This window comes from Mangifera indica, chromosome 16 (genome assembly GCF_011075055.1).
Source record: "Mangifera indica cultivar Alphonso chromosome 16, CATAS_Mindica_2.1, whole genome shotgun sequence".
Taxonomy (NCBI): Eukaryota; Viridiplantae; Streptophyta; class Magnoliopsida; order Sapindales; family Anacardiaceae; genus Mangifera; species Mangifera indica.
Genome location: NC_058152.1, coordinates 7,157,115 through 7,229,203, shown reverse-complemented (window position 1 = coordinate 7,229,203; position 72,089 = coordinate 7,157,115). Strand labels below are relative to the sequence as shown.

At 32.9% G+C, this 72,089-nt stretch overlaps 2 protein-coding genes, 1 long non-coding RNA gene and 1 pseudogene across 4 annotated transcripts; 3 read left to right on the top strand and 1 right to left on the bottom strand.

Moving 5' to 3' along the window:
- Nucleotides 1–386: 386 nt before the first annotated feature.
- LOC123198669 lies at nt 387–2,711 on the top strand. Its single transcript, XR_006498103.1, has 2 exons — nt 387–551; nt 2,497–2,711. It is a non-coding gene; the product is annotated as an uncharacterized LOC123198669 (long non-coding RNA).
- Nucleotides 2,712–21,340: 18,629 nt separating this feature from the next.
- On the top strand, nt 21,341–26,446 carry LOC123199357 (F-box protein At5g39450). Its single transcript, XM_044614326.1, has 2 exons — nt 21,341–23,562; nt 26,056–26,446. The coding sequence occupies exons 1-2, from the start codon at nt 21,707–21,709 to the stop codon at nt 26,069–26,071; spliced, it is 1,872 nt and encodes a 623-aa protein (XP_044470261.1). The 5' UTR covers nt 21,341–21,706; the 3' UTR covers nt 26,072–26,446.
- Nucleotides 26,447–47,247: 20,801 nt separating this feature from the next.
- On the top strand, nt 47,248–51,644 carry LOC123199441 (farnesylcysteine lyase). Of its 2 annotated transcripts, none has more exons than XM_044614448.1 (4): nt 47,248–48,056; nt 49,938–50,276; nt 50,445–50,620; nt 51,160–51,644. In XM_044614448.1, exons 1-4 carry the CDS (start codon nt 47,373–47,375, stop codon nt 51,425–51,427), a joined length of 1,467 nt encoding a protein of 488 aa, XP_044470383.1. In that variant the 5' UTR covers nt 47,248–47,372; the 3' UTR covers nt 51,428–51,644. The 2 variants fall into 2 exon arrangements, with proteins under 2 accessions (XP_044470383.1, XP_044470381.1); XM_044614446.1 differs by having other exon boundaries at nt 47,250–48,056; nt 49,938–50,297.
- A 575-nt stretch (nt 51,645–52,219) lies between these two features.
- On the bottom strand, nt 52,220–64,505 carry LOC123199626 (annotated as a pseudogene).
- Nucleotides 64,506–72,089: the final 7,584 nt, after the last annotated feature.

Below are 72,089 nucleotides of genomic sequence, written 5' to 3'. Positions count from 1 at the left end.
ATTGGGGTTGTAATACCCTTAGGTACGTTCCAGATACATTTATGTCTTTTGACTCTGCTTTGAGATATTTCCAAATTTAAATATACATATCCAAATGTATGTGGATATATATATATATATATATAAAACAAAAAAAAAAAACCAAAAAAGAAAAAGAAAAGAAAGACTACAAAAAAAGACAAAAGCTAAACCAAATATGTTTGAAGATATATAAAGGGATAAAAGACAAAAGTTAGGCATTTTCATCTCTTCTCCTATCCTTTCCAGAAGCTCAGCCTTCTCCATGTTTTTTTCTTTGTTTTTTGAAGAAAAATGAAGGATTTAAAGGAGTTTTGGAAGATATGTAAGAAAAGAAAAAAAGAGGAAACACTTTGGAAGCCTTGGTAACCAAAAGATCTCTTTCTTTTCCCTTTACCTATGTTTATATATATTGGATACATGTTATAAGAATATGTTAGTGTGTTTTGGTGATGATTTAAGGTGGTTTTGGTGATAAGAGAAGGAAGACAAAGAGGAGAGAGCCAACCTAGCAAATATTAGCTTAAAACAAGGTAAGTGGAATCATTATTAGTATGTTTCATGTTTTATGCTTTTGGTTCCTTGCCTCTATGTTATAAATGATTATTTGAAGTTGAGAAATGTTGTTTTGCCATTTGGAGTATCTATGTGTTTTAGTTTGTTCATGACAGAGAGTTGGATAATATTTATAGTTTTACCATTGACTTCATCCCATGTTTAGATTGTTTTATCTGATCAATCATGAGTACTATTATAGTTTATTGGAAAGCTCTTTGAATCCTCTTTTCAATGACATATAGATTGTATGAATGAGAGACCGTTTAAACTGTTAAATTGCATGAACAAAAAAATTGTCTTACCCAATAAATAATGAATATGGTTTTTTGTCATTGATTTCATCCCATATTTTGACTACCTTATTTGATGAATCATGAGTGCTATTATAGCTTGTTGGAAATCTCTTTGAATTCTATTTTCAATGATATATAGCTTGTATGAATTAGAAACCGTTTGGATTGTTAAATTGCATAAACAAAAAGACTGCCTTACTAAATAAACGGTAAATATAGGTTTTTGCCACTGATTTCAACCCACGTTTTGACTACTTTATCTAATGAATCATGAGTGCTATTATAGCTTGTTGGAATTTTCTTTTAATTATATTTTCAATGATATATAGCTTGTATGAATTAGAGACCGTTTGGACTGTGAAATTACATGAATAAAAAAAATTGTCTTATCAAATAAATAGTTAATACAATTTTTTGCTATTGATTTCATCCTATGTTTTGACTACCTTATCTGATAAATCATGAGTGCTATTTAGCTTTTTGGAAAGCTCTTTGAATTATATTTTCAATTATATATAAATTGTATAAATTAGAGACCATTTGGACTATTAAATTGCATGAACAAAAAAACTACCATACCAAATTAACAGTGAATACAATTTTTTGCCACTGAATTCATCCCACGTTTTGACTGCTTTCTTTGATGAATCATAAGTGTTATTATAACTTTTTGGAAATCTATTTGAATTCTCTTTTCAATGATCTATAGCTTGTATGAATTAGAGACCATTTGGACTATTAAATTACATGAACAAAAAACTGTCTTACCAAATAAATAGTAAATGCAATATTTTGCCATTGATTTCAACCCATGTTTTGACTGTCTTATCTGATGAATCATGAGTGTTGTTATAGCTTGTTGGAAAGCACTTTAAATTCTCTTTTCAATGATATATAGTTTGTATGAATTAGAGATCGTTTGGACTGTTAGATTACATGAATAAAAAGACTGCTCTACCAAGTGAATAGTCTAATAAATAGTGATTTACAATTTTGGAAAGAAAGAAAGAAAGAAAAGGAGGAGAAAAAGAAAAGAAAGAAAGGAAAGGAAAGAAAAGAGAGAAAAAGAAAAAAAGAAGAAAAGAAAGAAAAGCAAGAAAAGAAAGAAAAGCAAGAAAAGAAATCTAGGGCTCAGGATTTAGGGGTTGTCCCAAGAGTATAGCTTGGTGGGTTATGGATAGTTTTAGATGGAAGCAAAATTAGTAAGATATAACGCACACATACATCCTATGAACTATAAGACGGCACTTTACGCTACACCGTCGTAGTAGAGCACGTTCGCAGTAGGACACATCTGTAGTAGGACATAGACCCACAATAGGGTTTGCTTACAGTAAAACATGCTAGTAGTAGAGCATATTAGGAGAAAATAAGAGAGCTTGAGCTTAGAAAAGTGTCAAATCCCTATAGTCAGCGTCCAAAAAGTATCAAATGGACACCAAATAGGACAAAGTGTGACCCAAAGAGTAAAGAATGAACTAGATTATCCCATCGATTCTTTGTGGAGGTTATAATGTAAGATTGAGTTTCGAGAGTCAGTTAAAATAGGAAAAAAGATAGTTTACTTAATCTCTTCCCCTTAATGAGTGTTCTTATCTCTCACTTCTTTTTTTTTTCATGATTGTAGGTACAGGTGATCGAGGTAGTTGCGAGGCAGGGTCAGGTCAGCAAAGATAAATCCAATTGGAGCAGGTTATCTCTGGTTTATGTTACATGCATACAATTATATGTTACTGTTGAATTTTGACCTTCTTAAGATGGTTGTACAATTGTATATGATTACTTCATGTTTTCAAATGCTTTCCGATAAGTTTTTATATGCGATATATATATCTTTTATTAGCTTCTGGATTTTCAGTTTTCTCAGAATAATTTCAAAATGCTTTTAGCAATGAGTCATTTTAAAATTTGTTTTAAAATAATCGTTCTAGATATTAATTCGTAATTTTTTTCTCCAGAAGACAATACTTCTAGGGAGGGATATTACAAGGGTAAATGTGAATTTTCTAAATTAAGAGGGAAAATGATATAAATTTTTTAGGTTTTAGGATTTATAAATAAAATGATGATTTTACCTCTACTTTTAATTAAAAATTTGGATGGCAGTTAGCCTATGAATGAGTGTTTGAGTTTTTTTATCTATTGTGAGTGTAATTTTGAATTTAGATTAAAATTTGAGTAGGAATTGTCCTTTTCCTATTTTAAAATCATACATACGAGAGATATGTACATGAGAAGATATGATTTTAAAGTAGTAGTCAAAATGTATAGTTGGCAATAAAAGAGAATGAAGATGAGTACTTTATTTATGATTGGATTATAATGTCACTTAAATTCATCAATAGATAACTTGTCTTGATCATCCGAGGGGAAACTCTTAAGTAGAGACATTGTTACATTTTTCAGTAATTAACTTATAATTTCATTTGTTAAAGGCCAAAAGACTTGTTCCCACCTCATGTTTGATGTGATTTTAAATTGATACCAGTCAATTTTCAAAAACTCAAAGTTCCACTTATGAGTAATTTTCTATTAAAACACTCAATTAAATATAAAAGTAAAATTATTATTTCAGTAATAATATTAAAAAATATATAATTTATGATGCTTCTCCCCCTAAGATTTTGAAAAGTTACAAATTCACCATTGTTAAAATATTTTTAGTTTTGAAAAATGACTATTTCCCCCAAAACTAGGTTTTTTTTCTCCCCTCTCTGGCCACCACTCCTCTAGTGACGTCCTTTCACCTTCATTTGGCTTGCAGGCCTTCTCTCACCATCGAAATCGTTTGGTCGGTCTACTTATTGTTGAAATCACACGAAGAGATGATATCTCTTCATACGTTTTCACAGTGAGCAAGCTGGCTGATCAAACTTTTCCAATGGTGAGAGAGGGCTAGCCAATCAAATGAAGGTAAAATGATGGAAAGAGGACATTGCTAGAGGAGTGGTGGCTTGAAAGAAAAAAACCTAAGTTTGGGGGGAAATAGTCAATTTTTAAAAACTAAAAATATTTTAGTAGGGTGAATTTGTGACTTTCAAAATCTAAGGGGGAAAGTATAATGAGTTATATATTTTTTAACTGAAAGTTTTAATAGAAAATTGCTCATTGATGAGACTTTAAGTTTTTTAAAGTTGATGGATATCAGTTTGGAATTACATCAAACTTTAGGTGAGAACAAGTCATTTGGCCTTGTTAAAAACAATTCATTTAGATAGATTATTTAAATTTTCAGCGATGTTATAAATATATATTTTTAAATAATTATTGAAAATTAAAAATTTTAGTGTTCTTAAAATTATACTCATATCTTTGTTCTAACTATTTGTTTTAATAATTAATAACAGGGTTAATGTTATTACACCTCTAATAATATTTACAAATTACAGTTTGTTTTAACTACTTTACATATATATATATATATATGTATGTATGTATATATTTTTTCATATTTAACATTTTTCCCATGCTAGTTAACGATCACAAATGGACTAATAAAATCTAATTTCCAACCAAATTACACTTGTAGGTGAACTGAAAATCCATAACTCCTATGTATGATTTTGTCATTCAATATTAAAAAAAAAAACTAAATTACTCTTCATATCCTAAATATTTTTACCACTTTATATATTAGAATACCTAAATTACTCTTATCTTTAACCTTTAAAAACTAAACAAGACAACACTCTTTTTTGTTATGCATTACAGAGAGAGAATATATAGATATTTGGTATCAATATTTGAGACAAGATTTATGTATGTGTTAAATAAGGTCAAGTAAATATAAAAATTTTTTAGTTTAAACTTTTTAGATTAAATCTAAAAAATTTTAAACTCACTTGATCTTATCTCCCTAAATTTTTAGTCTGAAGGAAGGCCTTGACCTGAGACATAGAAAAAATATAAAATATGCAAAGGAGCAAAGAAACAAAAAATATATTATTTGCATAAATATATTCTATGCATAGAATATTGCAGAGAATATATTCTTAAGTATATGCAGAATACTTTTTTACATATATATTTGCTTCAATGTGTTCATTCATGTGAATGTACATATATGCATGCTTTTGCAAATATTTTCTACAAAGGCATACATATTTGTTTGTTTTCCCACGAAGATCATATAATATAGTATAGGAGTATTAGACATATATAGCATAAGACATCATCAAATTATTTTCCCATGCACAAAGAAACTTCTTGGATTGGCAACAACGACGCAATGGTAGGACGATAAGTGAAATTTTCCTTTATAAAATGGAAGCATAATTATATCGTATGAAATTTAATTCGATCTGAATTTAATTAAGTAATTCAATTTAAATTATCAATTATGTAATTCAATGTAAATCTTGATTTGATTTGAATCTAATTATTGTTTTAATTTGAATTCAAGCTAAATTCAAATCGAAAGGTTTGTTTGTTATTGGGTTAAAGTGGAAGAACAGGTTGGCAGCACCACCAATCCTTTCTGCCAACAACTCTTTTGTCACCATTTTTTACCATTTTTTTACATCTCACCTATATCCATTTTTTTTATAAAAATGTTACCAAGTTGGTTAATTGAGTAGAATTTATTTTATGTATGTTGATGATTGAAAATCAAGTATAGGTGATTGAGTTATAAATTTTTTAAAATTATCAAGTATAAAATTATTCAATCTCTTATCCATTCTTGAGTTAAGAGATTGAAAATTATCAAGTATGCTAGTGATTGAGTTTAAATTTTTTAGATTTGCGCATTTAAACTCAAGTATGCTAATCTAAAACTAGGTTTGTAATTAGTTTATTTGAAAATATTAAAAGCACTTATTAGGAAGATAAATGAAGCAAATAAAGGAAAAAAGTAATCTCATAGCAAATCTAACAATTTTCATGTATAGTTTATATGTCATGAAAAAAATTCAATTTAAAATATAACTTTATGACCATTATTAATTTTGAAAAACAAAGTCAATTAAATTGATTGACGCCAACCATATTAATTTAATGATAATCCAATTTGTTTAATTAATTTTTAATTAATATTTCAATAATGTAATAAATGCATTCATATATTTTTCAAATATTTGCAATCAACTACCAGGATCGGGCGTACAAATTCTATGAGGCATACAAATTTCGAATGCACATGTCACTTTGAACAAAGATGGACATCGTGACTATAATTAGAAACAAACTAATGTTTAATCAGAGAGTTATTTTTTGAACAACTTGTTTCGAATACTTAGTAGATTTGGTAGAACCAAGGTTTAGTGTCGTTTTGATGCATATGATGTTACTTCGTATGATTAACTATGGGAACCCAGTGAGAGAAATGTGGTTTAGATTAAATGGTCTTAAGTTCCAATTCAGCTTTGTTAAGTTTACGCTAGTCACTAATCTGATATTTGAGGAGGACACGAAAGTGTCCAACTATATTTATTGTATAGGGATGCCTCGTTTGAGAGAGAAATATTTATCAGGTATTAATAGGTTGTTATCCCATAAGAAGTTTGAGCAAGCAATTGGTGATCAAATTTAGAGAGACAATGACAAGGAAGTTATGAAGTTTACGATATTGTTTTTTGCATTTACGAGACTATTAGAGGCAGACAATAGAACAAAAATACTTGATCATTTTTTGCATTTAGCCAACAAGTTAGATGCATTTAGTCAATACCTATAGAGGACAGTGACATGGAACAAAATAGTTGATTCGATGTAGAAAGGCATACATAACAAATATTAGTATTGTGCACAACACTACCCACTTTACATTAGTCTGCTCCTATTACTTAGCTACGATGTTTTGAGATAACTGATTACTTTCCAGTTAAATATCACATAATTGATGAAGTTAACATTCATACCAACAATTGTGAATACTACCCATAAATATTGTAATTGTTCAGTATTAGATTTATGAGATGATTCACAATCTATCACCTTGTGCCCGTCTGGAAGCAAATGATCAGGTCTTTCGTATGTTGAAATGGAAGACAATTGTACTACTGATCTGGGATGACATATCAATACTTTTGGATGCTTTTCTAGTAATTTGATCATTGGTAGATTTATATTTTATTGTTTCATCTTTCATTTCATTAATTTTTATAATTTTTCTTAATGTTCTAGGAGGGGATTACAACTGTATTGCGTTCAATTGAGATTGAGCACAGCTTTGAGTGGTACATATAGGCTTTAGAGTTTATGAGAGAATATGCACCACACGTATCATCAGATGATAAGTTTATTGATTTAGACAACGATGATAATACCTTGTTGATTCATCTTGCTTTCTTTCAGGTAGCCTCTAAAGGGTTTTTGTTATCTGTAATTGTTAGGTCTCAACTTTCTTATGTCCTTGTGGCATCCCCCCTAGCATAGGTTTCCTCTACCCATATACCCAACCTTTAGGTCTCCACTGCTTTTATATGTTAATCCTCATCAAAAGGGTTTGGACTTGTTATTCATGGCACTTCTCATTTGGATAGGCATGCCCTCCACTGGTGTCATCCTCTCATATTGCACAACCCCGAGAGTCATCAAAGGCCTCTCATAAGGTATGTGTATCTCTTCTATAGATGTCTACATCCCGTGCCTCCCATCTCAAGAGTATCAGAGGGCTTCCCTTACAAAACACTCAATTTACTGGATTTCTACAATAGTGTATCACATGGTCATCTTTAGTAGCTCTTAACAGAGCATGCAAGAGTCATTAGCTCTTAGATGCAGTAGTAACTCAACCAACAGACTGCGATTATATATGCCAAGTAGGAGCAACATGCATCGATGATTCATAGAGAGATGCATGGGAAAAAATCGATACTTTGTAGGGAGATGCAGGAGTAATGACAGTAGTAGGCATCGGTGTTTTGTAGGGACATGTAGGAGCAGTGGCAAGAACAAACATTAATAATTTATTGGGAGATTTTTGGGGACATGTAGGAGCAGTGGCAAGAACAAACTTCAATCCTCCTTAAAACATTGAATTACAAGACTTGAAGATTCATATGTTCAGACATCAGGATTATTATAGGTTATTATCCACTATACTTTTTTAATTATTTCAATTAGTTATGTTATAGAATAATGAAAACCATATTTTTTTTCCAGTTAGATGACTCATCAAATGATAATGTGCAATAATAAGAAGAGGACCTATTGACAACTATTTAGAACCTGTCGACTGTAAAAAAAGTGTCAATATTTGGTCGTGTGCTGTGAAAAGGAAAACAATTGGTAAGCCTTTTCATAGATCCAATAAAGGCACAAAAGAACAAACAACCTATACCTGAGGAGCGTCATATGGACTCACGATTAGCTAAAAACTACTTAGAGTTCTTATTGTGGTACTGCGGTGCTTCAAATAATGACAACCAACATGTCTTCCTTGGGGGACCAAATGAAATGAAAGCCAATGTGAGTAAACCCTAGTGGACCCAAATTGTAACTTATTATTCCTTTGTCTTTGTTCATATTGGATAACATGTTTAATTTATGGTCTAACTTATTTGCGTACACTACACATCAAAGCTTTCATTGGAACACTCGTAAATCTTTTCGAGATAGTAACTATACGACTGTTGTGACCCAGTTCATTGCATATCTCCCATAGTGCTACAATAAGTTCAAATGTTTGGGTGCAAATATAGAGTGGTCCTTGTTTTTCCTAGACCAAATTAATGGCGTCTCACATGTACAACCCAATGAATGCTTTCAGCCATGAAGTAATGTAAACAAGGCGGTGTACAAACATAAGTTGTTTAGGATTTACGGTTATTAATAACTATACTTATTTCTCTTCATTGGTTAGCAAATATTCATTTCCATCAATTTTGACAACCAACATTGGGTGTATGACATATTGGATATCGATAACTGGAAGTTATATGTATACGATTTTGTCGAATATACCACTAATTTAGAAAGAATGAAGAAGTTGTTGGTGTAACATAGAACACTAACGTACCTAATGAAGGCAAACAATTTTTATATATCAAAGGGAATCTAACCTCAGAGACTCCACCAATGTTACAATACAAGTACATTTATGACGTGTCGAAACAAAATATGACAAGTAGGGATTGTGGCATTTGTTTGCTTATATTTATAGAATACCTTGCCCGAGATCATCTATTTAACTTCACATCTAAACATTCTAGGAGACTAAGAAGATACGTGGTCATGACCATATTCCAAAGGAGGGCATTCAGTAAGTGTTTAAGGTTTAGGTTTGTTTATTTGTTCCTAGACTGTACATGCATACAAATTGGATTTACCTTTAATTATTATTTCAGTGATGTATTTGCATTTTCTGTCATAACTTCCTTTTGATTATTCCTTAGTATGTATTCATGAAAGGAAATGAATTAAGAAAATATGTTAATATAAAATAAATAGTGTGTCATACAATGAAATCCAATATATACATAAAATGAATAATAATAAATAAATGCAACAGTATTTCTAATTTGTTATTTTGAGTCACTGTTATCGCATACATATAAGAGCCTAAAAATAAAAAAATAATACATTAAAATTTGGACAAAACCCAATAGATAAATTAAACATGCAATATATATACACTTAAAATTACAATATCAAACAATAAAGAAAATTAAACATGATAATCTATTCAGCCATATGGGTTGTATTGTGACTATGGTGACCTCGTCCTTGTCCACTACCTAATACGCAGGATAAGCCAACCACTGACACTGGAGTTGGAATCGAACAATTTAAGTGATTATGGTCAGGTTGATGACATCGACTGTAGTTTTGTGATTAGACTTTCTCTCCTTGTGAAGGTCTTCTTGATGGCTGAAAAGACAATCAGATTGTCGTTATTCCATCAACGGAGGATAAATTGTAGACATATTTGATAGTGCTCAAGTTGATTGATCCCCCAGTGGATTAATATCTTCTATATACACTTCTCGTAAAAAAATCATTGAGTAATATGCACTGACCCATCCTACACAGTCTGAGAGGTTATTTTACCTTGCAATAGCTATGACGTGTGCATATAGAATTTGGAAAAGTTGAAATTTCGCATAATCACAAGTTCAAAAAAGAATAATCATGATAAAGACCTATTGTCATGAATAATGGATTCCGTATTGTTGCATGTTGATTAGTTAAACCGCCATATTGGCAGATTTGAGCACATGTCCAACAAGCTTGTTCTTAGCACATGGTGTTAATAGGTGAGATCTCTAACTTGCAAAAATAAATAATAAATGCAATGAAAAAAAAGAACATCAAACCAATTTTAGTCATACTTACCAACCATATTTCGCTTATTAAAAACCTAATATTGCATTGTGCTCATCAGAAACTCAATTAATATGATGATAGGTAAAACACTAGTAGTTCATGTCAAAATGTTGAATGACTCAACAATATTAGTCGTCATGATGTTACATCGTCATCCTCCAAAGTTGGCAAACACCTATCTTTCATACCCAATATCAATCAAATAGGTTGTCATAATGTGATTTATTTGGGTAATTCTACTTATGGCAGCTTGGATGTCCCTAAGACGATATGTCTTAGTAGCTTTCTAAAATAATTTTTCAATATGTTTGGTTTTTCTGAACTACGTACACATGTTACCTTTTATATGGTAATTACAAAACCCACGATGGGCATGAGGTAGTACGTACGCCACCGAGGTAATTATTGAATGATGACAATTAGAAATAATAACCAAATCTAGCAATTCACCAATGCATATGAGTAGGTAAGTCAAAAAAGGGGTCTACGTATTGATTCTCTCCTTGTGCCCAATATCGAAAGCGAGCAGGTAAATTTGATTATTAGCATCCTTTGCAATAGCAATGAAAATAAACTCAAGATACATTCCCTTTAAGTGTGAAACATCAATGCATATCACCGGACAATAGAATTATAAGAACCCTCTTATTGAACAACACATAAACATGAAGAAAAACTTGAACCGGTTTTCTAGATCAATATCAATACATGTGATGGTTCTTTGGTTCTTAAGCTCCAAATTGTGATAATACTCGCGTAATAACATGAAAGACTTTTCAATAGATCCTCGTAATGTAGTTAGTACATATGTTTTGGCACGTCATGCTTGCATGTAAGAAATGTTGATTTTGTACCTATCTGTCATGTCTGAAATAATTTTCTTTGGTCGCTAAATATGATCAAACACAAAAAATGGTTTAAGCATGTTCTCCAATGACTTTGCACTAGTTTGTCTATGGTGTGACAATATTTGATCCTGTGGATAAGTGTGTGTTTTGTCCATACGTTGTAACACCTAAAAGTCTTTATCTTTCTCTCTTGTTGCTCGTGCTCGCCATTTACATTGTGGATGTATGTATTTAATCTTATATCGTATATTATCAGAGTGACTGACTTTCCGTTGAATTCATGTCTCTAATGCATATGTTCGAAATAATGCTTTCAATTCTGTCTTCGAATTATAAATATCCATCACTTGCAAATGGTTGTCCCTTTGTGTCGCCCAATTACTAATACATGCATTCTTAACATCAATAACTACCTTAAAAACCAATTGAAATGGATTTGGATTATAGATGTGACTTGGATATGCCTTAATATTTATAGAGCCGTGAAGTCTCATGTTACATTCGGCCCTCTCATTACAAGCATGACTTTGATTTCTGCTAATGTCTTGGCTCTAAACACCATATATATCCTCATTAAACCTTGAGAATTCATCATCATTGTCATCATCCTTATTACCCTCTACTTCATAATCCTCATCCACGCCATTGTCATTATCTTCATCACCATAATTCCCACTAAACTCTTGGAAACTTTATGACTATGTGCACTTGTCTGTTGGATGATCCTCTTTTTCTTCCTTATGAACATCTTCGGCTTATTGATTGTCCCTTCTATCAATTGGACTCTCAGTAGCATAGAGTTTGGTTAATCCTTGTAAACTTCTTGCTTCAACTATCAAATACTCTAGATCATCATCATCTACAATCTCCATTGGACTTACATCGCCTAAGGTAAATACGTGCACATTTGATTGACTTCTATTGAGTCTTAAACGATAGCTTATTCTCACTATAAATCCTTCAAAATCAACATTTGTGTCAATACACGTCCCTCTCTCATTTCCATCAATATATCTTGTAACATTATCATCACCTAAAATCCATTGCCCTCTATAGCGAATTTTAAATGCATTTTTTTCTATCTTGACTTAAAATAAACCTAAAAATATAAAAACACCTGTGTTTAAACCTTGGGCATTATAAGGCATCAATGGATTGACATTGGTGTTAAACAACTGTGTTAAACACTTGTGTTTAAATAGACATATAGGACCAGAGGAGTTGGCGGAAAGCTAAGGGTTGACGTTAAGACCAAGGGTTAGTTTTGCCAAAGTGTTTTTCATCTGGTTTTTATCTAAACCTGAATTTTTGTATTTTTTAATTATCAATATAATATTAAACAATATTATAACAACATTAAACAATATAAAAATATGAAATCACAACATTAAACAATCTAACAACATGAAATCACAACAAAATTATATTTTATATGAAGTCATAAACATAAATCTACCTTACATTATTTGATTTTCAATTGTTAAACAATAAAACACATAACGTAAGAGCTTGAATCAAGACTAACCTAAATGTTGATGATTTTGTTGTGAAATCTTTACAACAAATGTGAATTCTCTAAAGAAATTTGATAATTTTTGTCTTTCCCTCCCTTGTGTCCAAATTGAATCCTTTATAATGAGTTTTTCTCATAAGTTTTATTGTTCAATCATTGGTGTTTTCTCTGTTGAAGAATTTTTTTTATGTTACAGAGATTCTTTCCTTTGCTAAAAGGTTGAGAAAAAAAAAGAAAGATTCCTGTTGTAATATTGTTTCTTTCTACATGAGTTTCATCAATGAGAATGTTTTGGAAAAATAGATTATTATTGTAGTATTTTTGTTTAAGTTTGAGATGAGATGCATATATATATATATATATATATATATATATATATATATACATGGTTTAAAAAAAAGTAAAAAATTCAATATCCCATAGATTTTTGTCTATAGTTGCATTTGAATTTTTAAAATTTTTAAAATTTAAAGGATATAAAATAGTGTTTCATTAAAGTTTGGGTGAAAAATAGTGATTTGACCTTTGTTTCGACTTGTTGATGACGTGTTACTGATGATACTTGGGGGATTGGTTTAGGACCAAATAATTATTCAGATAATTTATTTTTTATTGTATATATTTTTTTGTTTGAGTTATAAATAATAAAATATAACAATAATCTTTTATTATCAATAGTAATATAATAAATAATATAAAAAATAAATTTATTATCAATTCTATTTTAGGTATTAAAAAATTATTAATATATTTTTTATTTTGTTATGTTTCTATATTTACTTATTAATTTTTGAAGATAAAAATTTTTTATTTTAATTTAAAATAACAAATAATATAAAAATATTTTTAAATAATTAATTATTTTTATTTATAAATTTTTATTAAATATAATAATATTTTATATTTAATAATTTTTTAAATAATTTATTTTTAACGATAATTTTTTTATTTTTAATAATAAAATATCCTATAAACTAAACACACCCTTGCAGACTTGAAAAAGGGATGCAAGTCAAGAGTCAACTAGGACTTGTTATGGTCTAACTCCACCACACATTCTTGCTTTCTACTATTACCCCACCAGGAATATACTATTTAGTTTGAATTTTTTCATTTTCTTATCTTTACAATATAAAATAATTGATAATATATTGATTTTTGATTTAAAATTATATTATAATGTCAATAATTTATTATTTTTATATAGTTGAAATATGAAAATATTTAACAAATTATTTAAATTATATTTGAGCATTAAATATTAGAAATTATGAATACAAAATAAAATTTATCAAATAAAATTCGGATGAACAACACAAAATTGGTTGTAGTATGACGAAGAATTTGATAAGCAGTGCAAAAACAGTGAAGGGCGAATAGCTATCACAAATTAAGCAAATGATTTAATAAGAAAATAGAAAAAAGAAAATGTAAAATTTCTCTCTAGGCCTCCGGTGCTGAGATTCTGAGAATCTGAGACTGAGACCCTCCCTTTATTAAGACACTACACCTATAAAGATGAAAAGGAAAATAAGATTTTTCATGTTGAGTTAAAATATGAGCACCTTCACCTATAAGGAGTGGCGCCGCCGTTAAAAATGGAAAGCCATTGAGAAGACCGTCTTTATCCAATGAATCTTGATCGACGACGCGGATAGCTTTGATTTTGCAAAATTTCAAAAGAAATGTGATATGGCGTGGTCGGCAGATGGATCACCGTTGGTTTTGACAATCAGAATCAGATGGTGGTGGAAGGTTCTGTTTCTATAATGTGTCCTAATTTTAATTTCTTTTTCTTAAAATTCTTCAACACTTTTACATTTTATGCAGGACCCTTTCCTTTAACGTCATTGGCCAGCAACTTTGTGATGGGCCTTAATGTTAATATTTATAACACTGATTTTAATATACATATATATATATATATATATATATATATATATATATATATATATATATATATTCACATATATATTATATCTTTTATTGTTAACAGAGTTTGTAACCATCTTCTTTCCCTAAATTTCATTAATATTTTTTAATGTATTTTTTATTTTATTCCCTCTAGTTTGTGGTCAACAAGATGCTAGTAGGCATGCATATTAGAAAGGCCAAAAGACTTATTCCCACTCAAGGTTTAGTGAAAACCCAAAGTGACCTCTACTAATTTTCAAAAACTTAAACTTTTGTCTGTAAGCAAATTCTGTTAACAATTTTTGTTAATGAAAAGGGCATTTTAATAAAAGGGTTGACCACAGTTACAAGGGCAAACGAACAACTGTTTGAATGAAGAACGACAACATATACGGAGTAGTGCTATTGTTTTATCAGTAACAACATCGACGTCAATCATGTCAGTTTTGCTCAGGTTGTTTAACCACAAAAGATGGCATAAACTACACAGAAGACTTTAGCACTTCTTCAGTGCAAGCAAGGTCAGTTATTTTTGTCTGTTGTGGTTGTGTGTAGTTTATTTAGTAGTTGTTTAGGGTTGTTTGGATGACACATAAAAAGTACAAAAAGTTGGTTTGTTTTAAGTGTTATTGATATGTTCTATACTATGTTTCGTTCTCTCATTAAAGTTGTATGGATTGCACATATCATATACATAAGGTTTGTTATGTATATGTTAGGGTTACATTCTATATGTGTAGATTTTGCATGGGAAGTTGCTACCGTTGTTTTGTTTTTATAGGGTTATTATTTGATTATTGTCTATTAATTAGTATGCACGTTTTATTTGAAAAAAACTAAGTTGTGTTGTTGTTTATTGATGTATATTGCATGTTTGTTTCTGGTTTAGGGTATATATTTGTCAAATAATTTGTGTTGTTGGATGATTCTAATGCTTAGTGGATATATTGCTTATTATTGTTTCATGTATGAATAGCCTGGGTAATTTTTAACGATTTTATACTAGTAGTTTCATGTTTGAATAGCCTAGGTGTTGCTGGATGATTGTAATGGTTTGTGGATAATGTTTCTATATTGCTTCATGGTTGATAATGCTTTTGTATTGTTTCATGGTTGATAATGCTTCTAAATTTGTTCATGGTTGATAATGCTTCATGAATGTGCATAATGCTTATGTATTGGTTTAAAATTCTAGTGTATTGGATGATTATCTTGTTGCATGTGATAATGCATGCTTAGTGGATATAAGGCTAACTTTGGATTCCTCTAGATTTCATGTGTTAATGCATGCTGGTGTATTGGATGATTATCGTACATGCACACATGATATTGTACTTGCATATATGCATAATATATAATCATACAATATCCTTATTGTATACTTTATGATTATCTATGTAATCATATAGTATATTTACCGTATATTGTATGATTATACAATATGCATACTATATAATCACAGAGGGTACTTGTTGTATGTTTTGTGATTATACAATATACATTACATGCAAACATACATACTATCTTACATACAAACTGTATCAAAAATATAGTGTATACTTACTATATATTGTATGATTATACAGTATGCATACATGCTAACTGTATACTCATAATATACAATAAGTGAACTAACTGTATGAGTATACAACATGCATACTGTATGATGTATATTATACACAAACTTAGATATGTGTCATCTAAAAAGTAAATCTGATTCAATTTCATTTACTTTCTTATATGCTATTTATAGGAGGTTGCCAATAATGCAGTTTAATATATGATTTGAGGCATGTGATCATAAATGTGAAATTTTGAATGTTGACCTAGATGAGTATAGTTACATTGTTTTAATTAAAGAGGTGAATCAACATATTGTAAATAAGGATGAGATGGTGGAGTTATACCTTGGTGAGAGTATAGGGTAGAGGTAAGGAAACCAAATGGGGTGGTAGATTTATAGTAGATAGTGATGAAGATATATGTCATGTCTTTGAACAATATAACTTAGTTGGGATTAAAAACATAGAGATGTTTGTTGAATTCCTCCATATAGAGACAATTTGTAGTATTCCAATACTGTCATTTATTAGTACTGAACCCCAATCCCAAAAGATTACCCAACCATCACTAAAACACTACCCAATCACTAAACAACCTTTCTAACCAACAAAACATACTACCCAATCATTAGATCAACCAGCCTAACCAGAAAAATATCTTGTAGAGTTTGAGTTTAGTGATGATGACCAATCCTAAACAAATGAGGATGACCAAAATGTTTGTACTGTTGAGTGTGAGGATGATGAGTCTCAATGGAGCGATGCCTCAAATGAAGATATGTGTCATGTCTTTGAACAATATAACTTAGTTGGGATTAAAAACATAGAGATGTTTGTTGAATTCCTCCATATAGAGACAATTTGTAGTATTCCAATACTGTCATTTATTAGTACTGAACCCCAATCCCAAGAGATTACCCAACCATCACTAAAACACTACCTAATCACCAAACAACCTTCCTAACCAATAAAACATACTACTCAATCATTAGATCAACCAGCCTAACCAGAAAAATATCTTGTAGAGTTTGAGTTTAATGATGATGACCAATCCTAAACAAAGGAGGATGACCAAAATGTTTATACTGTTAAGTGTGAGGATAATGAGTCTCAATGGAGCAATGCCTCAAATGATGATGATAGTTATGATATAGTTGACAATAGGGAACCAATTGAGGTGGATAGTTTAGTGAGGGTTGAGGGAGACAATACAAGGAGGGTTGAAAGGGAAGGTTCAGTGAGGGCTAAGGAAAGAAACATTGATGTTAGGTATTTGTCAAACTTTATAAAAGATAGTTCAGATGGAAATTTATAAGGTAGTAGTGAGGACAATGATAACTATAAATATATAAAGGTTAAAACATTTAGATATGGGCAGATAGGAAGATATACTTTGAGGTAGGGCAAGTGTTTGAAAGTGTTGATGAATTTGGGATGTGTTGCAAGATTATTCAGTCCAAATGGGATTTAGTTTGAGGAAAATTTATAATGAAAGGAAGAGAATTAAGGTTGTGTGTAGAGTATTAGGTTGTCCATTCCACTTATATGTGACAATGATGGTGGATAGACAATTTTATTAGATTAGAATATATGAGCACACCTATACTTGTCTGTGACTTCAAAACAATCTGAGTACGAGTTCAAGTTGGGTAGCTATTAAGATGATAGCTTTCATTAGGTCTTAGAAAGGGACTAGCATAAAACCATTGGTAGACCAATTAAATGGGGAGCATCTTTTGAAAATTAATAAAAAACTGTATTAGGCAAGAAAAATTACCTCTGGGATGTCATTGAAGAAGCATCAAAACTCCTTCAATTGGTTATTTAAGTATTGCCACGCACTGATGGGTTGTAATTCGAGTTTAACGGTTGTCTTAAAAGTCATTAGGGAAAAAACACCTACAAACCCCATATTTCATAGGTTCTTTTTGAGTTTTTCTGCACAAAAGGCAGGTTTTGTGGAGGGTTGTATACATTTTGTAGAGGTCTATGGTTGTCACCATAAAAGTCATTTTGGAGGTATCCTATTGTCTATAGTTTCTATTGATACAAATAATGACATATTCCTATTAGCAATTTGTGTATGTGAAATGGAGAACAACGAGACATGGGGGTATTTCATTAGGCTATTGCATTATTTTCTTGGGGATGTTGACCTTATCACTTTTATGAGTGATAGGTAGAAAGAATTGGTAAATGCTCTAGTTGTTGAATGGCCAATTGTAAGAAGTAGATGTTGTGTAAGACATGTTTATGCCAATTTAGGAAAAATTTTCCTAGTGTTCACATGAGAAACCTCTTCTGGTCAATCTATAGAGCTTTAAACAAAATAAATTTTCAAGAAAATTTAACACAAGTTAGACAAGTTAATGAGCGAGCCCACTAATGGATAATAAAGAATGACCCTAATTAGTGGTCAAGATTTGACTTTGACACAAATGTCAAATCTGACCATAACAAACAACATAAGAGAAACATTTTAACAGTTGGCTAGGAGAGGATCAAGAGATGCCCATTTTAAGCCTGCTAGAGATGTACAAAAGGAGAGTGATGGGTAGAATTCAAAGTAGATTCAAAGCTGGGTTTGAGTGGGTTACAAAACTCCTTCCTTTGGTTAATTTAAACTTGAACAAGAATATTGAAGTTGCAAGGAGTGTCAGAATACTGCATGCTAACATGATGAAATTTGAAGTAATAGATATGCACATTATACCATTCAGAAGCTTTACATTGGACTTGGATAAAAGAATATGCGACTATGAGATGTGGCAATTGAGTGGTGTCCCATTCCAACATGCAATTTATAGCATAATGTATATAAATTTTGAATCATTTGAGAAGTCTGTAGAAGAGAAGTTGACAATTCCAACATATATGAAAACAGATGTTGGAATGATCCACCTTATTCCTAATAAGAAGAGTTGGGATGAGTCACAAAAAGGAAAGCTGTAACTACTAGTGAGACAATCCAAACCTGGTAGGCCACAGAAAGCTAGAAGAAAAGAGCTTGATCAAGAAAGGAAGAAAATAAATTACTGCACACTTAGATGCAATGTCTTTCATAAGATGTGGCACAACAAGAGATCTTGCAAGAAGAATCCTGACAATGCAAACAAAAGAAAGAGAAGGTAGTATTCCATAATTCATTGCATACACACATATAATTAATTTTTCCATACTTTTTTTTACCTGTTAATTTTTCTTTAATGTTTCCTATGTATAGAGAAGGACCATCCCCACTATGACAAGTCACTCTGCAAGGGTCAATTTGCACTAGCTTTATCTTTTAGTCAAACTCTAGGTATTTATCTTTATCTTTTTCTTCCTAAACTTTTTTTTGTTTCTTTCACATTTTGATGTTCATAAATACTATGAAAGAGAATGTTGATTTTTTTTTTTTCACAGGTATGAACAACCCATAATTTGAAGAAGCCTTAGCCTGTTTGAGCCAAAAAAAGAGTGGAGGAGCAAAACATGTGCCCACTAACCACTTTAATTTTTTGTTAGTTAATATTGTGTTTGTGTGTGTATATATATATATATATTTGCCATGAATGATACTATTTCTTTTGTTTCTATCACAATCCAATAACACTTTAATGTTTTAGGATAAATACAACAATTTCAGTGTTTACTTTGTTCACTATCAGATATGTTGATCAATGAAGTTGCATATGATTTTTGTCTAGTTGCAGTGCCTTTTGGTTGCTTTGTGTATCTTCATATCCATTTGATTTGTGACGGAGTTTGACATGTTGACATATCTAGTTGTCTTTGTTGATAATTGTTGGTTTTTGCTATTGTGATGGCTTCTTTTCCTTTTTGCTATCGTTGTATATTGTTTTTCGGATTAGTTTCTTGATGCATTGTTTCATGTATGAAGATGGTTATTTGGTTATTGTATACAGATTGCAATATGTAGCTTATCTGGGTTTCTGTTAAAGTCTTACTACATTGCTTGATGGTTAGTTGGTTATTGCATGTAGACTACAATATGTAGCTTCTTTGGGTTTCTTATGCATTATAGATTCACTGGAATTTTGCTTCTACATGAAACAACTTCCAAATTGTTACATGTTGAATATGTTGGATTGTTTACAGGTCCCATGCTTATTCTACAAGCATGCTTACTCTGCAGGAATTTTGCATGAATTAGCTTCAAATCATAATTCTCCATAAATTCTAGCATGATAAAATAGTATATAAAAATTTGATAGTTAAAATTATTTTCCAAAATCTTGGAATCCATCTTAAACTAATCAAACAAAACAACATAAAAACCAATTCAACTCTGGTAAACCAAATCAGACAATAATTTGGCAGTCCACTAATACAAGATAAATTGATAATTACACTTAAAATGTATAAATTATACTTTTTTGTTCTTTCAATTGAAAGTTATTTTCATCATTTCAGTTGGGAGGGGTAAAAATATTATTTCAATCTTTTTTATAATAGTCGTTAACATAACTTATCTATGGGTGAAAGTTTATGTTTTTAAAAAGTAATACTGATCACTTTGACTTTTCACTAAAGGTTGTGTGGGATCAAGTCATTGGCCTATTAGAAAATTAGATTATTTTTTATGTCAATTTTATAGTTTTTTATTCCAATAATAAGACAAACCATTCTCAATCAATCAATCAAACTTATTTTGGATAACAATACAAATGGTGGTATATATCTGCAAATTGCTATATTCCTCACTTTCAACTAAGAAAAATATCTTATTATATTTGAAAAATTTTAAATAAATTAATCCTTTAAGATAAAAAAAAATTATATGGGTAAATAATATAGTGAGATGAAATTACAAAATAGACATGCAATAATGCAACAAGAGATGGCCCACCTTGCATGTAACACATGAAGTTGAGTTGGGTTGTGTGAGGGTAAGAGTAGGGTTAAATTCGAATTGAATCAAATTTGAGTTCGATTTAGTTTGTATATAACAGAGCTCAAATTCGAGTTTGAGCTTATGGAAGTTCAGCTAAACCTAGCTTGAATTCGGTTCAACTCATTTTGAACTCGAATATTTAACTATTTTGTTATCAAAACAATATTATTTTAATATATATTGATCAAAATAATATTATTTTGTATCAAAATTTTTAATTGAAAAAATTAATGAGTAACTTGAGCTCGAACTCGAACTCGATTGAATTTATATAGAGTTAACTCGTTTTAAATTTATTCAAATTAAATTTAGATTTAAATTTAAATAAATTTAATTTGAACCTAAACTTAAGTGGGAGGATCAAAAATTAAGAGTTAAGATAATAATAAAAATGGCAGAAGTTGTTTTAGAATTTTACTTTTGAGGTTTGGCTTCTCCTTTAAGCTCCCTGTTCAATATTGGCTGCTAAGCCAAACCAAACCCAACCCACTCTTCCTCCATCAATCATAATCATCATTATTTTCTTTTTTCGATAATTCCAATGCTCCTCATTATTCCTTTCCATTCAAACTGACCAACAAAAATATAACTTACTGTTTCCACCGTTGGGTGTGGACTTTAAGTCTTTGCTTGACTTCACCTCATCACTCAAACTGAACCTGGGTTTTCAGATGTTTTCACGCATACCCATTTCAGTTTTTGCTTCAATTTAGAAAATCTGATTCATTTTCTTGGTGGGTTCTTGTTTTAAACCCTTTGAAGTAAGCATTTTTTTTGTTAATTTAATTGTGTTATTCGATTGTTGATTGTGGAGTTTTTGTATATAGTTTATTGTTATGTTGCCCGAATCTTCTGGTTCGAGTTTGCTTGTGGCTTTGCCTGATGATATATTTGTAATTATATCAAGGTTTCTGCTACCAAGGGATATATTTAATCTTAGTTTATGTTGTAAGAGTTTGTGTGCGCTTTTGGCTTCTGAAAAAATTTGGCTTACACAGTGTGATGTGGTGGGAATTCTTAGCAATGGAGACCTTGTTGAATGGAGAAAGGGGGTGTCTTCGTATAAGGCGCTTTGCCGCTTTCTCATTAATGTTAAGCCATTGATTGGAATTTGGGTTCACCAGAACCCTGAGCTTGGCAATGTGGTGTATGTTATGCCTGGTTTTGTTTCTGTGGTTGGGTGCCGGATAATACCTCAAGAGCTTGGTCCACTAGGCATTGAGGATGGCCCCATTTTGTGGGCGCCAGTTTTTGAAATTATTGGTGATTTCAATGGGGATATGACGTTTTTTCTTCATGGAAAGGAGAAAGGAAGTGATTATTTTTATCCGGGTTCGGTAAAGGGTATTGACCAGAGCTGTAATGTATTGTTGCTTGAGGTTCAGCTTAAGAAACAGAAATATAAGTGTAAATTGTTGCAAAGTAAGAGCTTTGGTCATTGTTCGGAGGAGGCATCAAAGAACGTTTGTAGGTCGAATAGTAATTTGTCCAGGTCACAGAGGGGATTTGAGCTAAGTGAGGCCACAGTACCTTTCAGCAAGTTGGCTTTTAGTGATAGAAGAAAGTTGCTTGAGGTTGTAACCGGCCAAGTTCGTCTAGAGGTACCTGATGCAGCACATGGGCCACTATTTCCTCATTTTAGCGATGATATGGAGAGTTTAAAAAATGATTTGGCTGTATTGTTGGAACGAAGAAATTTGCTTCTGCTGCTGTACAACCACGGAGGAGACAATATCAATTGGAGGGCAGGTCCTGAACTTCCTTTAGATCCTACTCAGCTAGAATTGAGTGAGATCAGAAAGAGTCTTGATTGTTCAGGTGGTTTACATGGTTCACTCAATGGGGATCATGGACACGCACATAGCAACAAGACGAGAACTCTTGGAGGGTATTTTAAGGATAGTATTAGGCAGATTTTAGGGAAGTCTAGTTCAATAAATACCAATCGTGCAATTTCAAAGAATAGTTCTTCAGGAAGTGAGAGGCATGCACAACTTCAGGAATTTCTGAAATCAGGAGATACTATAGGACTAACATTACATGCCTCCACTATAAAGCTATCTTCGTATCGAGCATGGCCGAACATGCATGACAGTCGGTTTGCTCTTTACAAGTTGCCTATGCAGACACCAAGAGCAGACCAAGAGTATGCTGGTCTATGGGGAGGAACTTTTGGTTGGCCACCTGGGAGGCCTACTGAAGACAAGCCTGGAAAAGCTTTGTTCTTTCTTTTGTTGTCTTATGAGGAGTCTCGTGGGCAAAGGATTCTTATTGCAACCAAAATCTTGGAAGGCACTCACTATGTTTTGCATCCAAATGGGTCAGCAATGTTTATAGTGAATGTAGATGAGCCCTCAGTGGATCCATTTCCATGGGATACTGATGCAGATTCCCTTCCAGTGAATGTTAAGCATGCTTTCACTGGAGAAGGTATAGCTAATGGGTATGGTTTTAGATATCCAGGCTCAAAGCCTGGTTCCCTCTTTGTGACTCAAAATGGCATACTTGCCTTCATTTGGAAAGAATCCAGAGCTGTCTTGACCTTGCAGAGGCTTAACTTGCCAGAACTTTTGAAGAAAGGTGAAAGAGTCTCTGCTCTACCTCCAATTGCAAACTTCTCTTATTTGACCAAGTCCTACTCAAATGTTTTTGCTGGCTTCTCAAACACATCTACGTTTTCATCTTCCCCAAGGTTTGCATTTAAGCTCCCTCAAATGTCTGTCTTTTCCTTTTGAAGTTTTTCAGTTATTGATGCAGGTTTTTTATCATATGCTCTTGTTTTATCTGTCATACTTACGTGTCATAAAATTATATTTTTCATTTTATGTTACTGTGTTTCTCAGACCTTTAAACTGCTACAATTAGATTTTCCATTGAGGCTAAAACTCAGTAAATGTTCACTGAGTGTTGTAAAGCCTTTTATGAAAATTGATGTTGCACCCTTGGAGCATTTCTATGACCTGTCATATGAAATAAGCAATATCTTTGCATCCCCACCAGCAATCTCTTCCCTAGAGTTGACACTCCTGCTATTGACTCTATGACTTTTGTTTCTGATACCACTTGTTGGGACAAGGTTTTGCCATCACAACTAAAAGCCAATTGGTTTTGCTGAAGGATGCATAAATTATTATGATGTTCAATCTTGAATACCTTGCCCACGTCTTCAGAGTGGTCCATCATAGTGGACTGGCCTTGCTGTCTAGGTATACATAAGGGTCGTTTTTGGTGGTTGCTCTTATCACCACTCTACTACCAAACTAATACCACATAACATTTCAACAGGAAAGACCTAAGACATATTCAGGCCAATGACAAAAAGATAACAATATACAGACAAACAACTATGAGGATGAACAGAAGTGGTTGGATTTTTCTTTTCTTTTTTTTTGTGCAATAAGTTTAAAAAAAAGTTGAAAGACTGTTTAAATTATACAAAAACTGGATAGTAGCTATTTAGTCCCCTGGAGAGATATTTACTATTCATGGGATTTGAGTAAAATTTGGTTGAGGATCAACTTCACAGTTGCTCTATATGTTTTCTATAACTTCAATGCCCAACCTCATTCTTAGTCCTTTCACTGTAAACCTTGTTCTGTATCTTTTTCTTCTTACGATCTTGTTAGAAACCCAACTCTTGTTCAGCAAAAATAGAGGATAAAAACTAAAAATAAACAACAAAATAAAATTCCACCTGTCAATTTTTTTCTTAACATTTTTTTTCTTCTCTCTCCTTTCTTCACTTTCTCTTTTGTCATCCTGTAAAGTTTTTTTCTTCTTGCATGCTTTGCCGCTTTCCTTTCTTCTCCTTGTTCTGTTTTTGGTTTTTGTTTTCTTTCTCTCAATGCCAACTTTGTCAACTTCTCAGATCTCCGGTCGCCATGTTTAGATTTTTTTTTAGTTGTCGCTCTCTTTTCTTCTTTTTCTGTTTTTTCTCTCTTTTTTTTTTCCATAGCCACCTTTTCGGCGTCAATTTGCATTGTCGATTCTGGTATCTTTTCACTTGTTTGGTCGTTGATACGTCTCCCTCGTCGGATCTAATACTCTAATACTATTTTGTTAGGAACCCAACTCTTATTCAATAAAAATAAAGGATAAAAACTAAAAATAAACAACAAAATAAAACTAATTTATTAATCAAAAGATTACAAGGATAAATCGAACAATTCTAGGAGTTTGTTATCTCCCATTTTGAACAGTTTGAGGAGTTCGGGACCTTTCATTTCCGGCCATTGGAGGCGTCGGAGGCCTTCTTGAATCAGCCAAACTTGGCTGCCCAAATTACATAACCCTAATATTTTTTTTTCCTTCTCTCTTTTGAAACTTGAAGACCCTATTTATAATGAAAACTACCATTGGATTGAGGACAAGTGTCCCAATCCTAACAGATCTTTAGGCCAATTTTACTCTTTAAATGTTTTACAATGACAAAAGTGATTAACCACACTGGCCTGTATGTTATCTTCTGATTTGTTCATTATTGTTATGTCAGTTGACCATTCATTGATTCTATAATCGGTCAGATAGTGTTATCCATTTGCAAATATGGTTTTTCCCCCTTAGTGAAATGGTTTGTTTTTGTTGATTTGGAGATAGGCATATGTTCTTTGTTTATTAATTTTTTATAATTATTACACATTTGGGTGGTCTATAAGGAAAAACTTTTAGCTGTTAACTCTGGGACAAAAGATACTTTAAATAGTGAGAGATAGATCTTCTTGATAGTGTTACCAAAGAGATATTGGAATCAAAGTCTTAGTGGACATAAGAGATATTTTCTTTGGAAAGAACTCATAGGCCTCTAATATATATAAATCTGGTTACCATTAAGGCATGCTTTTTAGCAAAAGGTCTTGCAGCTTCATTTTTTTCATTTGATTCTATGCTATACCTTCAGTGACAGAGCACAGGGACTTCTTAATACATCTCTCATTGAATGACCTTGATATCTTTCTTCCAATGTGCTTGCATCAATAAAACAAATGGATTTTCTGACATAATTCTGCAATTTATGATTGTTGTGTTACTTTGCATAGTTAAATCTTTGAGTCTGAGTCGGATTTTAGATACTTGAATGTGCTGTTTGTTACTTTCTGATTAACTCAGAAATTGCTTCTTTATTTCACTTTCATTCAATTATTTAACTGATGAACTTCTTAATTAAGGTCATAGTTTCTCTTTGCAGACAAAACCATAGGTAGGATATCTTTGAGCATCAAAATTACTGCACAAAGCAAAGCTACGATTAGTGCTGCAGTGCCATGTGATAGCCTTGTAGCTGCTGGTGATGGTTGAAGGTGGCAAACATCAATTGGCCTAAGCATGGCATAAGATTCTTCTCCATAGATTACATGAAGTTGCGGTAAATCTCATTGTGTTAGTACAAGATTTTCCATGAGATTTAGATTCTCATGGAAATAAGTGTTACGTTTAAGCATCGGTGTGAGTGTGGTATTTTACTAGTGGAAAGAAATAAGAGATATTATTAAGTGTCTTGGTGCATTTGGATTGAAGAATATGAAAACCAAACTGCTCTCCCCCTATTTCTATTTCGAGTGGATTTATGATTCCCTTTAGAGTCTCTATATGATTTGATTTTAAGTGTTTGTCATCTAATTATGTCAAAGAGGTCACGCACCATTCCCTGGCCTTAACCAAAAAGGTGGAGAAGTAGGATTCTTATACATTGGTTTTTAATTCTTGTATGGTGTGAAAGATTTTCGAACAACAGTGAATTTTATAGAAAATTCACATAACAATAAAAAAGAATAACTAATGGGATCATAATGATATATTAGAGTAATATTTCTCTAATGGGGGTAAGCCTATGGATTCATTGGACTACGATTCAATATTTCAGAGTGATATGATCTAGTTTATATCTCAACGGGGCTGATATATTATATGGGATGACAAAAGATTGGTATCCTTCTCATAGTCATAATATATGATCTCAGCAATCACCATTCAATAACAGAAAGGATATTCTTGGCTCATTTTTTCAAAATCTAAAGATGACTTGTTTTAAGCCTGTATAATTATTGATATATACATGCAAAAACATCAATTTGTGAAACCTACTATTATTCCCATCTCATTTTTTTCTTGCAATCATAACCATTGAGATGCAATCTTCTCTACACCTATTTTCATTTTTTTCTCGCATATTTTTGTCAGTTGGATCATGACCCTGAGTCCGACTCCTGACCCAAAAAAGCATCAAAACTAAAATTCATGAGTCATATTAAATATGTATATATAGATATATTACATATATTTTTTATGTATTAAAATTTTATAACTGTATTTTTATAAATATATTTTTTATTATTCATCTTATCATATATGTGTAGTATTAAAATAATATTTAATTTTTAAGATTTTAGGATTTTGTGATAAAATAATAATTTTATCTTTATCTCTAAATAAAAATTGTAATAGTAGTTAGCTCATGAGTGGGTGTTTGAATTTTTCATTTATTATGGGTATGTTTTTGAGATTGAGATAAAATTTGAGTGAAAAATAGTCATTTGGCCTTTCTATTATTCATCGTATCATATATGGTTTCATCATAGTCAATGTTTTAGTTGGTTGTCAAAGGTTTCATGTTTCAGGAAATTTAAAAACAAAAACAATATTGAAAACCCCAGTTAGGATACCTATTTTAAACAAAAAATTCATTAACATGTAAAACACTCATAAGGTGTTTTAAATTAATACCTGCATTAATGACTCATTTAATTTTCTCATGGCTAAAGAAAGTACACTATCTAACCTTGATGAGGTAGTGCCTTGGTATTTACATAGAACATGAACACGAAAGAGGAAACCCAGGCAAAAAAGTTGTTAGGGCTCTTCATTAGACCCACGATATTTATAGGAAAGAGAGAAAATAAAGGGAGTAATGACTAGGTTTTCATATCTACTCCTGTAATTTTTATGAAAAGACATGTCTTATATATATGTGCAAGTATTCAAGCGTGGTTGGAATTTTAGGCACGCACAACACTCTTAACAAACAAATGCACAACTGGCATGAAAGATTGTCTAGTCGGTATCCATCATACCATTTGCATGGTTGACATCACTTATGTGTGTCAACTAGCACAACCAAAAGCTTGTATGATCGATACACATATATGTGTTAGTTGACATAGACATAAAAACTTGCACAGTTGGAACCATATGTATATGCCAGTTGGCATGTTTTTCCTACACGGTATCGATCGACATCAAGTATTTGTAGGACTGATACCTCTCCCACCAAGTGCACAACTAACATATTAAGTGCGTAACTATGCCTTTGGTCAAAACATGGTCAAATAGAGTCCTTTCAACCTATTAGGCAAACCTAATCCATTTGCAATCTTTCTCTTAGCCCTGAATACTAGGATTTTCAACAAACAATCCATTCCTCTGAGTTCTTTTTAGCTTCTTTATACATGTAACTCATAAGCTCTCTATCAAGTTAATAATGTTTAGATTCAAAGTGAATCTGAATACAGACCAAGATTAACCTCTAGTGAAATATTATGGTCACTCGAACGATAGAATGTTAGTGGACATCTCTTAAGCTTTTATAACATCATAGTTATTTGTAATTCACTCATTTTTAAACCAATATCTCTCAAGGTTGAGACGTAGAAATATGTCTATCTTAATAGTTTCTTGATATGAATTGATAAACATCAATGACTGACTTAGATTAGACTATAACCTTATCCTACTATAGCCACAAATTCAAACAGTCATAGATGTCATTCAATATTTTTATATGAGATATCTTCTCTTATGTTCAAGAGTGATGAATCATCTATCGATCAATCGTAGCTTCCATGTATCTAAAAATATGGTCAGTTACTACCTTTATAATTTTCCTAATTATGGTGGCACATTGGATATTGTCAAACTATACTGATCCTTACACGAGACAATCTAGTGACCTTAAATCAAAGGATCATATGCATTTGCAGTGTTTAGAGAATTTATTCTATAGACACTAGAGCAACCATCCATATGGATATCATTTGGTCAAGTCAGTCTAATTAACAGGTCTACAACAATCAACCATGTGTTATACCAAGTTGTCTATAATAGCTTTGACATATGAGAATTGTCCTCATTTTTCTTAGGGTGCTCAACACTATGATAATCTTATTATCAATGCATGTGTCTTTATTCATTGTAATGTCAGGATTACGGTCATATATCTAATGTCAAATTCGGTTACATGTCTATCATGTCTTTATTGTAATAAAGGCTTTGTTAGTGACTTAGCTAAATAGTCATATGTATCAATCCTTGCTATTTGTATGTTACCTTATTAAACAATCTCTCATATTAGGTGATATCATGTGAGTCTATGCTTGAATCTCTGATGAGACCATGACTTCTTTACCTGAACAATCACTTAATTGTTGTCACAATAGAGTTCAATTAGCCTAATGATATTTGAAACCATTCTAAGTTTAGTCACAAAGTTCTTGATCCATACTACCTCTTTTGCTACTTCTGAAAGGGAAATATACTTTTGATGCTTGTGCTTCAATCACAAACATATTACTCGAAGTTCTTTTTATACTTCTTATTCAGTCTGTCTGAGTTTATACAACAACTCTTTAAGGGTTTTCTCTTTTACTTTTAGGTTAAAATTCAAAATGAAATTACCCTATAACTTAGGGAAAGATTTTAGCACCACGTTAATGGCAAACTTATTGTCTATGATGAAGCCCAAGCTTGCCAATCACTTAATGTAGCCAATCATTTTGACCGCATGATGCCAACGTGTCCTCTCTTTAAGGCTTTGAAATCAAACAATATGTAACACTCCTCTCTAGATTCATATCTCTGATAAGAATATACCAAAATAGATATGCAAAACTAAACTATTTGGAAATTTGAAAGCATGATTATGTATAAAAGGCTAAAGGACTATTTCCTACCCAAAGTATGAACTATTAAAATTAACTGAGTCCATTCGTTATATCATTTTCTCCCCTCAACCCTAAAAACTAATAATTTCACTCTAACCTAAGTTTTAAAAAATAGTATTTTCCCCTCTAGGGTTTCCAATTTTCAGATTTAATTTTTTGACATCGTTTCTTCTTCTTCGATAACCTCTAGGTGACACCTCTTCCTCTCTGCTACAGTCTCTTTTAAATGGCTCTCCTGGAAATGGTCGTCGAAGAAGATGAGCCATCTTCATCAAGACAAAGACTCTTCATCGATAAGAAGTCTTTATCATTGACAAAAACCTCGTCTTTGTCTCTGGACGAAGACGATTTGTTTTCATCAGAGATGAAGACGACTCGTCTTCATCGACAACCACTCCTAAGAGAGTCGTCGGAAGGAGACCACATCGAAGAGGAAGAGGCATCACTTGGAGGTCGTTAGAGAGGAAGAAATGACATCAAAAATTGAATATGAAAATTGAAAACCCTAAGAAGGGAAAATGCTATTTTTTAAAACTTGGGTTGGGGTGAAATTATTAGTTTTTAGGGTTTAGGGGGGAAAATAAAATTAATTTCAAGTTTATTTTTAATAATACAGATAAAATGATGATTTTGCCCTTGAAACTATTAATTTTAACTATCTATAGGTGGGTAAATGGGATTTTCAAAGTTAATAGAGGGAATTTTGGGAAAACAACATACCTTGGGTGGGAAATAGTCCTTTGGCCAATATAAAACGTGCAAAAAAGCGATGTAATAAAAACAATTTTATTAATCAATGCTTATGTAATAACATGTGTCTAAAAATACTAGCAACAATGACAATAATAAAAATAATAATAATAATAATAACTGTATGTCTGATAAAAACTGAATAACAAAAGGCTTTTCTCCTCATCAACTACTAGCTGGACCATTGGATCCCTCGTTTGTCCCATAACTCACCTTTACCCACAAACATACAAAAGGAAATGTGTAAGCAAAACTTAGTAAGTAGTGAACTTTTGGCACCTAAAACTATTATAAATAACTAATGGTAAAATGCATGTTCCATTCGTAAGCTAAATGTGGTCACACTATGACACCTTGGTGTCTTAACATGAATCACCCACAGAAGTTGTAAAGATCCAAGCTGAAATTTGTATATCTGATACCCTAGTGAAAGTTACTATCATACCTTACCCATATGTCAAATAGCCTATTAGACTATCTAATTAGGACACCCTGATCACACAAGAAAATAATTGATAATAGCTTATTCCTTTACCATATAAGCTCATTGAAACTGTTTACTAGCCATCTTGAGATGACCCTTACCTCGGGTACATATATGGTGCATCTTACTAATTACGTGAGAAATATCTAAAAACCATACTTTTATCATGCACACTTAAACTAAACTAGATGGTTATGCACCTTGGCACTGAATACATGATGTATCTCATAGATATCCAACCATATTACTTCCACAATTATTGTTACTTATGCATATAGCTAGTGACTATCTAGTTATGTGACACTAGTTTTAAGGTTATTGACTTTTGACTCATATTTTACTCGATCTGAGTTTATGTCATCGTTTATACAATCGAACACGTTATCTATGTCTTTTTTGAATTTTTTATCCTCTAATAGCTCATTATTCTTCTTACATAACTCTTTCATTCTATGCACATAGCCTAAGGGGTAGAATCATCTTTTGTCTTGGTCTATGAGTATGTGGTCACACTATGACACCTTGGTGTCTTAACATGGATCACCCACAGAAGTTGTAAAGATCCAAGCTAAAATTTGTATATCTGATACCCTAGTGAAAGTTACTATCATACCTTACCCATATGTCAAATAGCCTATTAGGCTATCTAATTAGGACACCCTGATCACACAAGAAAATAATTGATAATAGCTTATTCCTTTACCATATAAGCTCACTGAAACTGTTTACTAGCCATCTTGAGATAACCCTTACCTCGGGTACATATATGGTGCATCTTACTAATTACGTGAGAAATATCTAAAAACCATACTTTTATCATGCACACTTAAACTAAACTAGATGGTTATGCACCTTGGCACTGAATACATGATGTATCTCATGGATATCCAACCATATTACTTCCACAATTATTGTTACTTATGCATATAGCTAGTGACTATCTAGTTATGTGACACTAGTTTTAAGGTTATTGACTTTTGACTCATATTTTACTCGATCTGAGTTTATGTCATCGTTTATACAATCGAACACGTTATCTATGTCTTTTTTGAATTTTTTATCCTCTAATAGCTCATTATTCTTCTTACATAACTCTTTCATTCTATGCACATAGCCTAAGGGGTAGAATCATCTTTTGTCTTGGTCTATGAGTATGTGGTCATGTGTTTTTCTACCTATACTCAAATGTTTTCTAACTCATATACACAAGCGTGTGTTACTTAGCACATGGTTGTGCATAGAACATGTGCACAGGGGAAGATGTCTTAAATATATTCCTGTGCATGATGATCGATGTGTGCAAGCCACCTATCTATTGACATACATTGTCCACTTTTGGAAAGCCATACACAGGTGTTATAATCCTACCTTCCTAATATGAATTTTGTCCTTGAAATTCATTCAAACAAATATGGAAACCTCTATCGCATATCTTGCTCGATTTTCTATATGGCCTCATCAACTTAGTGATTCCTCCAAAGAACCTTTGTTAAGGAAATTTGTTTACATGAGAGCTTTTTAACTTGTCAATCTAATATCTGAACTAGATTTTCATCATAGACTAGATTATCCTCTGGGTCGACATCCCCAACACTAAGCATATGGGTAGGGACGTACTTGCATAACAAAGATATATGGAACATGTTATGAATACAATCTATAATTACTGGTAGCGTAGGATGATAGACAACCTTACCTACATGTTATAATACCTTAAAAGGTTTTACAAATTTTGGCACTAACTTGTCTTTCTTACCGAATCTTATAACATGCCTATAGGGGGTAACTCTAACGAATACCTTATCACCTATCTGAAACTCAAGATCACGTCTCTTCTTATCTGTGTAACTCTTGTAGTTCAGCTCAAGTTCCAATAACTAAGCTAAGGCATTTCTCTTTCTTATCTCATCCTGATGTAATGGTGATTTATATTTTCTGTCATACCAAGCCTTATAAGGAACCATCGTGATGGTTGTCTGGTAACTATTATTATAAGCAAACTCTATTAAAGACATCCAACTTGCTTATTTTTCTAAGTAATAAACCCTCAACATGTCAACAATCACCTAATTAACTATTTTAGTCTGTCAATTGATCTGAGGATAATATGTTGTGTTGAATGCTAATCTCATACCTAAGAATTTCTACATACTTTGCCAAAATGCTAAGATAAATATGGTGTCTTTATATGATACTATTATCCTAGGTACTTCATAAAGTCTAATAATCTCCCTTATATAAATCTAACGTAACTGATCAATGCTCATGATATCTTTAACTGCTATGAAATGTGTGAACTTTATCAATCGATCCATTATAACCCATAATGCATTATAGTCACCTCTAACCCTTAGTAATCTAACCATAAAATCTATCAATATATGTTCTCATTCCTACTCCTACTCAAGAATGCTAAGGGGTTGTAAAAGTCCAGATGGCTTCTCATGTTTAGCCTTAACTTGCTGACACATAAGATGCTTAGCCATGAAGTCTGTAATGTCGTTCTTTATTTCTGGCCACTAGAATATCTTTTTTAGATCCTAATACATCTTTACACTCTTAGGGTGGGTCTGTAAATCAAACTGTGCACCTTTACTAGGATTTTATCTCTCAAACTTTGCTCTCGAAAAACACATATCCTTCTTTGGAACCTCAAGATGTCATCTATATTACTGAACTCAATCTTAGTATTCTCGACTATCTTTTGTCTGTTTTATAGACATAACTCATTTAAAGCCTATGCTACATGGTTATCATCCAAAAGGGTCGACCAAATTTGGATACCTGTCAACTACCTTGTAATTACCTTAATCTACTCTTTTTTTTAACTCTTATTGTAACTTGTAGTTATGATATGACCATTTTCCTACTCAAGGCATCTATAACTACATTGGCTTTATCAAGTGATATCTAATCTTGTAATCATAATCTTTTAGTAACTCTAACCACTATTTTTGCCTCATATTCAATTCCTTTTAAGTAAAGAAATATCTGAAACTTTTGTGATCTATGTAGATGTTACTCTTTACCCAATATAGATAGTGTCGCTATATCTTAAGTGCAAACACTACAATTGCTAACTCATACTCTTTTAACCGATAAGAAGTGTAAATTATTACCTTTATTTTTTGTAATAGTATTGCTCTTAAACCTTGATATGAGGTATCTGTGTATAAATAATAGTCTTCGTCTTCCTCTAGCAAGGCAAAGATGAGAGCTAAGGTTAATCTCTTTTTCAATTCTTAAAACCTCTACTTGCATGCCTCTGACCATTCGAAAAGAATCTCTTCGCGTGTCAATTCTGTGGGAAGTCAAGCTAACTTGGCGAATCTCTTAATAACGCATTTGTAATAGCTTGCCAATCCTAGAAAACTCCTAACCTTTTTATTTGTCTTAGGCTCTACTATTCTGGCACTGTCTTAATTTTGCTAAAGTTCATTAATATGTCATTCGTTAAAACCACATGACTTAGAAATGCCATTTCTATTAAGTTAAAACTCATATTTAGAAAACTTTACGAATAATTACCTCTTAACCTTTAAAGTACAAATCTCAAGTGTTGCTCATGTTTCTCTCGAGTTGTAGAGTAGACCAGGATATTGTCAATGAATACAACTAAAAACTTATCTAGACAATCCTGGAACACTCTGTTTATAAGGTTCATAAATACTGTAAGGTATTAGTCAATCCAAAAGGTATTTCTACAAACTCATAATGTCCATACCTTGTTTTAAATGTAGTCTTAAGTATATCTTGCTCTGCTACTCTAAATTAATGATACCTTGACCTCAAATCTATCTTAAAGAATATTGAAACACCTTTAAACTGGTCAAATAAAGGACAAGTATGAAACAATAACTAACCAATCACAATTGTAGGGCTAACATTTGTCTATGTTTGAATAGTTATAAATACTCAAGTTTATCTTCCTTTCACTATCTATTTTGCCTAGACTAGCGTCATTGTTAGGGTTATACACTATCTGGTAAAATGTTTTAATTGCTTACAAATATAGCATACACTCTGTCTACCTAAACACTCATCGGTATGCCTTCTACCATTTTTGCAACATGCAAGAGAATCTTCGTGTCTAGCCTGCTCTTTTTTTCTCTGTTTTTAACCCTTCCAATTTTTCTTATTCTCAAGCCGGAAGGGTCTTTTACCTCTGTTGTCTCTACTAGGACCATCTCTACTGTCTCCCCTTCAATTGCCATCAATAATTAGCTAACTTTGTCTCTACATTAAGGCTAGTAGTGTAAGCTCCTCTGATAATTCTATATCTTAGTGCCCGATTGAAAGCCTTTGAAAAAGTCTTGGGATAATTATCTCTCATCATTACATTTTTTGTTATGTTTGGCCTCAACCTTTTGCTTAGGAAGTTCATACCTAGTATCACATCAAAGTTTGGCATGTCCGGGATTTTCAAGTCTATGGTCATTGCACGAGCTCTCAAGAAAACTATCACTTCTATCAATATTAAACTAATGTGAATCTAGTCTTTATTTGGTATCTCTATTATGATCTAAGGACAATTAAAGGCTTCAGTCCTAATCTCTCTGTTATACCTCTAGCAATAAAAAATGTGTGGCACCAAAGTCAATTAAAACATATAAAAGACAAGTATGAAACAATAATTGACTTGTCATAGCTAAGGGCTAGCATCTGTCTGTGTTTGAGTAACCATGAATACTTAGGCCTATCCTTCCCTAACTATTTGCTCTACTTAGGCCAGCATTATTGTTGAGGTTATACATTGCTTAACAAAATGTCTTGGTTGCTTACATTTATAGCATACCTTTTGTTCAGCTAAACACTCGTTGGTATGCCTTCTACTACATTTGTAACATGCAAGAGAATTATTGTGTCTAGGTTACGCTTTTTTTCTCTGTTTTTTACCCCTTCAGTTTTTTTTATTCTCATACTGGAAGGGTTTTTTACCTCTACTGTCTTTATTAGGACCATCTCTACTGCTTCTCTCTTAGTTGCCACTAATAATCAGTTAACTTTATCTCTACAATGGGGCTGGTAGTATAGTTTCCTCTAACAATTCTATCTCTAGCTATTTGCTACCTTATGGTCTCAGATCTCAGTGTTCGATTGAGGGCCTTTTAAAAAGTCTTAGGAGGATTATCTCTCATTATCATATCTTTGGCTATATCTAGCCTCAGCTCTTCCATGAACACATCTAGTTTACCTTCCTCTGAATTAACCATGCTAAGAGCATATTTGGCTAATGAGTTCAACTTAGTTGAGAACTTATTGATCGACATGTTCCTCTACCTAAGATGGAGGAACTTTTGGGCCTTTACATATATAATGTCAGTTGAAACATACTCTAACTCAATGGTTTATCTAAAGTCTACCTATGACATCTCTAAATCCTAACGGGTTTTATACAACATCCACTACTAGACCTTAGCATCGTCTTTTAGTAAGAGACTAACATACTGTATCTTATCAACATTTTTTGTTGAGTAGATCCTCATGACATCCTCTACTGCCTCCAGCCACTCCTTAGCTAGTAATCCCCCTAACACTATTGTTACATCCAATCTCTACTCTAGGTGCTCATGTACTCCCCCTACTCTATTAAGAGTGTGCCTCCGTATTTGAATATTACTCTAGCATCGATGAGGCCTAAGCTGGATACGCCATACTGGCTAACACATCTCTATTTTGTCTCAAAACCTCATCCACAATTTGGCAAATAGTAGCACTATCCCCGAGCCTTTGTTTGGCTCATTTTTTGACTAAGGACCTCTAAGGCATCTCTGATTAATCTTTTGGATCTCCTTATCTTGAAATCACAACAACATTTAGGCATATATTACTTTAATCTAGAAGCAGGTATATTATATCTATAACAGTAGGCATTCAGGGGCAGTCAACGTTGTATAAGGGGTTATTGTCTTACTTAACTTTATATACATTTTTCAAATACATAAAACTTTTTCACCTTTTTAGGTACCAAGATCATGCTCTGATATTATAAATATAACACATCTCTCTAGATACATACCCATAATAGGAATATACAAAAGGAGGCATGTAAACTGAACTATTTAAAAACTTTAATGCATGATCATAATTATAAATATTGCAAAAAGGTGATTTAATAAAAACAACTTTATTAATCAATGCTTATGTGATACCAGGTGTCTAAAAATACTAGCAACAATGACAATAATAATAATAATTATATATCTAATAAAAACTGAATAACAAAAGGCCTATTTCTTCATGTAGCTACTAATTTAATCGTTGGATCCCCTATTTGCCCAACTACTCACTTTTACCTAAAAATATATAAAAGGAAACACATGAATAAAACTCACTACTTAGGGACCTTTTGGCTCTTAAAACTATTATAAATAATTTATGGTAAAATGTGCATTTCACTCGTAAGCTAAATATGGTCATATATGATGCCTTGGTGCCTTGACATGAATCATCTACGAAAGTTGTAAAGACTCAAGCTGAAATAGACATATATGATGCCCTCATAAAAGCTACTATTATGTCTTGCGCACATGCCAAATGACTTTTTAGGTTATCTAACTAGGGCACCCTAACCACATAAAGAAACCTCTGATAATAATTCATTCCCTTATCACATAAGCTAATCGAAACTATTGATTTATCATCCGAAGATAGCCCTTACCTTAAATACATATATGGTGCATCCTACTGATCACATGAGGAATATCTAAAAGTCATATCCTTAATATTCACATTTGAATTGAACTAGACAACTATATGCCTTAGCGTTGATGTATGATGCATCTCATGCATATCTAGCCTTATTGTTTCCACATTTATTATCACTTACATATATAGCTAATGACTATCTAGTTGTGTGAAACTACCATTAAGGTTCTTGATTTTTAACTTATATTCGAATTGATCTAAGTTTGTGTCATTGTCCACACCGTTGGATGTTTTATCTATGTCTTTCTTGAATTCTTTATCCTCTAATAGCTCGTTATTCTTCTTACATAACTCTCATCTTCTCTACACATCGCCTAAAGGGTAGAATAATCTTTTTTCTTGGCCCAAGGGTACACGATCGTGTGTTTTTCTACCTATGCCAGTGTGCCTTCTAACCCATATACACAGGTATATGTTACTCAGTACACGACCATGCATAAGGCAGATGCACACGGGGAGATGTCTTGGACACACTCTTGCGTATAATGATCCACATATGCAAGCCACGTGGCTTCTTACGCATGTTGTCCACTTTTGCAAAGTTATACATAAGCGTATGTCTTATACCGCATGACCATGCATATCTTCCTTTAGAAAGAGTGTGGGATCTTCAGACTTTCAAAATTTCTAGAATGATATATGGGCATGTATTAGACCATACATAACCGTGTGTCATGATCAGGAAATTGTACCCTAAAGTTTCTTTGTTATTCCAGTGACACATAAAGTCATTCAAACACATATTCAGGTCGATACAAAGGATATCTAAGTCCCCTAAGTAGTTCATTTACTAAAAATCATGTTTATAATATATATACACATCACATCTATGGAATTATTTAACTATCCAACCCAAAACATAATATTCATATACTCAACAATCTAAGCATGCATAAGGTTCATCATACTTGCTTACAAACTCACATGCATCTTATAAATCAATACATTCATGTCTAATTAACTCTGGATCATGGGTATAATAGAAAACTTAAAGGATTTCATGATCAAGCAAGGGAAGTTGCTCTTCTTACTTGGATTATGATGAAAACATTTCCCTTGCATGGCTACAATAATTTCAGAGATTGCAAGTGACTCTACAGGCAACAAAAATACTTTTTCTCTCTCAAACACTTTCTATTTTCTATGGCTATAAAAGATAATAGAAGAGAGTTAGGGTTATCATGTTTTTATGTTATCTCCAAGATGCAACACACAGGCATGTATAGATCGTACATGATCATGTGTCTACTTGCATAAATAAGGCAACTTTTTGTTTCACTACGAATACAATCTAATCCACTAATTGACTTTCTACTGACCATACACGAGTGTGTATCCTTGAAAATCATTAATCACCAAATTTAAAACTAGGAAAAAGATTGAAATTCTTTTAGGCTTACCTATAGGTGTTATATAGCATACTTGACATCTTATATCGTTCAGCCTTTGCACAAGTGTCATATAACTCTCGAAGGTGTACAAGTATGGATCGCGCATCCATTTTCTCATGTTGTTATTGTAGCTCAAGTGACATGGAAGTCGACATGAGACATTGAACTTCCACAGAGTCATCAAAGTACTTATTAAAAGTATCCTTTCGATCTTGGGTAGCATCGAGACCACGCTTAAGGGGTAATGACCTCTTAAGGATGTACAACCTCTTCTCTTGAAGCAAAATAATTCAACGATTTTCATACTAATTAGTGAAGTTGCTTCTTGTGAGCCTATTTTCCTTTTCGAGAATTGATCGATATGTTAGGCTTGACAAGGTAATTCTGTGATTTACAATTTACAAATAAAAAAATTAGAAAATTTATTTAATTATTAATATTCATTTTAAATACAGATTTAATAATTAAAATACTCTAAGTACTTTTCTCAAGCTAATAGCCCTCATTATTGAATTCGGGAAGATCCGATGAAGTTCCTAGTGGAGTAAGATCCCATCATATTAATCGTCCCTTTTGCTTTGGCAAATAAGTTTGAATTAATCGAATAGATAAATTTTAAATTAATCACCAAAAACCCATGATCTCAAGCCAGTTGTTAACTTAACAAATCATGCAACCTCAAATATAACTCTCGGTATTAGTAAGGTAGATACTATATATCTTTTTGCATTGACAAATACATTCCCTACTCATGTCTTTAACATACTTTACCTTTGTTTTGGTGAACAAGTAAAATATATTAGTTAAGTCGGACCTAGCATGATCATCACCTAATTTTTCACTTGGTAGAAGTGTACCTTTCACTTTAGCAAACAAAATTCCAACAAATAAAGGCTTAACTAGGGTGCATATTAGAAGACACTAATTAAATCTTAAACATAATATTTAAATTAAGGGTTTCATTAATTAGTCTTGTCAAATTTTAGCCACATATTAGGTGACATTTACAAAATAAAACCTACACAAATATTCTACAATGTAAAAATAAAATGTGCTAGTATACAACTATAACTAATGTCAAGCCACTCGAGCTAAAAGAAATTTGACTAGTCAATATAGGTAAATTTTCATTTTTAAGTCTTTGTATTTGCCCTTTCATCTCTGGTCTTCAATTATTACATAGATCTGTTTCCTCGTTATAGATTTATAAAAAAATAAAAACAACCTAATCTAAAGAAGAAAAAGGATAAAAAGCAGGGCGTGCAAACCCTATTTAAAAATTACAACCTAAAAATGAAATAAAAATATAAAAAAATTCTTAAGGTTCATTAGTTGTGTACTAAGCACCATGCATATGTACATTCATACATATATATATCAATTAAAATTAAATTTTTATTATAATTATCTTAAGTGTCAAATTATTTTTGGTCCCATAAAAATTTGTAAAATTGTAAGTCAATCTCAAAGCTCAAGAAAATATCAGTTCAGTCTAAATTCAATAAAACATGACTAAACTAAGATTTTCAACTTTGCAAGTGTGTAGGTGTGGCATCTAGTTGTGCTTATAGAATTCATCAAAATTCTATAATAATACACAAATGGAAGGCATAAGAAAAGACATTGGGCATGACCAAAATTTGGCCAAGTGGCACGGTTAGCACCTTGTGGAGGTAACGGTTGGACAAAAGATATTCAGCCATGCACCAACACATGGTGCCAAGAGGTGTCCACCCATCACCACTATGTGGTGCCGAGTGGTGTGTACTTAGCACCTACTATGTATGGTTTGGTTCCAACCATGCATGGTGGGTTTTCCAAAACCAATTTTTAAAATTTTTCTAATGACAAAAAATATAAAAAACTTACAAGTTTTTAGCAAATCAATCACCAGGTGAGGGAATTTAGCATATAAACTATACTCACACCAGTGACAACCTTCGAATTATACAACCAACATGACTCGAAAGTGATTTTGTACGACAACACAAAACTTATAACATTCATCCAATTTTAACTTGCACATATCAACAAAACTCAAACAAAAATCAAGAATCATCACTCAATAATTTAACATAGCTAACATTATATATGATACTCAACAAGTCATAAAATTAATACAACTACAAATCATCTTTATCAATTTAATTCTGATTAATTCCAATTACATGTAACTAATATATAAAATTAATCAAAACAATACAACTATAAAATTTAAAAAAAATTATGCTAAACGTTGGCTTTGATACCATAGTAAGGTTTTTAGGGCGCCAAAAACAGACAGTATAGCAGAATTTAAAATTGTAAAAACAAAAGCAATCTAGAATATACTAGTTAGGATACCCATTTTAAACATAAAATTTATGAACATTCAAAAAACTCATAGGGTGTTTTAGATTTATACCTGCTTTGATGGTTCCTTCAATCTTCATATGGCTAAAGAAGGTATGTTATCTACCCTTACAAGGCGACACCTTGATATCCATGTAGAGCACAAACATGATAAAGGAAATCTAAAGGAAGAGGTTGCTATGGTTCTTAAGTAGACTCACAATGTTCACAAGAAAAAGAGAAAACAAAAGGAGTGGTGGCTAGGTTTTCACTTTGTATCTACTTATCTAACCTACGCAAAAAAGCATATTTTATATATATGTCCAAGTGTCCAAGCACAATTGGATTCTAAGCATGCACAACACGTTTAACACACATATGTATGATTGGTATGAAAGATTGTCTAGCTGACATCCATAAGACCATTTGCACAACTAGCACTCATGTGTGTATTGGTTGGCATGCCCATAAAAAACTTATATGGCCAACACCATATGTGTGTGTTGACTAGTATGTTTTTCCTACATGGCGTTAACAAGTATCGTGTATTTTCACAACAACACCTTTCCCACCAAGACCATATGTGTGTGCCGACTAGTATGTTTTTCCTACATGGTGTTAACAAGTATCGTGTATTTTCACAATAACACCTTTCCCACCAAGTTCATGGCTAACACATTAAGTGCATGGTTGTGCACATGGTCAAGACATGGTCAAACCAAGTCCTCTTAACCTATTGGGTAAACACAGTCTATTCATAGTTTCTCTTTCGGCCCTGAACACCAAGATTTTCAGCAAACAATTTATTCCTCTGTGTTTGATTCAACTCTTTTATATGTGTGACCCATAAACTTTCTATAGAGCCAGTGACATCCAGATTCAGGACAAATCTAAACACAGACCAAAATTGGCCTCTTGCAAAGCATCATGGCTACTTGAATGATAAAATGTCAATGAACTTCTCTTAAGCTTTAGTATCACAGTTATATGCAATTCAATCTTTTTTTCAACCAATGTCTCTCAAGGTTAGGACGTAGAAATGTGTTTATCTTAATGGTTTCTCAATATGAACTGATACACAACAATGACTAACTTGAATTAGGCTATAACCTTTTCCAACTATACGCATAGATTCAAACAATCATGAATGTCATTTAGTATTCTCATGTGAGATATCTTCTCTTATGCTCAAAAGTGATAAATCTTTTATCGATCAACCATAAATTTCATGTATCTCATGATATGGTTGATTACTATCTTTATAGTTACCCAATTACAATGGGACATTGGATAACATCAAACCATACCGATCCTTACACGAGATGATTTATTGATCTCAAGTCAAAGAATCACATGCAATTACAGTGTTTAGATGATTTATTCCCTAAACATTGGAGTAACTAGCCATATAAATATCCTCTGATCGGGTCAATTCAATCAACACATCTACAATGTGCACCCATATGTTACATTAAACTATCTATAATAACTTCGACATATGAGAACTGTTGCTACTTTTGGTAAGGTTGCTTAACACTATGATAATCTCATCATCATTACACTTGCCTTTATTTATTATAATATCAGGATTACGAACATTTCTAGAATGATCACTTAATGGGTATATAAGGTTCTCACGATCAGTCGTTTGATCCCCTTATTATAGCTTTATCATTCAAAACGCATGTTATTCATACAATTATATAAATAAACAATATATGAATTTAATAACAATAAATCCTTTTACTAATGATTAATATAAAACTATAGGCCAAATGACTATTTCCCACCCAAGGATTGTTGTTTTCCCAAGTATCCCCTCTTTAACTTTAAAAATTTCAAATACCCACTCATGAGTAGTTAAATTTAACAGTAGTAAGGGTAAAATCGTTATTTTATCTATAATATTAAAAATAAACTAAAATATAATCTCTTTTTTCTCCCTTAAACTTTGAAAACTAAAAGTTTTTTCTCAACTGAAGTTTTAAAAAATAATAGTTTCCCCCTCGGGTTTGGTTTCTAGATCTCTGGTGCTAAATTTGACAACATTGTAGGTCGTCTATCCTTCTTGAAGCTTTCTCTCTCTCTGGCTGTCTCTCTCCACCTATTTGAACATCCGTTCAATGTCGATCTTCTTCTGAAAGACAAAGAGCTTCGTCTTTCCCAATGAAACTCTTTATCTTCTATCGTCTTGTAAGCTAGAGGGAGAGAAAGCTTTGGAAGGGATAAACAGTCAACAACGACATCACATTTGGTGTTAGAGATCTGAAAACCAAATCCTAGGGGGAAACTGTCATTTTTTAAAACTTAGGTTAGGGGAAAACTTTTAGTTTTTAAAGTTTAGGGGAGAAAAAAGAGATGAAATTTTAAGAGGTTAGGGTTCCATTAAATTTAACTGCTTATAAATGGGTATTTGAGATTTTTAAAGTTAAAGGGGGGATACTTGAGAAAACAACAATCCTTGGGTGGGAAATAGTCCTTTGGCCAAAACTATATCCATAAATAGCAAATTTGATTAGCTTTAGGGCACTTATTATTAGTGTATACCTTAGGAACCATTCGTGTTATCGATTTCAAGGGCATTTTAATCTTGTAAATACATTAATGTGAATTATTAATAAAAGAAGCAATCTTTTTGTTCATATGCATAAGTTATTTCCTTTATTTGTGATAATATAAAGTATGTATTTGAACTATCCTGATCTGTTTTCGATGTTCACCATACAGTCGTGTAGTATGGGACACATGCTTATGTGTGTGAACTCTAGTATTCAAATTAGTTTTTTTCAATGCTTCAACAACCTTTTAAATGTTGTTAATTGTGAGTGGTCTACTAGGACACGTGGACTTCCTGTGTATAGCTTTAGTATGACCATGGGTTGGGAAGATATGATTATAATACCTCTGTAAATGGCACAGTTGAGATAAGTTTAGAAAGAAAAGTGAAATAATATTTGAAGAGGGCACACACTTTTGTGTATTGACAGATAAATGCACGGGAAGATACCATAAGAGGATAGCTATGTACATGAAATAAAAGAGACACACCCTTATGTGTCAATAGACACACTCGTGTGTGTAGAGTAGAATAAAGAAAAAAGAAAAAGAATTAGGCTAAGAACTTATAGGTTATCCTGAGAGACAGTATAAAGATCTCGAATATACAGTAGTACTCTATGTACCTACGAGTTAAGTCATAGGATGGCATGAGATACATTTTTAGGTAAAAGCAAGAACAAGCCAAAATTAGTAAGGCTTACGAGATCGTTACGAAGGGCCACCGTGAGTACATATTTCTAACACCGCCTATAGTAGGGCATGTCTTTAATAGGATATCAAACCAATACTAAGGTACTTGCTCATAGTAGAGTCAAGTTGAGATACAGTTTGGTGTAGTGAAACAGAGAGATAACTTACATAGTCAAGATGTCAAATCTTTGTATTCGACCCAGACCAATTACCCTAGTATACAACTTTAGTTATAATTTTTAGATTCAAGTGCTTTCACTGATTTAGTATGATCACGTTAGATAAGAATTTAAAAAAGTGGTTCCTTAGTGACTAAACATGACATAATTCAACCTAAAAGTTATGATTATAGCCTAAATAGTCCTTAGAGTACAATATGAGCATAGAGATAGTATATAAACCCCATCATCATCCACAAAGGAGTTTAATATTGACTCTAAATGATAGAGTTAACATAGGTCGAGACTAAGGGTATTTTGGAAATTTTAGTGAAAGTTATTAGTAAAGTTTCCTATTTACTGAATGTTCTTATCACTCATTCCCCTAATTTTATATGTGTAGGTGTAGCTGACCGTGATGGCTACAGGACGATTGGCATTCTACGAGCATAAGCAATAAGGGCATTTTTGTCCTTTTAGTTTTTATTTTATTCATATTTTATTTTTGTATCAGACTACACATGTTATGATTTTTAACTTACATTTCATGATTTGACATCTTTTGAACATTTTTGGTTTAATTTGATAAGGATATTTTAGTAATTTTATAAATTTTAATAAATGAAGTTTTATTCAACTATTTAATGAATTTTATTATATGTTTTAAATTAAATGCATACTCAAAATATGCAATTTAGTGATGCTTTCCTTGAGAGGGTAGTACTTTTGGGAGGGGGATTGCATTATATCTTATTGAACAAGCCTAATCCATTCCCAATTTCACCTAAACCCTAGTACTTCAAGATTATTCTCAGATAATCTTAAACCTTCAGAGTCTGAACAACTCCTATATGTGTGTGACCACTTATACTCTCTATTGGGTTGGTTATATCTGGATTTAGATTAAATCTAAACATATACTAAGATTGGTTTCTAACAAGACATCATAGATATTTAATTAATAAAATGTCAACAAACAACTCTTAACCCTTATCAATTCCATAATTACCTATAACACGATCCCTTCGTCAACTAATATCTCTCAAGATTAAGACACAAATGAGTGTTTATCTTATTGACTTCTTGATCTAAACTGATACACATCAATAATTAAATGATTTAGACTAGACTCTGAGCTCGATCTCACTATGTCCATAGATTTGAATGGCATCAATGTCTTTCAACATTCTTATTTGAGATATTTTCGCTTATGCTTGGAAGTAACGAATCATTTATTGATCCATTATAACAACCATACAAATTTTGGTATGGCCAATCACCACCTTTATGGTAACACCTAACGTCAAACCATATCGATCTTCATACGAGACGGTTTGATGACTTCAAATCTAAAGATCATATGTACCCATGAGTTAGAGGATGTATTTCATAAACATTGGGGCAACAATTTATATGAAAATCCTCAAATCGGGTCAGTCTAGTGAACCTCAAATCGGGTCAGTCTAGTGAACGCGTCTATAACGTGCATTCATGTGTTGCACCAAGCTTTCGGCTAAGAGTTTCAAAACATGAAAACTATTGTCACCTTTTAATGGAGTTGTCTAACACTATGATAATTTCATCGCTATTACTTATATCCTTACTCAAAGTAGTGTTAAAATTATGAACGTTTCTAGAATGATCACCTAATGTGTTCATAAGACTCTCACGATCAATCATTTAATCGTCTCTTCATGGTTCTACATTTTAAAAACATATTATTTTTATAAATATATTAAATATACATTAATATAAATAGATAATAAAAACCTTTTATTAATAAATGAGTTAATTACAATATTTCACAAATAGAAACCAATTGTGTCATGGCACTACCATAACAAAATAATCATTTGAATTAAAAATGATTATTGTAAAAAAAATTCGACCAAAAGTCGAAAAATCCAAAAATTTCATTCTATACTCTAATTAAATTATGTAAACAAATAAATTATACAAATTTATCTGTATAAACTAAATTGATAACTTATAATTAAATAATATAATTGTTTATTTTTTCTTTCAACTCAAAATCATTTGATCGTATGTTATTACCTCATTTTATATAATAAGTTTGTAAATAAAAATTACTTTTTTTTAATGAACAAATCAACCCCACCAAATAAATAAAATCCAAATTTAGTAACCAAATTTATAATAATTAGATCTAATTGATTAAAATTATTATTTTAATATGTCAGCAAATTTGAAACCAAACTTTCTGCCTTAGAGTCGCACGCTTAACCCAAATTAAACTGTGCTTACTGAAGAGATGACACTGCATGATGCCACAAAAAACAAGTTCTCTACCCACTGAGTCTTCCATTAAACGTTGAATGATGTGACAGAAAAACAAGCTGTATTTGTATGCCCATTGACTCGTTTCCGTTGATTCAGTGGAAAACTTCTTCTGTACCCACTGGCTCGTTTCTATTTTTTGAGAAAACAAGCTTCTATCTAAACATGAACAGCACCACCAAGCAGGACGACACAACAACATGATGTTTCCGAAAACAAAGATTCTCTCTTTCCTTACTCTTCTCCTTCTCTTCTCACCTCAACCCTCTCTCCAAAACCAACCCACCATATGCATCATCGGCGGCGGCATGGCCGGCTCCTCCCTCGCCCATTTCCTTCGCTTATACTCTCCGCCCACCACTCCGCAGCTCCCTGACATCCACATCTTTGAACGAAACGGCATCGTCGGAGGTCGAATGGCCACTATTACAATCTCCAACCACACATTCGAAGCTGGGGCCTCAATCCTCCACCCCAAGAACCACCACGCTCTGAATTTCACAAAGCTTCTCAATTTGAAGATCAAACAGCCCTCCTCTTCTGACGAATCCCACTCTTTCGGGATTTGGGACGGCGAGAAATTTGTGTTCAAGACGCTGAGCGTTGACTCCAAGCTCCCTTTTGTGCAAAAGATCGTGTCTTTTGCAAATTCTGTTTATATTTTTATGAGATACGGGTTGTCGTTGTTGAAGATGCAGGGTTTTGTGGAGAGTGCTGTGGAAAGGTTTTTGAAATATTATGAAAGTTTTGAGAGGAGGCCGGTTTTTGAGAGTGTGGATGAGATGCTGAAATGGGCTGGTTTGTATAATTTGACTACTAGAAGTTTGAGGGAGGAAGTGTCGGATGTTGGGTTGAGTCGGTTGTTGACTCAGGAGCTTGTCACTGTAAGGTTTCTTGGTTTTTCTATTTTGGGATGATTGTGTTGCATTTCTTTGATTTGGACTGATGTTGAATATGAATGAATCGAGTTTAAGTGTAATGTTGTTAAAGTAGTTTTTCTAATCATCACAAAAACAATAGAAAGTCTTTAGCTCCACAGAAGAAATTCATTCAATGAGGTAAATACTTCAATTTAAGGTTTGTCTATAGCCCAACTTAGCTAAGTTTAATCCAAATTCCAAGCGCTAAATTCTGTTAGAAGATTTCGGAATTCACCCACTCAAAATTAATTGTGTTGGAGAAACTTTATAATTTTTTTTTTTTTTTTACTGTCTCTTTACTCTGTAGCCTTCTGTCTTTTTCACTACCTTCAACTTCTTGGCTAACAATACCTTGTTGTTTAGGAGCACGCCCCTGAGTATATTACTTCATGTATCTATATTAGTATTTCACATCTTGTATCTATGTATTTCTGGACAATGTAGTACATTGCCACTCTAGACAATAGTAAATTGCCACACCCTTTCTAAATGCAAGATTCAAGCACCCTTGCATCCCTCCCATTTATGTGATTGATAAACTTGTTTTTGATGTGTAACATACATTTGTTTCTTAGTATGTAATCATGTCCAATCTCATTATACTTTGGTTTACAGAAAGGATTTTTACTTACACGATTAATTGGTGTAATCATGTCTAATCTCACACTTTCTTCTTGTGACTTAGATTAATCGGTGCAAGGTTCTCTTCTTTTAGAACTTGTACGATTTTTTTTCTTTTCTAGAATAAAGCCTCCCATAAATATAAGGGTATCTATAAGAGACTGAATCTAGAATAAAGCTTCATGGAAACAATAATCCTTCTAGAACTACGAAATGAAATGAGAGATCTTTGGATGCAGAAGTTTTCTTACTTCTCTGTTGATTGATAGGGAATATATACAAGTAGTGTTTCATATAATTAGATTACTAAATTGAAGGAATGAATAGGAACAAATAGGAAACTAAATCAAGACTAACCAATTTCCTAGAATAGACAGATTCTTATCACATACAAAGTTGGGTTTTCCCTCCTAGCTCTCCAACAGGGAATAAACCCCCCTTTAATTTAATCTTTTCTCTTCTAAAAGAAGAATCTCAAAATTTGAAAATCACTAAAAAAATAGTGGAATTATTGTTGAGAGTATTAAGGCTCATTTTTTAGTCAAAGGAGGATTGATTTTTGCTGGAATTGGTGCCTTCTATGTATAGGACTATGTCATGCTATTATAAGCCTTTTGCAATTTAGAGGAAGAAGATTTGAGAGAGGTTTTGGATGTTGGAGTTGGAATGGAATTAAAAGTTACTTTTTTATATGTGGTTTAATGGAGCAACCAACGAAAGGAAGTTGTGTGTTACAACACAAGGAAGACAGTTCAACTTGTATGGTCAGTTGTGTATAGTGAGCAACAGAGTAATTGGCATTATATCTCTGTTGATTATGGTAAAGGAGAACCCTGCCATGCACCCCATTGCTATATTTGGATCAAAGATTTATATCCAGTCATCATGCATGCTTATTTTTGTCTTTTTAACTGTCTACTCTCTCTCTTAATATTGGTATTAGCTTGTTCAGTTGAATGAATCTCTTGGGGTTTTCAATAGGTCTTGTGATTGAATCATGCTCACACCAGGGAAAAAAGAGCCCATAAGGAAGATTATTCAATTTTAACAGGAAGTCTTATATATATTAACTTTGCATGCATGTCTAGAAAGCAGAAAGTCTAAGAAGAGTGTTTAAAGTGGTTAAATCTTTGTAATTTTATCCATTTGAATGTGTATGAGACTTTGTGCAACAGTTGATTGTTTACAAATCAGTCACAATCAAAATTCCATTGACATATGCAGGTCATCACTCGAATCAATTATGGTCAAAGTATTGACATCAGCGGACTTGCTGGTGCTGTTTCCTTGGCAGGTTCTGGCGGAGGATTATGGGCTGTTGAAGGGGGAAACTGGCAGATGGCAGCTGGGCTAATTAACCGTTCAAATGTTACACTGCACCTTCATGAAGAAATAGAATCTATCTCTTACCTTGGAGATTACTATGAGTTGAACTCCACCAAAGGAAACAGTTACACATGTGAAGTAACTGCAGTTTCTACACCACTAGATGAGCTGAATCTCCGTTTCAGCCCACCAATTTCCGTACCAGAGAGGAAACTACAGCACACGCATGCAACTTTTGTAAGAGGTGTTTTAAATCCTGTGAGTTATTATTTAAATGCATGTTCTTATATTACTTAACTACAAAAAAATTCTGAGTCCTTTTCCAAACTCTTGATCCCCAATTTTATTGTCTTTTCTTAATTTTTCTTCTGAAAATAATATCTATTTATATTTGCTATTGGCAAGGTATATTTTGGCCTGGATGATGTTTCAAAAATTCCAGATCTGGTGGGAACAATAGAGGATCCTGACCTTCCAATTACAAGCATTTCAGTTCTGAAGCGACATGGTGAAAAAGACTTCAGTTACAAGATATTCTCTCGTAAACCAATGGCAGATTCATTGTTAGATGACATCTTCAGGTAATATTTCAATTAGTCAGTAGTTAGTAGCCAGTAATTGACTTTTGTTTAATTCCGGAAAAGGAGTTTCATATTGCCACATAGAAGTAATTTTTGTTACTTGCACAGTTTTAGTTATCAGTGTAGCTTATTAGTAATTTGAGCAGGAGCAACAGTCACTTACTGATACCTTATCAACAATTGGCCCATTCTTTTGGAAGTGACAGAGATGCTTAATGAGATAGACATTAAGAACTTGGTTAAACGGTTGATCCTATCACTTTCTGGTATTACCCTTTTGCAGGAGGGTCACTTAGAAGAAGAAAGTTCTGCAGAAAACGTGAAAAATATAAACTAATGACTCATGTTCTTTCTTGGTTATAATTTGGCTGGGTTTGTTTGTGGGTGGAGTCAGAGAATAGTTGTTTTAAAAAATTGAACCTGCTTCACTCCTTCAGCCAGCTTCTGATAGAAAAGCCCCTATGTAAATCCATTAATATTGGTGTAATAACCATTTAACTTTTCTATTCTGAGTGTTTGTTTAATTTTGACAATGCTAGTGTGAGGAAGGAGATCATTCGCATAAACTGGGGTGCTTACCCTCATTACAAACCTCCTGAAGAATTTGCACCATTCATTTTGGATGGTCGACATTTGTACTATGTGAATGCTTTTGAGAATGCAGCTAGCACAATGGAGACAAGTGCCGTTGCAGCAGAGAATGTTGCAAGGCTCATTGTGTCGAGAACATTTGGCAGCAAATCATTGAGCTCATCAGACTTGAAGAGTTTCAGCTCTGATTGTGAAGGACTGCATGAAGATTTGTGATTCATATGTTTTGATCTACATATCAATATGGATGCATAAACAGTTGTATGCTTGAAATCCTACTTATGAATGTACAAAACAGGAACCGGAACTTGCACACTTGGGGATTAATTTGTTTTAGACCTTGTTAATGTCTGGTGCCCCGGGGTGAACAAAAACAAATTGTGGGTGGCGTTTGGGATAAGTTTTAAAATATATTTATCTTTTATTTCTTAAATATTATATTTTTATTGTAAGGGTGGTTTTATTTTATTAAGTTTTATGGTGTCAGAATGTGGCCTTTGTTTCAATACCTCTCAACGATAGATTGATGATGTCCTTGACTTGTAACTTTCATATATTAAGATAAATCCTCCTTGTATTCAAATAAATGTTAAAAATTAAGTGCAGTTAAAAAGTCCAAATTAAAAGCTAAATGCATTTTGAGAGTACAAAGAAGAGTAAATATAGAGTCACAGAGTGGGTTTGTCCTTCAGAAACATTAATAGAGAAGCAGAAAATGAAGTATACCTAGTCACCCAAGGCCTAATAAATTCTAGGGTTATTTTCCCTCCAACATCCATAAACAAAAAACAATTGAAGTTGGAAGTTACTGAAAATATAAGAAGATAAAATTTGTTAACAAAGACATGCATTGACAAATTTGTACAAATCTTATGTGGATGATAATTGTGAAAGCAAAACCAGTACATGCATTGACAAAGGCCACCAAGAAATGATGCATCAAGAACGCTGCAAGTTAGTATGAACCAGTATCAATACTGCATATGAACCAGTATCAGACACTGCAAGTTAGTAAAGCCTGTGTTTGTGTAGAACAAAAGCAGGAGATGGACAGACTGTCAAACCTTTCTTCTTCGTGGACACTTGAGCTGAAGCTATTTCATCATCAGTGGCAGCCACATTGGAAGCAACCGTAGCTCTGGTTGGCACATCAGGCAGAACCAAATGCTCTTGCTCTTCCAATGGTCCTTTGATTGGTACTTCTGGTGTATCTTCAACGGCCATCTGAAACAAGGGATTCAGCCAAGGTAAGATTAAAAGGATTCACATGGAAGCCTAAATGCTAAGATATTAATCAACTTCCCAAATGCAAATTTTATTGTGCTAGAAAGGAGACAAGAAAATAAAAGTTATATTAGAGTAACGCTACGCTGATAACCATACAAGAAAATTAACCAAGCAAGACCACTACGCTTATAATCATACAAGAAAATTAACCAAGCAAGACCAATTAAGTGTGTGTGACCCATTCTAAATTAATTGCTATTTGAAACAAAATGTTCCTGTTGATTTCAACAAAATTTGAAGTACTGATGCCCTCAACACTGAAGCATCAAAATAAAATTTCACTTGGGTCATGGAGATAAATGGGAAAGAAATGCACAGATACAGAGAATAATATAATTTGGTAAACCTCAATAAGAAATAAGAAAAACCATAGTCTGTATATCAGTAGCCTCTACAGAAGATTATAGGAAAAGAAATCTCAAAAGAACACAATGAAGAAATGGACTCGCAAATAATTAGTAAGTACCCTGAGTATACACTATGATATTAATTATGACAAAGTTTTATATAAATGTGTTCAGAAATACAACCAACTGTTCAAATATATATATATATATATATATATATATATATATATATATATATGAGTGTGTGTGTGTGCGTGCGCGCATACCTCAGTTTCCAAGATCTCAAATTCAGCCAAGATATCCTCTTCATCTTCTGCTGACAATTTCTCACCCAATATTGAATTAATTTCCTATAGGATCACAACATATATGATACTTTAGCTTCAGAAATTAATAAAAAAAATAATGGAATAAAAGCAGAAACAGCAGTAAAAACTATTGTTGGGACTATGAGGTGAGTTATTAGAGGAAGTATGCAAATTCAAAGTTTTTTGTGCCGGGCAAATGTGCAGTGAGTTTGCAAACCGCTCCATCCAGTACCAAAAAAGTTAACCACAAGTCACAACACTGACAATAGTTTTCTTGTGATGCAAAACAGACAACTACACCGTACAAGACTGTATTACTTTTAACACTGATAATAGTTTTCCTGTGTATTACTTTGGTCTGACTGCTGAAGCTTCCAAAATAATCATCTGATACTATGGTAAGTAGCTCATACAGACAGCAAAAACACTTCATCTTAGATGGTACTGATAGAGGATTGTATTAGACAACTCTCTGTCTTTCTCTCTCCCCTTCTCCCTTTTTCCTACACACACAGGGCAGCAAGAGAGACGCTGGGGTGAATCCCTGATTAATGTGAAGATGGTAGTCATATCCTGTAACATAAGAAAATCAGACCATTTATAAGGAAAATACACTAATTTCTGAAGGACTTTTAAGGATACAAATATATCAGATTTGAAACTGAAACATACCGAGAATGGAAGAAAAATAAAATAAACATGATCTCAAAAGGATCATAAACAAAATAATAGTCACAGTCAGGCTTACATGTTGATAAGCCTTAGCTTCTTCAGTATCATCCATTAACTTCTGATCATCGTCCACGTTGTATAGCCTTAATTACATTGGCACCTGCCTTTAGACAGCCAAATACGGCTTTCTGCTTGCTTGCTAGTTCAATATCTGCCAACTGAATTAAACATAAGCATCTACGTCTTTTTTATTAAAAAAATTCAAAGGAAAAAGAAAAATAATCAAGCTCAACAAAGCTAATGACTCAACACAACAATACGGGCCAACAAATGGATGAGTGAATCTCAGTCTGACTCTTCACTTTAATCAAACAATATCCAACAAAATAAGAAGGAAACAAACTTCAGCTTAGATAAAGAACAATTACTTTTTGTTCAACATTAATGAGCCAAGCATCAACTTGCTTCAGCAATTCTTCTTGTGTTTTTTTCTTCTTCAATGCTAACAATGCCTTATCCTTTCTCTCTTGAAGAATCAAGTCTCTAGCAGCTTGTTTTTCTGCTTCAATTACAGCATCAAGCTGGAAAAAGTACACCATAAAGGAAATACCATTGAAAGAAATACAAGATTAAGTAATGTTAGGACTCATATATTTATTTCCCGCAAGGAAAAGAGAGGGTATAAAAGGGAAATGCAAAATCGGGAGGCTGCTATCCTAATGCAAAACCAGCCACTAAAAATATGAAACGTGGCAAAACAGGGGAAGGAGAGAAAGAAGTAGCTGTGGAAAGAGTTGAAAAAGGAGAGCAGGTGCTGGAAAGGGAAATAGGTGAAAAAATTAAGGAAAAGTGGGGAGAGAGTGGTTCTCTCGGAAGCTGAGCACGCACAGTGGGGACTCAATTGAGTTTTTGTGTAATCTATTGTGATTGTTTTTGTTGCTGGAATTATAATTGATTAGCAATAGCAAATGGAAATAGTCATTGTATCGAGGAATTGATTTGTAAACTTCATTGGAAGATTATTCAATATAATACATATTTTCATTATCATTTGCGATTGAATTATTTCTTCTGTTTCGTTGCTGGTTTCGTTGTTGCTGAGGAGGGCTTGCAGGAAATCTCAGCGAGTGCGGATGGAATAGCCAGGGAAGATTTTGTTGATAGTAGTTCTTTCCCCAGGTATCTATCAATTGGTATCAGAGCTCCGATTCTGAGGATGGAAAAGATGGACATCATAAAAAATGGTGGTCGATGGTGGATGGTCCGACGACTTCCTCAATGGGAAATCCGACAACTGACGGCGAACGGAACTTTTCCTAGCTGTGAAGGCAAAGAGGACGTGAACCATGATTGGAAGCGCAAATCATGGGCCATTCTTGTGGTGGAAGAAGGCGATCTGGATGATAAAGGCGTCCTAATTGTATTTGACAATGAAAGAAAGAGGAAAAAAGCTGAGATTGAAAATTTTGGCCAGAAAATAGTTGATTTGGGTGATTGGGAGAAGAAATCGGCAATATACAGTGAAAAGGTGGACGATTCCAATGAGATCCAGCTGTCGGAGTTCACTCTGTCACTTGGTTGCAACATTCCTAAGATGATGGTGAGTTCTGGAGAAGGAGACGCCCATGAAGAAAGAAAAGGAGGAGGAATAAGGGTTTATAACCCTACCCGGCCCAATAACCCGTTTACCCAGCCCAAACCCAACTCATTAAACCAAAATCTATCACTATTAAACCTAGCCCAATACCCAATTACACCCACACTAATTGATTCCAGCCCAAAACATTTTTTATTCAACTCAAAATTAAGTCTAGCTACTAAGCCCGACCCAAAACCAAATTAGAATAACCCAAGAGTCCACAACCCAAACCCATTATAATTAAAACCAAATCCATTACAACCCAATTCTCAAACACTCAATCTAGCCCCAACTCAACTCAACCTATACATTATATATTCCAGCCCAAAAACCTTTACACCAATAAATTCAAACCACCAAACTCAATTAATCATACCTAATAAAAATCCAAACCCAAGACCAGACTTGAAACCCAATTGGCCCATACCAAATATGAGCCCATTTTTACCCTCAACCCAAACTCAGCTTTTTAACCCATTTAACCAAAAAATAAAATTAGCCCACTTATTCCCTCATTTCCACCTTAAGGACAAGGTGTCTCTCGATGGGAGGGGAAATGTTAGAACTCATATATTTATTTCCTGTAGGAAAAGAGAGGGTATAAAAGGGAAATGCAAAATCGGGAGGCTGCTATCCTAATGCAAAACTAGCCACTAAAAATATGAAACGTGGCAAAACAGGGGAAGAAGAGAAGAAGTAGCTGTGGAAAGAGTTGAAAAAGGAGAACAAGTGCTGGAAAGGGAAATAGGTGAAAAAATTAAGGAAAAGTGGGGAGAGAGTGGTTCTCTCGGAAGCTGAGCACACACAGTGAGGACTCAACTGAGTTTTTGTGTAATATGTTGTGATTGTTTTTGTTGCTGGAATTATAATTGATTAGCAGTAGCAAAAGGAAATAGTCATTGTATTGAGGAATTGATTTGTAAACTTCATTGGAAGATTATTCAATACAATACATATTTTCATTATCATTTGTGATTGAATTATTTCTTCTGTTTTGTTGCTGGTTTCGTTGTTGCTGAGGAGGGCTTGCAGAAATCTCAGCGAGTGTAGATGGAATAGCCAGGGAAGTTTTGTTGATAGCAGTTCTTCCCCCAAGTATCTATCAAGTAACTACATGAACATTTCTTCAAGAAGCTTCCTTTAAACAGGATACAAATTCAATTATCAGCCCAAGAAAGTTGTTATCTTTTAAGTGGTTCCAGAAATCATTTAGTTTGAAAAAACACATTCCCCAATTCTTTGAAATTTTAAGAATCATTAGTATGAAAATTGCTTTTGGTGGCTAAAAATTTATGAAGAAGGAAACTAGAAGAACACCCTCAAGTGTCCCTCTATTATTTTCTTTTATAAACTTTTGCAGAACTATCAAGCCCAAAATTGATAGCTTGGAACTAGAATATGTAAAGTACACTTAGCAAAACCTAAAAGCATTATGTATAAATAAAACAAACCAAACAAGAAGAGAGAGGATCATTGGACTCTACGAAGGTAAGCCAAATAAACCTTAGCCCCCTAGCAGGGACAGATAAATTGATTTGTTCAGAACCTTTGGCACGTGCACATTTTAACACAAAATCTCATGTCTACACACGCTAGAGAACATGAACAGAATCCCAGATGCACTAGTAAATTCACTTTACGAGCACTTCAGAAAAATTACACATTTGAGGGTGATCCAAAGACACAGCATAAAAAACTTCAACGTTCTTTCAAGTCTTTCAGTTGACAACAACTGGTGCATATTCGACCACCTCTTCACTTTCGGCCTTCAAACCTACCCCAAGCCTACTAACTAAACAAGAAGCTAAGAAACATGAATTTTCAACAATGCACCAAGCCTCCCCAACAACGACGCCAAAATTTGGTACATGTTATCGTCGACACCAATTTAAAATCCTAAATTACTGTAAAAAAAAAAAATGTAGTAAAGAAAAGTAAGGATCGTTCCCTCGAAGAGTTTTGATTAGTATGTTATCACAAATAAATCAAAACAAGGAAATAAGGGGGGTTTTGAATTGAATGCAAATTCTAATTAAAAATAATAAATTAAAATTCAGCGAAATAATCTAAAACAAATAATCAATTAAACAAACTTTGGTCTACAATCACATCCACTATTGAAACTACGATTGATCATCGAAACCAAAAATATCAAATTAATTATTCAAATATTCATTGTGGTATTAAATTTACCTATCCTTCTTATGATCAGTTAATCAAAAACATGTATTCCAATTAACCCTTATTGATTAATAATTCGGATACGATCTTGAATTTAATTAAACAATAGCATTACGAATTAAAAAGACCAACAAAACAAGACAACACAAACGTACGACGTTGCATTTAATCTAGTTGATTATTTTCAAAGGATTTACAGTTTCTGACGCAGCAAATGATAAACCTAGTTGCCATTTCAATTAGATAGATTGAACAATTACGGATTCAACACCTAAACTAGTAGTAGATTATATTAATTGATAAACTAATTGCACGCCTTAGAAATCAACCAACACAATCATAAAAAATAATTCAAAAAGATAATCAATACTTGAATAATTAAAAAGATGCATTAAAGAACAAAAATAAATCTCACAATCATTGTAGTTTCATGGTTTTAGATCTCTTCAACCAAGAGAAAATATTCAGTCACTGTAAACCATATTTAGCTCTCTAATCCTCCAAGTACAATGATGAATAATTTTCCCAGTAAACTAAAAATAAAAATATATATATTTCTCCCTACTAAAATCTGGAAATAAAAGTCAATCATAATCTCCTAATCTAACCAAACAAAGGTGATACATATCTTCCCAAAAAAAAAAAAAAAATATATATATTTTAATGTATATCCTTCCTCCAAAAATATTCTTCCTTATCTATCTCAATTGATCCTCTCTTCTAGCTAATAAAATCTTGATATTTTATGGACTTTTTCAACTGATCTGAACATCTAGATTTAATTTTTGAATTTTGCTTTCGCCATTTCAAGTGCCCATGCTTAGTGAGCATCACAGATTTTTGTTAATTCATAAATCTACTTCAGTTTTAGACTTCTTGGCCCAACTTTCTCCAGAAAATATTCAAAGCTTTCTAAGTGCAAAAGATAAATAATTCCATTAGATTAAATTAAATTTTCAAATAACATAAGGGAATTAGAACTCAAAATAATAACAATTAACGATGTTATCACTCCAATTGATCCAAAAGTGCAACGTTTGAAGCCCACTATTGGCCCAAATGTCCAAGACTCCTTTTTGAAGTTCAAAGAACTCAAAGTATGTCTTTAATTGGTTTTGAACTAGAAGAGAAGATAGTTGTCTTAGTTAGGAAACAACTTTCCTACATTTAAGGAAAATGTGTACTATTTTGTCTTGTATGCATTAATTTGGGCATGTGTTTAGTTTATGATGGATGGTTTGGCATACATTAGAGACTTTAGTTGATTTTATATTAATTTTGTTGACCAAAGTGTACCATTGCCATCCATGCTTTCTATATAAAAGAGTGGGTCTTCATTTATAATTTTTGGTTGACATTTGAATGAAACTTGAATTAAAGCATTGAAGTTTTTATCTCATTTCCTTTATCCAATCATTCTTGGGGGAAGATTAGTGATGGAAGACCCCAAGGTTGGTGGAACTTTCCTTTACGCCTTGGTTACATTTTATATTTCCCTTGAAATCCAAAGTATGAAGACTTGAATGTGTGTTATATGCCTCGGATTACTGTTCACAGTGTGTTTTTGCAATTTCCAATTTTTATTAGCAAACTTTGAAGCTAGTTTTGAATGTCTTGTTGATTGAGATGTAATTGACATTATATACCATTAGAAAGCTCTTTGAATGCTTTTTCCAATGATATATAATTTGCAAGATTTGGAGATCATTTGATTGGTTAAAATTGAGAGACAAATTACTATTGTGCCAAATAAATAGTAATTTCCAAAATGAAGATTTGATGGAAATGCACCATTTGGTATCAGAGCCTAGGGTGTCTGTATGATTTGTTGACTGATTTCTGCCTCCCAGAGCTACTGTTCACTATCCAAATTTATCGTTCACCATAAAGTTACTATTCATAAAACCTTAATTTTGCCTAAGCACTTACCAATACTTAGCCCACCCTTAATAAACTTATAACCATTAGCCTTCACCAACCACCCTCTACCAAAAAAATGTCCCACAAGAGAACTTCATTCCCTCCTTTTCACCTCCTCACCCTTGGGAGTTTGGCTAAAAGAGATTGGAAGGAGAAATCCAAGAACTCAAGAATGAATTTAGAACCCAAATGACTCAATGATGTAATTGATTAGAGATTTGGCTATCATTCAAACCAAGCCACTTGCCCATTAAACCAAACCCCACCTCCACCATAACCAACCCCACAACCTTATCCATGGAGACACAATAAACCTCCTTTTAGACATCATAGAGAGGAATTGATTCTCCTTAGTGGTTCAAGTGATGAAGAACATGAAAGACCACCAAGACGAATAATGATGATGATAGGGGATTAAAAATTGATATCTCGAAATTTGAAGGAGAGTTGCTAGTTAGTAGGAGAACTTTACATGTTAAGCCTCTTCTCATGAAGAGCAAAAACTCTACATTTTTCAATCAAAGTATACCATTAGAGGTAAAGTGTGTTATTTAATTATAGATAATGGAACTTGTGCAAATATAGATTTATCTACCTTAGTGGAAAAACTTGGATTACCTATTATACCTCATCCTCAGCCATACGAGCTCCAATGGTTGAGTAATGGGACCAGCCTCTAAGTAGCCAAACAAGTGATTGTTTCCTTCTCCATTGGTAAGCATTATAGTGATAAGATTTTGTATGATGTGATTCCTATCGATGCTTGTCACTTATTAGGAAGACCATGGCAATTTAATAGAGAAGTGAGTCATAATGGCAAGAAGAACACTTACTCTTTTAAGTTCAATGGGAAGGTCATCATCTTGATCCCTCTTAGCCTTAAGAAGCTAATAAAATTATCAAAGGAAAAGAAGTCAAAAGGGAGAGTATGTATATGAATAGGCATTAAGTAGAGAGAGCCTTCTTGCATCTACAATATGTTTATGCTCTACTTATGCTTGAAAGGAAGATCAAGCAAGAGAAGAAATGAGCAAATCCCTTAATGCAACCTCTTTTGGCCGAATATGAAGATGTTTTTCCTGAAGAGCTCTTACCCAACCTTCCTCTCTAAAGGGCATTGAACATTAAATAGACTTGATTCTGGGAATACCATTATTGAATAAGCCAGCCTATAGATGCAACCTCATGAAAACCAAGGAACTGTAACAACAAGTAGAAGGATTGATTGAAAAAGGATTTGTAAGGCCAAGTATGAGTCCATGCTTGGTTCTAGCCCTCTTAGTGCCCAAGAAAAGTGGTTCATATAGGATGTGTGTGGATAGTAGAGCTATTAACAACATAACTATCAAGTGTAGGTATCTTATCCCTAGACTTGATGACATGCTTGATGAGATACATGGTGCTTATGTCTTCTCCAAGATTGATCTAAGGAGTGGCTACCATTAAATAAGGATGAAAGAAAGAGATGAGTAGAAGACAACCTTCAAGACTAAGGGAGGCTTATCTGAATGGTTGGTTATGCCCTTTGGCCTTTCAAATGCTCCAAGCACTTTCATAAGGCTTATGAATGAGGTACTTAAACCTTACATTAGTTCATTGTTGTTGTTTATTTTGATGACATATTAGTATATAACAAAACTCTTTATGATCATATCTTGCATTTGAGAAGTGTTTTTGATGTGTTGAGGAAGAATAAGTTATATACAAAAGAAGAAAAGTGTGAATTCTTTGTAAACCAAGTTGTGTTCCTTGAATATGTAATTTCTAAGGATGGAATTCAAGTAGACCAATCTAAGGTAGACACCACTAAAACTTGGCCCCAATCGAAGACTTTCACTAAAGTTAGGAGCTTCCACAACCTTGCTTCTTTTAATAGGCATTTTATGCCTAATTTTAGCACTCTCATAGCTCTTATCACTGAATACATGAGAAAAATGGGTTTGAATGGTCTATGACAGCCTCCAAAGCATTTAAGGAGATTAAAAGGAAGTTATGTGAAGCCCTCATACTTGCTCTACCTGATTTTGATAAGGTATTTGAAGTGGAATATGATGTAAGCGGAGTTGGCATTGGAGCAGTCCTAACTCAAGCCAAAAGGCCCATTGCTTACTTTATTGAGAAGCTCAATGAGTCCAAGAGAAGGTACTCCACCTATGACAAAAGATTTTAAGCAATTGTTTGAGCCTTTGATCATTAGAGTCATTACCTAAGGCCTAAACAATTTGTGCTTCATACCGATCACTAAGCCTTGATGTTTCTTAGTAGCCAATATAAGACAAGTTCAAGGCATGCTAAATGGGTGGAATTCCTCTAGTCTTTCTCCTTTGTTTCAGCATATAAACAAGGTTCTTCCAATGTAGTTGTCGATGCTTTTTCAAAAAGGCATTACTTGTTATCCATTCTTGATGCAAGAGTTCTAGGTTTCCAGCTTATGAGGGAATATTACAATGAAGATGATGAGCTTGGGAGATCATAAAGAAGTGTTCTAGAGGGTCATATGAAGACTATTCTATCCATGATGGTTTTTTTTTTTTCAAATGAGCTAAATTATGCATCCCTAAAGCTCTTTTAGGGAATTTCTCATTATGAAGACACATGGTGGTGGATTAGTAGGTCATTTTGGCATAAATAAGACCTTATACATGCTTAAAGAGCATTTCTATTAGCCTAAGATGGTGAGTGACGTCCAAGCCATTATTGCAAGGTATGACACATGTCAAAGGTCCAAGTCTCATTTCAAACATGGTCCTTACATACCTTTACCTATTTCGGAGCAGTCATGGGAGGATCTTAGCATGGATTTTATTATAGATCTTCTAAGAACTCAAAAGGGAAAGGATGCCATAATTGTGGTAGTAGATAGAATCTCTAAAATGGCACATTTCATCCATTGTTCCAAGACAGAAGATACTAGCAAGGTGGCTGATTTTTTCTTCAAAGAAGTAGTGAGGCTACATGGAATTCTAAGAACCATAATTTCAAATCAAGACACCAAGTTCTTGAGCCATGTTTGGAGGACATTATAAAGCAAAATAGGAACCAAACTCATGTTTAACACCTCTCATCACCCCTAAACTAATGGTTAAACCGAAGTAACCAATAGGACTTTGGGAACAATCTTGAGGACCTTGGTTAACAAGCACTTAAGCATTAGGACTTGAAGATTGCTTAAACTGAATTTTCCTATAATAAGAGTCCAAGTGCAATAACCAACCACTTTCCATTTAAGGTAGTGTATGGTCTAAATCCTTTAACTCCTTTGGATCTAACGTCTTTACCTCTTGATGTGCAAGTTCATAAAGATGCTAGGGAGAAAGCTGTTGCCATGAAGAAGCTCCATGAAACCATCAATTTTTAGATCATGAAGGCTAATAAAGCTCACAAGAGGAAAATTAACAAGCATAGAAATTCATCCCTCTTCAAACCTGGTGACTTAGTTTGGGTTCATTTAAGAAAGGAGCGATTTCTAAGCAAGACGAAGAGTAAACTTGCTCTAAGGGTTGATAGACCATTTGAAGTGCTTGAAAGAGTGAATGACAATACATACAATGTGAATCTTCCAAATAAGATAGGAGGAGTCTCAACCACTTTCAGTGTTGAAGACCTTTCACCATACATAGAAGATAACCATCTTAAGGATTTGAGGGCAAATCCTTAATAGCCCAGGGAGGATGACGCATATTTGACCACTTCTTCACTTTTGTCCTCCAAACCTACCCTAACCCTACTTACCACACAAGAAGCTAAGAAGCATGAATTTCCAGTAATGCACTCGCTTAAGAATGTCAACCTTTTTCATTTTTGGCCCAAAACCTCTTTTGGGTATAATCTCATTATATGCACCCAAGGTCCAAGTGAATAGTTTGCTCTAATTGATCCAAAAGTGTAACTTTTGAAGCCCACTATTGGCCCAAAAGTCTAAGACTCCTTTTTGAAGTCCAAAGAACTCAAAGTATGCCTTTAGTTAGCTTTGAACTAGAAGAGAAGATGGTTACCTTATTTAGGAAACAAGTTTCCTACATTTAACGAAAACGTGTATTATTTTGTCTTATATTCATTAATTTGGGCATGGGTTTAGTTTATGATAGATGGCTTGGCATACATTAGGGACTTTAGTTGATTTTATATTAATTTTTTTGACCAAAGTGTACCATTGCCATCCATACTTTCTATATAAAAGAGTGAGTCTTCATTTGTAATTTTTAGTTGACATTTGAATGAAACTTGAATTAAAGCATTGAAGCTTTTATCTCATTTCCTTTATCCAATCATTCTTGGTGGAAGATTAGTGATGGAATACCCCAAGGTTGGTGGAACTTTCCTTTATGCCTTGGTTACATTTTATGTTTCCCTTGAAATCCAAAGTGTGAAGACTTGAATGTGTGTTATATGTCTTGGATTACTGTTCACAGTGTGTGTTTTTACAATTTCTAGTTTTTGCTAGCAAACTTTGAAGCTAGTTTTGAATGCCTTGTTGATTGAGTTGTGATTGATATTATATACCGTTAGAAAGCTCTTTGAATGTTTTTTCCAATTATATATAATTTGCAAGATTTAGAGGTCATTTGATTGATTAAAATTGAGAGACAAATAACCTACATAAATAGTTACATGTTAACTTAAAACTAACAAATTTGATTAAATTATATAATTGTTTAAACGTAAATAATCTGACTAAAGGACTATGAAATCATAATTTGCAATACTAAGAAAATAAATTATGTGAAAATTAGCAACTGGTTATTAAAGAAAGATACCTTTTGTTGGTATTGAGCAAGCTTGCGTCGTTGGGTTTTGAGGGAGAGGATGTCTCGATCCACATTGGTGATCTTAGGCTTATTCACAAAAATATTCCCATATATTTTTTTAATTTTCTCCAAAACGAAAAGATCAATGAAATAACAATAGCTATGGAGGAAACCCTTACAGAGCTCCCTCATAACATATTGTTCTTATTGTTTGGTCGTTTTGAACATCAAAAGTCTACCAAACGTCGATTGCCAGCGAGACGGCGTGCACGCCACCGCGCTTTAGAGATCTTACATTGGCCGGTTAAAATAATGTTGGAATTATAGTTTACCCTGAATTTTCCAAAATTTGCCTTGACGTCCTCATGTAGCCAAGGATATGTTCGATACGATGTAGTTGCTTAAAGTTCATGAAATTAATAATTCTTGGGTATCTCTAATTAAAAAACAACTTTTATGAGAGAAAATTGTTAGTTGTAAGATCATGTCGGAGTTTAGGTATGCAACAATAAAAAGTAGACCGATTTGTGATTCGAATACAAAAATATGATCAAACATAATATTATACGTAAAAGACAGTTTTTTAAGTGTTAGAAAAATATCATATGAGCTAGAGGTATTTTAACAATTTGCTTCACTATATATAATTAAGTTTAATTTAATTTAAAAAATCTCATATATATATGTGGAGAGAAACTTTAGTAATATATCTCGCTTGATATAAATAAAATTACCTTTTTCCTTTTTAATACAATTCAATTTCCTTGAATGTATTTTTTAATTGAAAAACATAATTATTTTTAAAATTAGTAATTAAATATAAATAAATTTATAGTATCAAGTCAAGCTTGAGTTTGATTCTTTTAAAACTCGTTGAGCTTGACCCTAGACTTTAGCTCAACTCCCTCAAACTCAAGCTTGAATTGAAATTGATAAAATAGATTTGCAAAAGTCTCACACTAGAAAGATATACTTCAACAACTCACTTTACTCACTATATATAAGCTTTCAACTCAATTCTAAAATTTCTATATTTGGTTATAAGGATAAGTATGTTCAAGTACCCTATACAATTTTACAAAACTAAAACCAAAACAGAAGCTAGAATTGATCAATTCCTAAAAATTGGAATTAGAACTTGGAACCTATAAGGTTGATTCTTTTTGTAGGTTCCAACTCCTACCTAAAACGAAACCTCAAGCTTGGATGTCTCCCTTTTTCATTTCATAACTCATTCACCCAGACAACCTTTTTATTTCATGACCTCACTTCCTTTTTTCAACTGTTTCTTTCTCACAATAATTTGTTTACTTTATGACACTATTGATATCTTACACAAACTTCCATTAAACATAAATTATGATAATAATAATAATAATATGGAAAGTGGCTTAGATTAGAGGTGGATTCGAATTGAATTAAGCCTAAATATGAAGTGACTCTAGAGGTGGCCTAAGTTTGACTTGAGTTCAATGAGTCGGTCCAAATGAAGGTTTGAGTTTGGCTCAAAAGAAAAATTCAAGATCCGTAACTTGATTCAAGTTTGTGTAACATTCACAAGTAAGTCTCAAAGGCAAAATAGTCATTATGCATAAGTTTATTTGTTGTGTGAAAGATTAATTGTGATTTGAAAGTTAAAGTACGAGTTTTCTATGACACATGGTCATGTATAGGGAAGCTAAGTCTATGTGTCATGCGACATTAGTCAGATAAAAAGATTCCATATAAAATTTCAAATTAAGTGAAACATGTTTATGTGTTTTGAATGCAGTTTGAGTTTTTATATAAGGTATGTTGTTGCATTTTAGGGATTATTATTCTCAATCTCTAAACACACAAACCACCCCATAAAGAAAGAGAGATTGTGGTTTGATCACCCAACTTTTCATCATTAGTTTTGGCGATTGCTTTCTGACGACATGGAAAAAGGAAGTCTAGAGAGAAGAAGGTCTGTTTGCATTATCTTCTTATTGCAAATTGAGGTAAGTAGTGATGGTTTTCTTATCTTGTTGAAAGGCGATTTTGATACCTCTGTATTATTTGCTAATGATGCCTAACATTGATGATAAGTATGATGATTGTGTGTCATTAGTGATTATTTTTCATATGATAATGGATTATATAGATAAATGAGTATGAATGAAGTATGTGGTGCTTGTATGATAAGGGTTGATGTTATATATGTATCTATTAGAGTATCATCAACTAGAAGAATCAGCATGTATGTATATGAAAAATAGTCATTATAGTTGGCATCAAACCACTATTTGAATGAAGTTATGCCTTATTGAATAATTCGATAATTAATAATTGTTGAATCCTTATAGGGTGTTATGATTGTAATTGGTTCATCATGCTTATTTGATTGAAAGAATAGTGTTCAATGAGCCATATGGATGTTAAACAATCCTTTATACATGGTTGGATGGATTGAAAATTGTTTAAAGACAAACTAGGGATTGAATTTGTTATTCATGAATTACTTTCTGTATTCACTGTGCAACCATATGGTATAGGATACACGCTTGTGTACATAAACTCTAGGATATAGGTTAAGTTTTTTCAATGTTCCAATGATTATTAAACATCATTGACCAGTTAGTCGTCTAGTAAGACATGTGAACTTCTTATGTATAACATTGGTATGACTGTATATCGATGAAATGATTAGAATACCCCTAAGAAGTAGTAAGATCGAGTAGAGAATAGAAAAGGAAAGCGAACTAAATACATGAAGGGACACATGCCCAGATAACTAAGAGCACACTCCCGTATGTAAAGAAAAATTAACATACAGAAAGATACCATAAAGAGTTAGTCGTGTGCATGGAAATAAAGAGATGCACCCCTGTGTGTCCATAGACACATACCTATGCATGTTGAATAGATCACATAAAAAGAGAAAAGGAAATAAGTTAAAAGTATATAGGTCATCTTGAGTGATAGTACAAATACCCCAGGTACATAGTAGTATCCCATGTGCCTATGAGTGAATTATAGAATGGCACAAGTTATATTTTAGGTGGAAGCGAGAGCTAGCCAAGTTAGGTTAAGACTCGACATGCATGCATGCTAGACATCATAGGATCATTACGAGGGTGCACCCCGCTTGTAATAGAACATTAGACCTATAATAAGGTATTTGCTTGCAGTATAGCTCAAATTGAGATACAGTTTGGTAAAGGTACCAAATCTTTGTATTCAGTCTAAATCGATCGACTTACTATATAATTAAAATTACAATTTTAAGATTTAGATACTTCCATTGAGTTTAGTATGGCCATGCCAAATAGGAATCTGATGGGATGATTCTTTAGTAATCGAGTGGGACATAGTTCGCTTTAAGAGTTATAATATACAACCTAAATAGTCCCTAGAGTATAGCATGAGCACAGAGATAGTATGTAACACTTATCGTCATTTATAAAGCAGTTCGATGGCGACTTCGAATAATAGAGATAGTAAAGGTCAAAAGCAAAGGTATTTTGGAGATTTTCAATAAAAGTTGTCAGTAAAGTCTCTTATTTACTAAGTCTTTTGTTACTCATTTCTTTACTTTCATGTGTGCAAGTACTGGTGACTGTGATAGCTATGAGATAAGAGACAGTTCATAAGTATAAAATAGCAAGGTTGTTCCCATTTTTTAAGTTTTTATTTTATTTAGATTTTATTTATGTATCAGATTACACTTTTTATGTTTTTTAGCTTACATTTTATGATTTGACATTTTTTGTATGTTTCCAGTTATTTTTGTGACAAAGTTATTTTCGTCATTGTGATTATAAGTAAATGATGTTTATTCAGATTCTTATATCCATTTTATTTATGAAGTTTTAAATGTTTTGAAAAGCCAAGTATGCTTAAATAGTTAATTTAGTGACACCTTCCTTTGGAGGGTAGTACTTTTAGAATAAGTGTTATAATTTATAGCTCAAATTTATGGCTCGCATTTATGACTCAAGTTTATGTATGAAGTTCGTACCTCAAGTTTATTATTTTGGGTTCATGGCCTAAATTTGTAGCTCAAATTCGATTATTGACTCAAATTCATTAAAACCAAACATTAGATGCCTCAAACTCAATTTGCAAGGTTAGCAACTTAAATTGCAAACAGAATGTTACAAATCCAAGTCTAAGATATTTTATACATAATAGAGAATGCTAACCACATTTATTAACTCATATTACAAATTTAACAATACCACATGACATCTATATCTCCTAACAACCCAGTATCATCTTTCTCCTATCCTTAAACATTCTAGTTAGTCAAATGCAACCACCAAACTTATTTTGTAACAAATTAATTAACAAACAAAGACATTAGGGTTTCAATTTAGGTTCTTACCATTGAAGATGAAAATTTGAAAATATATGATACACCAACTAGTGGCAGAAAAATAAAGATATGTGATCAAAATCATGGCTAGACGAGACAAACTTTCACTGACTACAACGATTATCAATATGGTGAGACAATAGGAATGAAGATCTAAAAGAGAGAGAGATCAACATGGATTTATGTTTGCTTGCTTGTGTTCATCTTAAAATGGTGATCTTTAAAGAAAGAAAAAAGAAACAAATGTTAGGTATAACAATGAAGACTGGAGAGAGAGCAACCGCTGTAGGTGAGTTTATGGGTTACGTGTGTGAAGGAAAAAGTTAGAGAAAATGGATGCTTTATGGTTTAATTATGATATGAGTGTTTTATTCAAATGGATGTTTGCACTATTTTGCATGCTATATGTTGAGTTAGATTAATATCATGCTTAAAGTTTTGTTATATGTATGTTTAAGGGAAAAGTTCAAGTTAACACATCTTTTAAGGTCTATATTCCAAGTAGAGATATATATCTAAAAAGGGGTGTTACATGATTGACAAAAATACACTTAATTGTCACCATATGTCATAAGAATGATACTTGGCCCAACCAAAACTCTTATTTGCTAAATTTGGTATACAATTGTTTTTTTCTCAATTGTTGTAGGAAAGTGTCAAGTGTTTTTCATGCTCTTCTTTACTTCTCAAATTTAATAGGACGTCATCGATGAAGATAATGATAAACTTATCTAGGCAATGCTAAAATACTCTATTTATGAGATCAATGAAAATGGTCCGAGCATTTGTCAAGCTAAATGACATCACTGTAATTTATAATGCCCATATCTAGTCCTAACAATTATCATGGGTTTATCTTTCTCAGCGAGCCTCACTTGATGATATCCTGACATTATATCTATCTAAGAGAACATTGATGCTCACTTAATTAGTTAAACAAATCATTGATCCTAAGTAGTGGAAACTTGTTCTTTATTATTAATTTATTCAACTTTCAATAGTCTATGCACATCCTTAGAGCCCATTTTTCTTCTTAATGTACAAAATTAGGGCTCTCTAAGAAAGTGGCTTGATTGGATGAATCCATTATCCAATAATTCTTGAAGTTGTTTCTTTAACTCTTGTAGCTTAGTTTGGGTCATTTTATATGTGGTTTTTGAAAGCGATGTTATGCCTAGTAGTAACTCTACACTAAACTCTATCTTTCTCTTAGGTACTAACTTTGGCATCTTGTTCAAAAATACATCAAGGAAATCTCAGATCACTAGTAAATCTCTCAAATTAGGGTTCTTCATCTCAACATTGCCCATTACGTGAGCTAGAAATCTCGTGTATCCTTTTTATAACATACTTCTTGCTTTCACACAGCTTATAATCATACCATGCAAGATATCACTATCCTCAAAGGTGAACTTGACTTTCTTTCTTCTATAGTCAATCTCAACTTCATACCTCTTGAGGAAATCCATCCCTAATATGATGTCAAAATCGGGAATGTCAAAGATAATAAAATAAATAATCACTTTTCTGCCTATAATCTTTATCATCTGCCTAGTTATAATTTTATCACCTAGAACCACATCATCAAGTAACTCTATCTTAAATCTCTAAGCTACACTAGCAAGTATCAATCATAATCTTTATATAATACCATTAGCAAGAAAACCATAGCTTGCACTAAAATCTATCAAAACATATAAGAGTATCAAAATAGAGTAATTGACCAGTCATTGCTATTGGATTGGCCTCTATCTGGCCTTGAGCAATGGTGTAAACTCGTATAGTGGTGCCTCTCCTAGTTCGATTCACTTAAGGTAAGGTTATTGGGTAATTCTTCACAGAGTGCTTAGGCTGGCGACATCTAAAACATACTTCAGTCAAACATTCCCTTTTATGTTACTTTCTACATTTCTGATAGGTGGGTGCATCGTTATTCTTCTATTTCTTGTTGTTTTTCAATTTCTTCTTATCTTTTGACTAAAAGGCTCTCTTTTCCTTATCAGAACTCTTAGGCTGGGACTAAACTAGTATGAATACTATATTTACTAGTGGGCAGGATTAGGTCTCTTATCATTCTCTTATGTACATCTCTGATTACCTGAAGAAGGTCTCTTATCATCACATCTTTAGTAATAGTAGGATTCAAGCCTTAGATAAAATTTTTCATTCACCCCTAACTTAAACTTGTTAATCTTTGAGCATATCTTGCTAGAGAAGTAAATCATGTGGCATAATCCTTCATAGAACTCAACCCTTGCTAAAGGAATAAAAACTCTTAAGCTCTAACAATGGTCGTGTTTGCTACTTTATACTTAGAATCAAACATCTCCTTAAATTTACCTAAGTTAATTTGAAAATATCCTTCAACTTCATGGTCATCCTCTACCAAACCCTAATATTGTTGCTGAATAGGTTAGTGGCATATCTGATCTTGTCCTTGTTCATTCGTATGAGTAAACTTTCATGGCTAGTAAGCTTATGGTATGTCATAAATTAGGTGCAATTGTGTCTTCTTAATGGTTAATGCTTCTTTTCTCAAATTAGGTAGTCTACTAGTCTCACTAGATGTTGGTGATGCTTACACCAATACACTATCCTCTATATAAGCATTTTGATGGTCCCTCAATACTTTATAACCAATATTCTGAATGTCCTTAACACTTAGTATAGTTATGACAGTCTCTAAGTTTTATGCCTTTGGTGGGTTATCTTTTACAGGATTCCTAGCAACTCATACTTTCTTCATTCTTACTCTGTCAAAACCTCGTACTAAATAAGATATGATCAAATTAATTTGTAGGGTTTGAAATTCTACTAACAGTGATAGGTAGGCGTGGGCTATTAGTATGGCATACAGGGCTCATGTTATAGTATACATAATCTAATTTATATGCTTAAGTGCCTAAAATTTGGGTTCTGATACTAATTGTAACACCTCACCCTGAATATCCTATCCTGTGAGGTACAATGCTACTAAAATCTACTACACATGAATAGGATAATCAAAATTAATCTATAGCCCTATATCAATATGCAAAAATCTTATGTCTAAACAATTCATCAATGTTTTTGTTATAAAAATAAAAACTCGTTGAACAACCCCTAAGTATAATAATAAATCTCCACTTCATAAATATTCTATATACTCCAAAATAAAATAAAATATATAATTATAATATTATCAAAGTTTATCAATCAAACTATGTATGTCTATAAGTTAATCTCTCGTATGCTACTCTTTATTGATTCACTACCTCACTACTGTCATCACCTCTAATCTTGATACCTACAAAATGCAAAAGAATGAGGGGTAAATACAAAACTCAATACGTAGATATGCTCAACCCTATAATCTCAAGTCTTAATTTATCCATTTCCCCTATTACCTAGGTTATCTTGATCTCGATCTTAGGTTGTCAGTATCTAACCTAAATCTC

What these genes read in the sequence shown, in the direction of transcription:
- LOC123199357 (XM_044614326.1), top strand. Translation starts at nt 21,707, where the DNA reads ATGTTGCCCGAATCTTCTGGTTCGAGTTTGCTTGTGGCTTTGCCTGAT.
- LOC123199441 (XM_044614446.1), top strand. Translation starts at nt 47,373, where the DNA reads ATGATGTTTCCGAAAACAAAGATTCTCTCTTTCCTTACTCTTCTCCTT. An exon ending in TGACTCAGGAGCTTGTCACT is followed by an intron (nt 48,057 to 49,937) that starts GTAAGGTTTCTT and finishes TGACATATGCAG; the next exon opens with GTCATCACTCGAATCAATTA. An exon ending in TTGTTAGATGACATCTTCAG is followed by an intron (nt 50,621 to 51,159) that starts GTAATATTTCAA and finishes TGACAATGCTAG; the next exon opens with TGTGAGGAAGGAGATCATTC.